This window comes from Macrobrachium nipponense, chromosome 8 (genome assembly GCF_015104395.2).
Source record: "Macrobrachium nipponense isolate FS-2020 chromosome 8, ASM1510439v2, whole genome shotgun sequence".
NCBI lineage: Eukaryota > Metazoa > Arthropoda > Malacostraca > Decapoda > Palaemonidae > Macrobrachium > Macrobrachium nipponense.
In genome coordinates this window covers 33,989,363-34,043,809 of record NC_087203.1, presented here as the reverse complement: position 1 = coordinate 34,043,809, position 54,447 = coordinate 33,989,363, and the positions used below count along the sequence as shown (strand labels likewise).

At 39.2% G+C, this 54,447-nt stretch overlaps 1 protein-coding gene across 4 annotated transcripts; it reads left to right on the top strand.

Moving 5' to 3' along the window:
- Nucleotides 1-5,366: 5,366 nt before the first annotated feature.
- On the top strand, nt 5,367-48,512 carry LOC135222667 (transmembrane protein 129-like). 4 transcript variants are annotated; one of them, XR_010316305.1, is made up of 8 exons: nt 5,367-5,497; nt 13,590-13,797; nt 14,130-14,391; nt 28,268-28,498; nt 31,564-31,717; nt 36,958-37,103; nt 46,134-46,375; nt 47,154-48,512. XR_010316305.1 is itself a non-coding variant. In XM_064260811.1 (7 exons), the coding sequence occupies exons 2-7, from the start codon at nt 13,593-13,595 to the stop codon at nt 46,243-46,245; spliced, it is 1,110 nt and encodes a 369-aa protein (XP_064116881.1). In that variant the 5' UTR covers nt 5,367-5,497; nt 13,590-13,592; the 3' UTR covers nt 46,246-48,512. The 4 variants fall into 4 exon arrangements, 3 of the variants coding, with proteins under 3 accessions (XP_064116881.1, XP_064116882.1, XP_064116884.1); XM_064260811.1 differs by having other exon boundaries at nt 46,134-48,512; XM_064260812.1 differs by lacking the exon at nt 5,367-5,497 and adding an exon at nt 5,580-5,692 and having other exon boundaries at nt 46,134-48,512.
- The last annotated feature ends 5,935 nt before the right edge of the window (nt 48,513-54,447 follow it).

The following is a 54,447-nucleotide window of genomic DNA, read 5'->3' as shown; positions in this document are numbered from 1 at the left end:
CTGTAATTTGAATCTCCTCATCCTTTCTCATCTTGCCCAAACCATCTCTGTCTATTGCCCAGAAACTGGTTACCATATCACTGCAACTTACTCATTTTTATTATATTTTTCTTACTGCACTATGGCCAAGAATCATAGCATTCTGTAAGTTATATTTTCTCAGCCTTCTCGATTTTCTTTATAACTGCTCAGCCCTGGGTTGCAGGGATCACAGATTTTCCTCTCTTAACTAGTGAGATATCTTTCTAAATTAAAATTCTACCTCTTTCTTTCCACATTTTTTTTCTTTGTCCTCTTGGTGTCTGTGAATGTAATGGATTTTTTTTTTTTTTTTTTAAGGCCTACCCTTCCACTACAACAGAGTGCTTCACCTCTTCCCCGTTTCATCTTTGGACATTGAAAATCTCATATTCTACATATATTTTGCAGTATTAAGCATATCTTTCTGATGCAGTTACATTCAGTGCACATCTATGAATTCTTCCCCTAACTTTTCATACAGTCCTCAAAGCCCTTTCTTCCTACATAGTTGTTGAACTCCCTTAGCTTTACTTCTCTCAGATATTCACCTCTTATTTGGGAACAATTCCTTCATGTGAACCATATAAGTCCACAAGTGTTACACAATAACAATGCAACTTTTCAGTTTCCTTTCTCATCACCGTAAGCATTGTTTTGTTTAGTGATTTTCACTTGTCTCCATTTCGCTTTTCCATCTTTTTTAAAAGGATAAATTTTTAATCAATTTGTATTTTTCATAGCTAACAAACTTGGTCTTAACAATAGGATAATCTAGTGCCAGCTAGAAACCTGTTAAAAAACAATCAAATATTGTAAAGCAAGGAATCTGATATCTGACATCTGGCAACATATACATATATGAGGTGGAAGCTGGTCACCAACCAGATTTGGAACCTCGTGATGCGTCAGTCTTTCTTCCAACCCAGGATATGAGAGGGGCAGCTAGAGGTGGGCATTTAACATTAAGACCTCAGGTTTGTTAGCTATGAAAAATACAAATTGATTAAAAATTTGTCATTTATTCATATGTGGAACAAACTTCGGTCTTAACAATATGATAGACTTAACTTGGAGGGAGGTACAAGTACCCTGAACTGGCTGGGGGTTCAGCCCACCTGATCACCCTTCCTAGATCAAGTTCTAAAGAAAAGGGTCTGAGCCCGTGAGAAAATAGATAAGCGAGTATCTAAAAGCTCGGACTGCTGGGATTAAACACAATGAGACGTCCAGATTCATCGCATTTGGGGAAGGTAAATAGAACTGTCTGTTCAAGCAACAAACCAATGTAGGCCACAGGGGTTTGTTACCACTCCCCCCTCCCCTTGCCAGAAAGAGGAGTAAGTGCTACTGATAGGCAGATTTTCCCATTGCATAGAAACAAACCAAATAGCTGCAACCAGTATGGCTGCCACATTCACCTGTATCGGACCAGTTCCAGCGTATGATGAGCCTATTCTTCAACCCACCCATAGAAAGAAGGAGACCAGCTAACTCACTCATTCTCTCTTCCACGTAATCATCTTGGGAAAGATACAAACTGTCCCACAGGGGCAGTGGATGAGCTACACAACTTGGGCAAGTACCACCGGACCCAAGGAAAATAGTGTCCAAGGACCTGTGGGCAATGTCCTTCAGGTAAAAGGAAGTGAACGTGGTCTGCTGAAGCCAGGAACCAGGATTCAAAATCCTATGAACAGACAAGTTCTTCTTAAATGCCCAAGAGGAACTTATTCCTGTGATGTCATGTACTCTAGCCTGCACAGACTCTCTGACAGAACTATAAGGTGAGGAGTATGCCTGTTTAATCACCTCATGCCAGTGCTAACACAATGTCTATGGCACCTAGACCTTAGGTGACAACGTCTTTTTTTAGATAGCAGCTCAGAACTCTGACAGGACAAAGCAACAACTCCTGCAGATCGCTGTCCTCAAACTCATTCAGGGAGGAAATTGAAAACATGGCAAATCTGCCATCATGCTCAGAGGGATTTTGAGTCTTAGCTACGAATTCTGAAACAAATTTGAAGGCCACAGACCCCCAACCCCTGGAGTATTTACTGTCATAACTCAGACCATGAAGCTCTCCAATTCTCTTTGAGGAAGCTAAGGCAAACAGGAAAACTTTCTTTAGAGTCAGATTCCTGACAGACGATTGACTTAGTGGCTCGAATGGAACTCGAGTGAGACTACTCAGGACCAGAGTAAGATCCTACGTCAGAGATATGAGTTCTCTTGGTGAGCAGGATTGTTCAAAACTGAACAAAATCGAGATTTCCCAGAATGAAGAGATGTCCACACCCATCAGGCACAGGACCAACCCCAAGGCAGCCCTGTAGCCCCTGACAGCTGAGACGAGACGACCTTTCTCGTTAGATAATCCACTATCCGCTGAACAGAAGTTCTGAGTGACAAGAAACTCCGTCAATACCCTAATCACAGTAGACAGCCCACTTGCCCTGCTAAACCGCTGACGAAGACCTCCTGAGATAGCTAGACATCTGGCCTGCTGCTTTGCGAGAAAAGCCTCTCGCTCACAGGATATACTTGACAGTCTCCAGCTATGAAGCGACAGAGACCCTACTGACTGGTGGAACCTTTCCACATGAGGCTGGCAAAGGAGGTTGTGCCATGGGGTAATCTCTCGCGGAACCGCTGACAGAAGAGACAGAAGGTCTGTCTGCCTGTGGCCATAGAGGCCCCACCAAGGTCATCCTGAGATTCCTGGAACTCATTACTCTGTTCATGACCTGACGGATCAGGCAGAATGGAGGGAAGGCATACACCTCGAGATTGTCCCAAGGATGCTGTAGAGCTTCCTCCACCAGAGCAAGAGGATCTGGGACCACCGAGAAGTAGACCTGTGGAAGCAAGTGGTGAAGAGGTCTAACATGGGTCTTCCCCAAAGATGAAACGGCCTGTCCGCTACGTCCTGATGCAGAGACCACTCCGTACCTAGGACTTGACCCTGACAACTTAGCTTGTCAGCCACAACATTCCTCCTGCCTGGAATGTCCCTGGCCATGACCTCCACCAAGTTGTCAATCATACTCATGAGTTGCCAGATGCCACAGATTCCTTTCTTTACAATCTCTGATTGTTTTTTAACCGGTTTCCAGTTGGCACTAGAAGATTATCCAATTGTTAAGACTGAAGGTTTGTTCCACGTATGAACAACATTTCTGTAGTTTTCTTCCTGTCATGATGCTGTTAACACTAGGTTCTTTGGTTCAAGAGGCCTCTTGTTTTTGTACCTTTTTGTAGCTTTCTCCATTATGTACTAAACGGTATAGGGCTTAGGGCTGATCTGTGATGGCCATCACATTTACCTCTACTCTGTGGCCGCGAGTTCAATTCTCAGGCATTCCACTGAGCAGTGAGAGATGTGTATTGTATTTCTGGCGATAGAAGTTCACTCTTGACATGGTTCAGAAGTCACGTAAAGCTGTTGGTCCCGTTGCTGAATAACCACTGGTTCCATGCAACGTAAAAGCACCATACAAACAATAAAAAACAAACATTTACCATTAGTTCCTCTCATATGCTTGCCATGATCTCTCTATATATTATATATATATATATATATATATATATATATATATATATATATATATATATATATATATATATCATTATATATATATTACTATATATATATATAGATATATATATATATATATATATATATATATATATAATATATATATATACTATATATATATATATATAATATCAATTATGTTTGTATATCATAAATGATATTCTATATCATTTTTATATAGAAACATCACTAGCTCAATGTCTTCCTGGTATCTTCTGTTTTCAAAATATCCATGTAATTGCTTTTCTTGGTAATGACATCTCAAAATCCACATGTACGTTATGGTAAGTATAAATTGTACTATATATTGACTTTAAAATATTTATCTTTCAACATGTTAAATTTAAGTGAAATTACTGAATACTGATTTCTGCAAACTACGTCATTTAGTATAACCACCTTAGAATTAACTTTATTTTTTTTAATGATGTAAAGCAATAATTATGTCAACAGTTGTAGTAAAAATTGCAGTATCTGTAGTAAATGCAGACCTCTTCCTCACATCCTTTAACATAGTATATATTAACATCAATTAGCCTCATTTTCCATATTTTTGTCCTGTCATGTAAGGTTTATTTTGGGTACTGTATGAAGTAATATAGCAGGCTGAAAATGCTTTGGAGTTCTTACATTTCCAAACCTGAAATTAAAACCCAATATTTTTTTTTATCTTGACCTTAAAAAGAAACAAAAATGCAGATACTGGTAAATGCGGTTCTAGTAGTACCAGAGCAAAGTTAAGGAACTATTGAATATTATATTACTGTCACCATTCATCAGGATTTTCTTCAGATGTTTCGATACCTTTTTTCACCTCTTGCGTTTATTCATTCTTGTTTACTTGCTCCTTTCTGCTGGAATTTCCACCAGGTATAATTCATTAGTTCGTGGCTTTCGGCCTGCCTATTTTTTTTTTTTTTTCTTATGACAACTTGTGCCTGCCCACTGGTTATATCCATCTCAGTCTCAGAAAGTTCAATATTTTCCACTTTCTGATTAATACATTTGTCAAGCACTCACAGTGATGATACAGTCTCGCAGAACACTTAGGCCATTAATCGCAGTATTGCAGCTACGCATCATCACAGTTACCTCCAGTTATTTCTTTTTTAACACCCGTATCCACGTTTTTAATGTTGTCACAAATAACAATGAATCATATTAAAATAGCATATATAATTACAAGGAAGTTATAATTACAGTACACCGTACAGCCAAAATGTCTCAAAATCGTCATATTCATTTGGCATTCAGGTATGGGATGATGATACTTGTACTACCCAGTCTCTGAATACAGTAACAAGGAAAATATACCAACTGCCTCTTCTGGTATTTATAACTATACCGATTCGCAGTTATATTTCCTTCTGAAGCTTTAGTTTATGGGCCTTTCTCTTTTAAGTTACCTTTACCTTATTCTTAGCTATTCCTTATACCCATAATACGTTTTTTATTTTATTGGCGGTGTATATTTTAATAGGAAAAAAGAAACTTCTCAAAATACACATTTATTTTGTATATACCTCTATGAAAAACAAACGTCAAATGTTCGATGTAAATAAAATGCAGTATTACCAAATGTATGATGCAGAAGCTTGATATTCTTATATATGAAAAATAATAATAAATGTTCTTGTATTAGAAAAGATGATTTATGTGGGGTAGATATTAAAGTTTTGCAAATTTTTTCATGTCATGATAATTTTGATGTATAGTGGATGATGTTTGCAAAAAAAAAAAAATTATTTTTGGCAACGTTGTGCACCAACTCTTCTTTTGATTTTAAGATGATAGTGGTGGTCGTTTTTGTTAGTGTCGTGGGAAGGCTCTAGACATGCTAAGGATTTCTTAGTATTCCGAGTCTGATTCTAAGCTAAGGTAAATTTCCTTACAAATCGTGGTAATTTGATGTGACTCAAATTGTCTGGCAGAATTTAGTGTTCGACTAGACCAACGTGGTTAGCATAGCTAGATATTAGTATATTTAGCTACTACTACTAGGTAGCTACCTATAGCTAGTAGTAGTACCCTATCATGAACAGTGACGTGGCTGTGAGATAACTACTAGGCTAGGTACTAGGTTACGTAGTATGTCCCAATCCTCCTATGCAAAACTTTTTAAACGTTTAACCTAATCTACCTAGTAAATGTGACCTTGGCTTATGGTGGCAATAGGCATGATTTAGCCTAAGTGTTGACCTGGTTTAGCCAAACCGTAGCTACCTAGTAGTATAGGTACCTAGGTAGCCTATACTAGCCTAGCTATGTAAAGAAAGTTTGCAGTCGTGTTGGTTAGGTAGTACGTAGGTATTTGTGATTTTGGTAGATCTATAGTACTGTTCCGCGGCGGCCTAGACTATGGCAGTTGCGGTTTTCTAGTATGCAGTTTGACCTCCTGAACAAGAATTTAAAGTACTAATATTTATTCAGACGACTGTAATTAACCCCCGAGGGCCAGTACTAAACGAAGAATTACCGTGATTTTCAGTACCTAGGCTAGAGTAAAGCCACCGAAGTACTACCTAGGTATGTAATGATTTAGCCAGTTGTGGTATACTAACTAGCTAGGGAACAGCTCTGCATGGGGTATTAGGTATTTTGGTTGTATTTTAGTTGCTTATTAAGAATTTTGAAGTGGATATTTTGCCATGTCACAGAATTCTATATACATTTGACTATTTAGCGGGCATTTCTAGTCACCGTGTTAAGCGCCATGTAAAGCCAGCGACGTAGTCATTTTGACTCTTACTACTATTCAAGAAAGATGGTTGGTTCTCTCAATAGGCAATGAATTTTCATCCTTTTAGTTATGCGGCTGAGGAAGCAATGAAATTAGGTAGTTGAGAAGCAAGAAAAAACATATTGGTGAAGAGACAGAACATCTGTAGCTGCGAAGAAGAGGATGAAAGACCAGGTAGAAAATGATGACCTTCCATACTACTATGAAGTCAAGTATCTCTATCAAAGGTGGAAAAGCGTACATATCCCCGGAATTGACCGGAGACCAAATCAAAGGCATTTATTTTTTCAAAATTAGTACCTATTCAGGCTTATTAGATACAATAAGCCCGTGACTAATTCCTAGTTCATGATATGGGGTCTAGTGACTAGCGAGTATACTACAAGCAAAATGTGTCTGTCTACCTAATTCCAGTAAAATTGTGAATGATTTCTTGCTGGTTCACAGCTTTATAACAAAAGCCAGCAGAACAAAACAAGCTCCTTGTGCATCCCATTTACATCCAACTAAATACAAAAGTCCAAAAATGGTCAACTTCGCTTGTGCACCAGAAGTGCCAGCTAAATAGGGGAAACAACTGACTGGACTAGCTGATCCAGTTTTCACCGCGTGTGGATCCACCCTCCGAAAAAGTACTTTAACACGTCCTGACAATGGAGATGGGCATCAGTCACAAGTCATCGGTGGTGAGAGCAACAGCTTGAGACCTCTACTATCCTTTCGAAGTAAGTATTTTCTCCAAAATTAGAAATTAAGGTCATATTTTAAGATTAAACTGAGGTTAATGAAAGTCTAGCCATGCTCAGTGCAAACATACCTCCATGACGCTTTCGAAATTTTTACTTATAATACAAACAGTATAGAAGATTGACGCCATCTCGATGTTTGGGGAGTCACTTGTGTCAATGAACTTTCCATTCCATGTGCTAAATCTGCACACCACTTGTACCCATAGATGCTGGGGCACTTTCTTCACAACAATCGTCAACAATGACACCAACCATGGCTTATCCAAGGAAACTACGATGTTTTGGTAGAAGAAGAAGAAGAAGAAGCGTGCACTAGATAATTATTTAAATAAATAGTTAAAAGGCAGTATAAGGTTATGAATTGCATAATTTTTTCATATATTCATGATTATTAATTTGAAAATATTCATTGTTGAAAAAGTAACTAGATTCCTGACTCAAATATCAACAGTTTTGCTGTGAACAGTACCTACAGCGTTGTTCGTGCTCTTCTATTGTTTATCAGTATTGCCAATTGTTATGTGTTTACCCTCCAAAATGGGTATAAGAATTACACAAAACCGGGGAAATAAGTGAAATTAGCGTATCAATTTGTAGTATATAAACATATTAGAATAATTTTATCATTATTGCATTACTATGACAACTAGAATTCATGGAAACAGTTTGTAAATGCATCAGCGTATGTGTGAAGCTCCACTAAATTGGCAATGATGATTTTTTCATCATCTGCTCGTATCTACTTTAGAAATATCTGTAATTTTTCAGGGTTAATTTGGTTGCAAAAAAGGGATAATAGACATGAATTAAAATAAACATTTTGAAGTAACAAAGTAAAGTTAAACTAAACAATTAGTCGTGTGCTTCCCGCAACAGTGTTTGTGAAGTGAGCGCCTAGGAACCAGGAACAGCAACGTAGTTCAAGTGCAATTTGGAGTAAATTAAGACCAAAATGTGTATAATTACAATCAAATGAGCACTGTGAAATTTCATTTGTGATGGCAGTAAGGATAAAACCACCTATTACAAGGTAAAAATGAATTTCAGTTCAAACCATGACCCCAGGAATAAGAAGTTTCATACTTTCACTAATATAGACAACAAAATGTTGTTTTATTGTGCTGATTACAACTGCAATCTTGAGTAAGATCAATAAACGTTACATATATTTGCTAACATTGTTCAAATGAGTGCTGGGAAGGCTGGGAAAGATGTTGGATCCTTTGCGGTTACGAATGGCACCTCAGTCGGTGAACACCATATTGGATTTAAAAACTGCCTTGAAAACATATTTTACAAAGACCTCACATGCCTATTTTAGTTCGTATGGCATTTTCATATATCACATTATGTTGACGAAACTTCAATCTTTTGAGTGGTATGCTTAGAGTTGTAATTGTATTCTTGTTTCACCAATTAATATCGAGTGAATAAGGCTGATCAACCCAATGACGATGGATCCACTGCGATGTTTCCCCCTTGTCAAATATGTAGCCTGCACTGACGCAACAAAATATCCACTGCCTATGAATTTACCATTATTTTCTGTTGATCAACTGTAATGAACCTCAGAACTGATGTTATTGCATGCTGGCCATCTTGCAATGCTATCGTGCATGCAGTTTTATAGGGGGGCTTTTGGTAAAAAGGGGAGTTTCCTTCATCAAGGGGCAGAGCCACCCAGCTAAGTAACACAGCCTACTAGGTTAAGGTAGGTTGGGATAGGTTACTATGGTTTCTCTCATAATAGGTTTCCTTAGCTAATACCTCCCTGATCAAGGTAACTCCCCCCAACCCTAACCTGACCCTAAGGGCCATCAAGTATGAGTAAAATACAGGCATGCTTCCTAATCTAACGTAAACAAATTCACCAATCCTACTAATTGCTAACCTTAAAAAAGGCCATATGGTAAGTGAACGATAGAAATAAGATGAAATAGAAATAGCTAGGTATGGCATATGGTAATGTTAGTATGAGGTATTGCATATCATTCATTAGAGTTTTGTAATTACTAAGGTTTCTTACAGTAACACACAAACAGGATCACATGATTTGTATATGGAGAGTATGATATACAATAAATTTTGTGAAAAAGAGTTTATTATCATAATTGATCAATAAAAGATTAATCCAGTGGTACCAGCTCAAATCACAGTATAGGTAACTTCAGACTTATTTCTCCTATATTTTTAATCTTTCTCTTCATCTCCACACAATCCTTTGTTGGGGTTTCTATTTTTAAGAGTACTATACAGCTGTTTCTATCTTGAGTAACTCATTTCTTAATTGGTTTGGCAGAGGTTTAACAGATGGATGACCTTCCAGATTAACCCTCTGTAATTATCAGGGCTTGAGACCAGCTCTGACTTGGGCTGGATTGGCTTCTTAACCCCCCCCCCCCCCCCCCTCCCCCTTTTTGTGGCTAGGTTCTTAATTTCTATGTGATAGTACTTATCCTATCCAATTTTGACAGCTTTTTTTATATTGTAAAACTTAAAATAGACATTTCAATTTCGTCAAAAACTATAGTTAAATTTATTAACACTGCTGCATAGGTTTCAAGGTTATTACAAGGGCATTGCACATAGTAACTGTATTTGTGTAGAGTTATTAATATAAATGAGCACGAGTTGAATAAGAGAAGAAAGGGTCACAGAATGGATATTGTGACAAAAATTCATGTTTATGTTATCCTTTATTATTGTTGTATTATTACAGTTAAATGTCAGTAAATTAAAATTTTTATTCTTGTATAATTGGCCAACCCTCTTGAGTTATGAGGGGCCATTCAAAAATTACATAACGCTTTTTTTCTTCTTCTTCTTTTAACCCCCCTTGTCACACCTCATAACACATGTCCATACCCCCCCTAGAAAATAATGTTAACACATGTAACATCAGCTAGTGACCCCCTCCCCACCCAATTAGTATGTTTCATTTGTTTTAATGCAAGAGAGGGCTAATGTGTGCCATCAAGTACCTAGAAACAACAGAACTTGAATGGCACCACAAGGAGCGTAAAGATACAAATCAGCCTACAGGGACCCCAAGATCAACAGTTGAAGGGAAAACTTTGGTGTGGGATAGTTGATAGGCGACAAAGATGCCAGTTTTTAGTTTGTGATATGTATTATTCATTACGTAATTAGTATACTAATACGCAAAGTAGACTATGGCTAAGTTTAGAAGAGGATTAATGTAATTTGTGATATTTTTCAAAGTCGTATTTATGAATAAAGTAGGGAATGTCGGAGCTCGGAAAAGGGATTTTGGCGAAGGAAAAATCTATTTCTGGGCAAGGGTTCGTGTCGCCCAGTGAAATAATCCTTAAGTTCATTATTTGCATCATTTACCTTAGAAATAATGAACTTAAGGATTATTTCACGCAGCGACACGAACTGAGCCCAGAAAAGGGATGAGTTTGTGATATTATTCTATGTCATGTTACATATACGAATAGAAAATGTTGAAGTACAAACAAGGGTTGAGTTTGTGATATTTCTTTTAGCATATAATTATGCAAAAGAATAATTAAATACCACATTCTCAATATTACTAAAACATAATAGTGTATTGCAGAATCTTTAATATTGCTTTTGTCCTTTTACATTTACGTATAGTACATCTTTTCAAGAGAAACGGGAAAAAATCTGAAAATGTTAATGTAACTTATATATACCTACAACCTCCTCCCCCACTTTCATACTCCCTAACACTTCACCATACCCCCCTCCCCTCTTAGGTGTTTGTAATTTTTGAATGGCCCTTTACAGTTTGTTCCTTAATTTGTTGATACTAACCTTTTGCTTTCAGGTTTTTTTATATAGGTATTCCCTGGTTATCGGCAGGGGTTCCGTTTTTGGCAGGGTGCCGATAAACAAAAACTAAGTATGTTATGGTGCCATAGCTATTATCGGTACCTTATGGCACCGCTATTAACCGAAACTCGGCCTGTTATGGCTCCTTAAATCGCTGATTTTATGGCACTAGACAAGCCTCATAAAACTGGATCTCCATTAACCGAGATCGCTGATAACCAGGAACGGCCTTATAGTACTGGAATTGTATTAGTTGCACTATGGAAATACAAACCAATGTCTTTTATGGAGGAGCATTCCCCAGTGCAAGCTGGAATTGGTCTTTTAAACTTAGTAACAAGGCAGTTAACTGGTGGTAGGTAAGTGGTAGGTCTTGTTGTCATCAACCACTTTTTCTTCATATGTTGTCAACTTTCCTCTATTTACCTTCACGTGTGTGTGGTTTGCCACCTCTTACCGATTCTTTGTGGCCAGCTTTGCTAGAATACTAACAGATGTTTCTGTTTGCTATTCTGAGCAACCCATCTTTTGCTGCTATTTCTGGTAAGGAACATAATACTTTCTGTAGCAATACTCCTCCTATCCCCTTAAGTAAGACAATTGCTTATGGGGATACTACTGCAGTTTCAGGCATAAACCTTACTCCTATTATGCCACTTTTTTGTATCAACGTATGTTTTGTTGGAGCCAAGCCTTGAGCTCATCATCAGCTTCCCCCACATTGTCTTCTGCCTCTTCCTTATATGGTAAGAAGAGGTCCTGGAAGCCCTCTTATAAGATGTTCTGTTGGATTTCAAGTGGCTTGGTGTAGCATTCACTCACCTGCCAGTCTGAAGTTAACATTGATAGGGTTGACACTGATTTTATGAGCTTTCTCGTAAACCAGCGTCTTCCAATTTACTTAAAAAACATGAGGAACATCCCAGAATTTCCCTATTCATTCTTCTACTTAGGCACATAGAGAAGAGTCAGCACTACCTTTTCACTCAGTGTTAGATACCCCAGATCATGCACAGGCATCAGGTCACTGCTGTATGATACTGATAGTTAATGTGTCAGTCTGTGTGTTGGTGATTGTGCTACTCCTCGTTTCATAGTAGGAGGTTGATACCCCCCCTTACCCTTCTGTGCTTTAGCTGTGACCAACTGCACTTACCCAGCTACGAAGTACATAAATCATATATCAAAACAACAGACCTCAGTAGTTTCTCAGTCTTCTCGGGATCGATCTAGGGACTGACTTGTGTATTTGTGTGTATGTATTTAAAGACAGGGATTAATTAGTATATAAAGTATAAATAGTAAATTAAAATAATGTTACAAGTCAACCTTGAATCATTATTTAGAGATGGGTATTGCTAGGTCTGTTGGTTTATGTCTATGTGGGCTTGCTCCTCCTCACTATGCTACATTAGAGAGGGAAGAAAAAATGAGATTTTCACATGATTACTACACTGATTCTGGGGTGTCCTCAAACATATACTACAGTCTTGTTTCTTTGTTATTGTTACTTGAAGGATTTTGTTGAGTACTTCAAGGTGCATGTAAGTTTTGAGTTACCAGTGTACTGTAGTAGTGGTTCTCACTTCTGCTACCCATTACTATATGGCCAATCTTTCCAAGATGATCATTCCTTTAGCTTGATATTATGAAGTATAACAATGTTTTTCATTCTGATGAAATTTTGTGAGGAACCCAGTTTCTTATTTTAAATTGCCATCTTGTTAAGTATGGAAGGATGAAGATTCCAATATCTGGATCCCTCCACCTTTCATTTTCTTCTTTCAGTGTCCTCTTGTTATCTGACAAGGTTTAGCATCACTTAGCATATGGACAAATACTTGGATGTGCTTTAAAAATTTTAAAGAATCATATCTAAATGTAAATTGGTCATTTTGATTCTTGAAGTCCTAAATCTACAAATATCAGATTCCTGCACATATGCATTTCAGTAGAACAGTTGAAGTGAAGTGAATATGTCCTAAATAAATTGTTTGTCATACATATTAGGATAGCAGCCAAGTCAAATTTTTAATGTATAGTTTTGAAAAAGATTAATTTACAAGTTTTTCTATGAAAATTATAGCTGTGAGAAGTTGTATGTAGAGCCACAATCTTATATGTTCTGAGGACTATACCCTTCCCAGGATACCAGGGTCAGAATTTGTAATATCAGGGTGTTGTTTGTGTATTCAGTTTAATTTCTCTAATGCTCAGTCATGCTGAAGTTGGAAATAGACTCAAGGAGTTGGTGATTACCTAGCTTGTCAGCCCTCTTTCTTCCATACCTCATGAGAAGTAGCAAAATGAGAAACCTGGAATGATTGATTTGGATATTCCTTTACACTGATGACAAATAAGATGAAGGGCAACCACAAATTGTAGCAAGCATGTTGATATTATGCCTTAACCCCTGAGGTTATGATCTTTGGAAGATGAGAAGGATGCAGAGTTAGGTATCAAGATCTTAAATCAGTAAAGCTCACTAGGCACAAGAAACCCCCATGAGTACAAGTAAGAGGTTTAATTTATGTGACGTTAGAATTATGTACTGAATTCGTGTTTTTCTTTTGCTTAATTTGTGTTAATTAATTAATGATTAATTTTTCCCTTTTTGTGTTAATTAATTAATGGTTAATTTTTCCCTTAATTTCAATTTCAGATAATGTTAATGCAATTTTGGTGCTACTCACTGCTCTACTGGTTGCTCGCACTATTGGTAATTTTCCCCCCAGATGAAGTGGTTTCTGCTGGGCTGACAGTGGAGGCACTTACAGGGTCATGGCTTGGGAGCCAAACATTCAGTTTCATACATTATCACATACGAAGAACTGCTGCCACTCTCATCATTCACACCTTACTAATACCAGGTTTGTTACTGCTTTGTTATTATTTTTTTGTTGTTGCATTTTTTGTGTAGGTTTGCATTTATAATTTGTCACTGCATACTTCTAGGTGCTAGAAAATTATTCTATTGTTAAGACCGAAGGTTTGTAGCTATGAAAAATACAAATTGTCTTAAAAAATTTGTCATTTTTGTAATTATGTTTTTTCAGTAATGGATAGGTTGCATTAAAACTATGAATTTAAAGTCATTGTGCTAAATTTTACTAACCATCTAAAAGATTATGGCAGTACAGATATAAACCTCTTATTTTGATATTTTAAACCTGTTAATATATATTCTTTTATTTTCTCATAGGTTACTTTATAATGGTAATCAAAACACAGCCATGGCTCTTCATATATCTGGAAAACCAAATGCATCCATATGCAACCATTATTATTTTCCTGATGTCATTCCTGCCAGTCCTTGCAGCAGTGTTACTTGTGCTCTATTGGCGTCAACATGAGTGGCGTTACCATCCGCTGTCATGTTCCCTTAAACTCTACGCCCCCGATTTCTCCTCCTCTCCTAATGCTTGGGTTACTGTGGCTTCAAACATAAATATTGAATTTAGAAGGTTGGTATTGCTAATGACAGTTATTGTTATCCTTGTTATCCTGTGTTCTTGTGTATTTAGCCTGTATTCCAAATACTATTTGGTTTGGTTCTATTTTTCTCTTGCACTACTGAAGCCTTGTATTTTATCAAAACTTCCTTGTTTGTTCATGAAACTTACCTGTCAGATATATATATAGCTGTATTTTTCCGAATCCGACAGAAATTTAAACACTTACGACACACGCAGTGGGAGTCAGGTGGTTAGTACCCATTCCCGCCGCTGGGAGGCGGGTATCAGGAATCATTCCCATTTTCTATTCATAATTTTTCTGTCGCCGGTGCTGAAAACACCTGTTTGCAGCACCTCCGTCCAGATTTTGGAAACTTACTAGCTACTTGAGTATCCCTTTTGGTTTTTCTTTGGTATCTGAATTGGATCGGTGGCTTGGCACACGTTGATTTTGGTTTGATTTGAATTTGGTATTGATTTTTCTTTGACCAAGATGTCAGGGTCTAGTTCTGCTAGCGCTAGATTTTGTTCCATGTCTGAATGTAGAGGTAGGCTACTGAAAGCTTCAGTAGACCCACATTCTGTTTGTAAAGTTTGCAGGGGGAATGAATGTACGTTTGAAAGTCGTTGTAAGGAGTGTGAAAGATTAACAGAGTCGGAATGGAAGGCGTATGAAACCTATCTTAAGAAACTTGAGCGAGATAGGTTAAGGAGGTCTTCCTCCAGGAGTGTTTCAGGTAGGCAAGATTTAAATTATTCTCCTGCTAACCCTCCTTCTGTAGATTATGCTCCTACCCCTGTAGTGTTGCCTCCGGCCCCTGAGACAGTGTCGGTAGAAGGTAATACATTATCGCTAATTCTTGAATCGATTCGTAACTTAGAATCAAAAGTGTTAGCTCTGGAGAGCAAAAGTGAAGAGAAGTGCAGTGAAAGTGCCCCTTGTGTAGTGGAGGGTGCGTCAGATCGGCCTCATTCCGCCTCTAGACCTAGACCTCTGCTTGACTCCCAGATTACGGGGAGAGAGCATGTCGAAAGTCGAAGGAGGGTTACGAGGAACCCCCACCGATCTGGCGTGCCTTCGGCAGCTTCTGACGAACCTACCCAGACTGCCAAGGAGCATGTGCGCGTGCACGTCTTCTCAAGGAGTGCTTTTCTTCTTCTGAAGCTTCCTCCCCGCGCAAGGGGTGGAGCTCTCATACCGCATCACGTCCGCTGAAAAGGACGGCTCGCGTTCGGGGGGGACGCTTCACGTCCAAGTTGTTCTCCGGAACTTTGCTCGTCGCCTGATAGTGCGTTTGCTGCTTTTCCTCCGCAGAAGAAGCGTAAGGAGTATTCGGAGGCGGAGTCTTCCCTAGATGTTTCTTTCGAGCGCCGCAGTCGCTCTAAGGTGCGTGAAGTGGCGGTTCCTGGGAGTAGCAAGAAGGCGTCCCCTCGCCACTCGCCTGCTCACAGGATCAGCCCCTCCCCAGAAAAGGAGGCTTCACCTACAAGCAAGATTCTCCAGGCTCTTCAGCAGCAACTTCGAGATGTTTTTCCTTCGAGAGAGACTGTTCCACGTCGCCGTAAGAAGGATGACAATCTTCCTGTGAAGAGGTCGAGGCGTTCTCCCTCTCCCTCTCCTCGCTCGTCTCTCTCTCCTTGTTTGAGTCTCCCTCTAGAGTTCGTTCTGCTCCCCAGCAACTTTCTAGAGGAGGCGAGAAATTAGTTTCTCGCTCTCGTGAAGCGGTTGTTTCCGCTGCTACGAAACTTGTGGATAAGAAGCGCGTTTCTTTAGATGCCGAGCGCGCTTCTGTGAAAGTCAAACGCGCTTTAGTGGACGCCGAACGTGACTCGGTGCAAGTTTCGCGAGCGCCAGTGGACGCTCAGCGAGTTTTAGTGGACGCTCGGCGCGCACCAGTGGACGCTCGGCGCGCACCAGTGGACGCTCAGCGCGCACCAGTGGACGCTCAGCGCGCACCAGTGGACGCCAGGTGTACACCTGCGGCGTTTGAGCGCGCTTCAGTCGGCGCCAGTAGATTGGCTTCGGACGCCAAACGCGCGCCTACGGACGTCAGTTTTCCACTTTCGCAAGCACAAGCGGAGGCGGGAACTCTTCCTGTTCGCCGTTCTTTCTCTTTTGAGAAAGCTCGGGACTCTTCTTTACTTCCTCCGACTTCTCCAGTGTCTGAAGAGGAAATTAGTGACGCTTTCGTCGAAGTGGACGAAGAACAGCAGTTGGCTCCAGTTTCGACGGACTACAAGGTTTTGACTCGTTTGCTACAGTCAGTCTTTGCAGACACTTTCCAACCTGAAGCTCCACGTACTCCTCCCTCTCAGTTTTCGTCTTCCAAAGCTACTAAGATCTCGGGCTTTGTGAGAATGAAGAAGTCGCTTTCTACGAAGCAAGCTTTTAGAAAGGTCCATGATTGGATGGAAAAGAGGAAAGCTTCAGGCAAGACTTCTTTCGCTTTACCACCTTCAAGACTCGGTGGCAAAGCTGGTATGTGGTATGAGACGGGAGAAAACGTCGGAGTTAAGCTTCCAGCCTCAGCTCAAGGAGACTTTGGTAGTATTGTAGACGCCACCAGAAGATCTTTTTTGTCTTCCTCGAAGGTCTCTTGGACACATAGTGAGTTAGACTTTCACCTTAAAGGCCTCTTCAGGACACTAGAGGTCTTTAATTTTCTTGACTGGTGCCTGGGAGTATTGGATGCCAGGTCCAGGAGTTCTGATTCCATCAGTCTGGGGGAGCTGTCCAGTGTATTGTCTTGCATGGACAAGGCCGTCAGGGATGGTTCTGAGGAATTGGCTGCTCATTTCAGCACGGGACTGCTTAAGAAAAGAGCACTTTTTTGCAATTTTACTGCAAAGTCGGTCTCACCAGCGCAAAAAGCGGATCTTCTTTTCGCTCCTTTCTCAGAACATCTCTTCCCCCAGTCTATGGTAAAGGACATAGCTGCCAGTCTCCAGGAGAAAGCAACCCAAGACCTTCTGGCACAGTCTTCTAGGAAGCCTACTACTTCTTCGTCTTCTGGGTCCTCTGCTTTGAAGAAATCGAAGCCCTTTCAATCCGCTTCTTCCTCGAAGCCAGCCCCTCGAGGAAGAGGCTCTTTCAGAGGCAAGACTCCCGCTCCTTCCAAGAGCAAGAAGTGAGAGGGAAGTCCTTCAGACACCGGTAGGAGCCAGGCTTCTACATTTCGCGAAAGCTTGGGAAGAGAGAGGTGCCGACGCTTGGTCTCTGGACATCGTCAAGAAGGGGTACAGAATTCCTTTCCTGATGTTACCCCCGCTGTCTTCGACACCAAAGGATTTGTCTCCGTCGTATCAGGGAGAAAAGCTGAAAGTGCTTCACGATCTACTAGATCAAATGATCGAGAAGCAGGCAGTGGAACAGGTCTTCGACCGGAGTTCGCCGGGGTTTTACAACCGTCTGTTCCTAGTGCCGAAGCAGTCAGGGGGGTGGCGCCCCGTTCTGGATGTCAGCAGTCTAAATCGCTTCGTTACCAAGCAGAAGTTCAAGATGGAGACACCTCAATCCGTGCTTGCAGCTTTAAGGCCGGGGGATTGGATGGTCTCGTTAGACCTTCAGGACGCATACTTTCACGTCCCCATCCATCCCCGATCAAGGAAATACCTGCGGTTTGTCCTGAAAGGGAAGATTTTCCAATTCAGGGCACTCTGCTTCGGTCTCAGCACGGCGCCGATGGTGTTCACCGTTCTTATGAAGAACGTTGCGAGGTGGCTCCATCTTGCGGAAATAAGGATCTCTCTCTACCTAGACGACTGGCTTATTCGAGCCTCATCGCAAGACAGGTGTCGAAGGACCTTCACACGACTCTGTCGTTAGCGAGGTCCCTGGGACTTCTGGTGAATCTCGAGAAGTCGCATCTGACTCCTTCTCAATCCTTAGTCTATCTGGGGATTCAGATGGACTCAGTGGCTTTTCGGGCTTTTCCGTCCCAGGGGCGACAACTTCAATGCCTGGACAAAGTGTCGGCCTTTCTAGGGAAGGAAACATGCTCGGTGAGGGAATGGATGAGTCTGCTGGGGACCATTTCCTCACTGGAGAAGTTTGTTTCTCTGGGAAGGTTGCACTTCCGACCACTTCAGTTCTTCCTCTCAAGCAATTGGTCACGCAAACAGGATCTAGAAGAGGTCTTGTTTTTGACGGAAGAAGTGAAAAAGCACCTCAAATGGTGGTTGGATCCAAAGAAGCTGGCGGAAGGACTTTCGCTCAAGCTTCGGAACCCCGACCTAGTGTTGTTCTCCGACGCGTCCTCCACGGGTTGGGGAGCAACACTGGGAGGGAGAGAGTGTCAGGCACCTGGAGAGGGGAACAGGTGTCCTGGCACATCAATCTAAAAGAACTTTCAGCGGTTTACCTTGCTCTAAGGTTCTTCGAGGAGGAAGTCTCCAGCAAAGTGGTTCAGATAAACTCGGACAACACCACAGCCTTGGCATACCTCAGGAAACAGGGAGGAACTCACTCTCCTTCTCTGTTCGTCATCGCGAGGAATATCCTGATTTGGGCGAAGTCACAAAACGTCACGATTCTGACAAGATTTGTGTCAGGCGTGGAAAACGTGCGAGCGGACCTTCTCAGTCGGCAAGGACAGCTTCTGCCGACGGAATGGACCCTTCATCAGGAAGTATGCCAGGCGCTATGGAAGCTGTGGGACGTCCTCATGTGGACGTTTTCGCAACTTCCCGAACGAAGAGACTTCCGCTGTATTGCTCCCCAGTTCTGGACCCGGGAGCAGTGGCAGTAGACGCCCTACTGTGGAATTGGTCGGGACTAGACATTTACGCTTTTCCCCCATTCAAAATCCTCGGGGAAGTAATGAGGAAGTTCGCTGCATCAGAAGGAGCGAGAATGACCCTCATCGCCCCCTTCTGGCCAGCGGTCGACTGGTTCACGGAGGTGATGTCCTTCCTAGTAGACTTTCCAAGGACTCTGCCCCTAAGGAAAGATCTACTCAGACAGCCCCACTTCGAGAGGTACCACAAAAACCTCCCCGCTCTGAGTCTGACTGCGTTCAGACTATCAAGAAGTTGGCCAGAGCGAGGGGTTTTTCAAGACCTGTGGCAACGGCGATTGCCACCGCAAGGAGGCCCTCCTCAATCGCAGTTTACCAATCAAAGTGGGCTGTCTTTAGAAGTTGGTGCAGAAGGAAGGGCATTTCCTCCACCTCAACCTCTGTGAGCCAGATAGCAGATTTCCTTCTTCACCTTAGGAAAGAAGCGAAACTAGCCGTTCCCACGATTAAAGGCTACAGAAGCGTGCTTTCTGTGGTCTTCAGACATAGAGGACTCGACTTAGCGAATGATAGAGACATTCATGATCTCATTAGATCATTTGAGACTGTGAAAGTTCTCCAACCTAAAGTACCATCGTGGAACTTAGACGTGGTACTGAAGTTTCTCATGTCGAGTCAATTTGAACCGCTCCATTTAGCCTCGCTTAGGAATCTTACTAAGAAGACCATTTTCCTAACCGCTCTGGCGACGGCGAAGAGGGTTAGCGAAATTCAAGTCATAAGCAAGCATATTGGGTTCAAGGATCATAGTGCAGTTTGTTCCTTAAGTCCTACGTTCTTAGCAAAGAACGAGAACCCTTCCAACCCTTGGCCGAGGACGTTCGAGATCAAAGGGTTGTCGGAGCTAGTGGGACCTGAAGCTGAGAGAGTCCTGTGTCCTGTCAGGGCTCTCAAGTTTTATTTGCAGAGAACCAGAGCATGCAGAGGTTCTTCGGAGAACTTGTGGTGCTCTGTGAAAAAACCAGATCTTCCGATGTCGAAGAATGCACTGGCGTTCTTCTTAAGAAGTACGGTTAAGGAAGCCCATGAAAAGTGTAGTGAAAGTGACATGGAGCTTCTGAAAGTGAAAGCCCACGAGTTGAGGGCTATTGCTACTTCGGTGGCTTTTCACAAAAATATGGCAATCAAAGATATTTTGGGCGCCACTTATTGGCGAAGCAATTCGGTGTTCGCTTCACACTACCTGCGGGAGGTGAAAGCAACATACGAAAATTGTTACTCGCTCGGACCATACGTCGCTGCAGACACTGTTTTGGGGGCAGGAGGTAGCGCTCATCCTATCCTTTAATGGTTTAGGGGAGTTTTTAACTTGTGTTATGGTTGTGGGGTTGACCGCCTGCGGCGGATCTCCCTTCCATTAGCTTAGTCTATGTGGGATACTTTTGGTAGGCTACGCCAGGTGGTTTGGTTTTACTTCGTTGCCCTCATTTGTATGGTCAATGGTCTAGTCACGTCGTGGTCTCGCCCCTGTTGACAGATCATCTGGAGTGCACCAGCTATATAGGTCTCTACCTCGCTGGCAACTCTAGTAGCACAAGCAGACTTACGTGGCAGTAACCACGAAGTCAGCTATGCTAACAGGTAAGGAATCAAGATATCAATTATCTGCATACATATGTTTCCTAAAAATCTTCTATTCTGTCTACTCCCACCACCAAAGGTGGGATTCAGCTATATATATATCTGACAGGTAAGTTTCATGAACAAAATGATATTGTAATGATACAATTAAGTTTGTTCATACTTACCTGGCAGATATATATAATCAAGTACCCACCCACCTCCCCTCAGGAGACAGTGGAAATAAAAAATTATGAATAGAAAATGGGAATGATTCCTGATACCCGCCTCCCAGCGGCGGGAATGGGTACTAACCACCTGACTCCCACTGCGTGTGTCGTAAGTGTTTAAATTTCTGTCGGATTCGGAAAAATACAGCTATATATATATCTGCCAGGTAAGTATGAACAAACTTAATTGTATCATTACAATATCATATTTTGATTCATTCCATATGAATATATGTATAATGTAAATATTTGAAGTAATAAATCATAATTAGGAGTATCACTGTAAAATTTAAATAGCAATTAACTATGTATGCCAGTGTAGATGTCTTGATTGGACAATAGAGATCCTGTCAGGGTTTTAATGTGGAATCTTTTACATGTCATACTTCTATAAACTACATATATGAGGAAAAAATTGTACCTACAAGTTGTTTACAATGCAGACACATTCTCCCAAGCAGGCAGTCTCCCTTGTCTCAACTGTGGTCCCACTTGACTTTTTTTTTTTAAGTCAAATCTTTTTCAGAATTTTTATACCCATTTATATCTTTTACTTCTTTGTGCTAGGCAATTTCTGGTTTTTAAACCAACCAGTCATGTTCATACCTTATACTATATGTTGGTCAACATGGAGGCAATGTTTCATACAGTATAATGCATGTCCCTGTAAAAGCATTGGATCCTTGCTTGTGAGGTGAATTGGAAAAGAAAATTGACATTAGTAGTCACTAAGTATCTTCTATAACTGTAGATTACAATTATGGATAAAAGCTTGACATATATGTGGTTGGCTGAAGAAGCATGTTCTCAAGCTTATGATCAGTTTGGAGTTATGAATTTTGTCTGTCAAAACATTTTGGCCGTTAACACTGTGGAATTTCAATAATGCTTCACACATTTAGTGCAGGTGACTGGGCCCGCCCACTAATGGGGATACCAAGAGCTACTAGCAGACAACCCCATTCTATTTCTGCCGACATTTGGGTAACAGGAAATTTATGGCAGCTGTTCTTAAATTCGCCGGTCGGAGACTGGATTTTGGTGAAGGGTTATCACTGATTTTGGATAGCCTTCAAGCTTTAGTTATCAGGACAGTATGTATATGATTGTTTTGTTACTAATGGGCCTGGTTCAAGTTTTTCATATTTTGATGCAGAGGCAAATTTGCAATCAAATTGTGTAACTACCGGTAGCATAGTTTACCGCCCTACCACCCTTGAAGAATAATATTGTAATGATTGCATTCGTTACCAAACTAATAAACTTCCGTTCAAGGTATATTACAAGTAAGTAACGTAATTATGTAAATGTTGCATTCGTTGCTGAACTAATACTTACATTCAAGACATGTTACGAGTAAGTAATGCAGTAATGTAAACATTGCATTCGTTGCTGAAGTAAAACAATCGACCCCTGCTATTCGCAGACTCACGATTCGAGGGCTCGCCTATGTATTTGCAGATTTTTCCATGGGCTGTATAGTATACCCATTATTCACAGAAAATTCACCTATTCGCTGTATTTTTAACTGAGAAATATAGGCAGTCCCTGATTATTGGCAGGGTCTTGATAAGCAAAAACCGCCATTGACCGAAACTTGTGCATTTATGGTGATTATGGCGCCAAGTTTTGGTTAATGGCGCCGATAACCGGTTAATGGCACCTCTATCAGGTATATTATGGTGCCATAATCTCTTATTATCGGCATCTCATGGCGCCAAAAACCTAAACTTGGCCCTTTTATGGTGCCATAAATCACTGCTTTTATGGCACTAGACAAGCGTCATAAAACCGGATCGTTATTAACCGAGTCTGACGTATTAAACATAATATTGTACATTCACTAACAGACCAATTTTTTTTATAATGGAATGCATATCTGCAAATCTCAATATTGTGTGATATTAATTGAGAGGTGAATGTACAGTGGTACCTCGACATACAAAATTAATCCATTCTGAGGCGGCCTTCGTATCATGAACTTTTTGTATCTTGAACCACATTTTACATGTAAAATGCCTAATTCGTTCCAAGCCCTACAAAAACACCCAAGTAAATTATATTTCCAGGCTTACAACACATGTTCTAGGGTTACGACGCCGATCCGACGGAAGAAATATGACTCCAAAAAGGAAAATACTGTACATACTTGAGTAATATTCAACTGCATGTAATGTTCAACCCCATTTTTACTGCCTATATTAGGACTTTAGCATATGTCCCTTAGCAATAAGCCTAGCCTATGTTAGCATCTAAACCTAAGAAGCTAAAAGCTTAGAATATGCCAATAAAATGTATAAATAATCAGTATGTACTCATTTAAAATAATGATTAATTAATCATTAACTATAATACAAAAAAAAAAAAAAAAAAACCTTCCCACCTTTTGTTTACATTCAGCACTTACGAGTACCGAACGATCGCCAAGCAATCGCTTTTCCTAGCACACAGTAAGCCATAAATTTTCATTATCTCTCTTCAACTAATGAAACTACCAAACAGTATAATAACCATTCATTTCTATTCTTTATTCCATCTTTACCTAATGTTTTTTTTATTAAATGTATTGCATGAATAAGTTTTTCAATTTACAGCATCCTTTTACCAATAGAATACATAGAGCACTAGGGGTAGATGCTGACCAATAGGAGAGCAGAATCTTACGGGGTGACTAGCATCAGGAACCAATGGGAGAGCGGGAGGATGGTGGCAAGTTTACTCAGTTGGCGGCGCGCGAGTTTTAAAATTGTTCTTGGTGGTCCGGGCGAATCTCGGGACTTTACAGCAACAACCTTTCGTAACTTAAACTATTTTCGTAGTAGAACCAAAAAAATCTTCGTATTTGCTTTCGTATCCCGAGTTTTTCGTAAGTTGAGTCTTTCGAGGTACCACTGTTTGATGGTACTAGGTGTACTTCATTTAAGGTCAATAAAGGTTAATTGCCGTTTCCAAGTAGTGTTCGAAATGGTAATGTTATCTCAGCTACCGGACATATATTTTCAGTAGTAATATGCATGTCTGCAATTCTCAATAGAATTTGATACTATTTGAGGTATGCTTGTATAATGGTGCCTTGTGTACTTCTATGATTACGTAATTGAATATCCTCTTACACTTTCCCTTGCAGAGAACTGGAAGTGTAAGGGCAGTACATAGTGAGGAGGGAATTGTGCTTGTTTTGACTTGCCTTTTTGAGGAGAGTAGCTGTTCTCGGCATTCAGGAACCATGCTACGAGTTTTGTACTAGGTCAGGAAACAGGTTGTGATAAAAGCACACAAACAGCAGTCTTGTAATCTGTGTAGTATATGTCATCCTCCTCAAAAATATATTACACAAAAAAAATGTGCTTATTGCAGATTTCAGTCATTTATGCTCTTAGCTCTCCTGAGAACTAGGTAGCCTGGCATCAACTCACTCTTCACACCAATTTTCTCTTACTGGCCCTCGTTAATTTTCTCCACTTGCTCCCTCACCTGGCTCCCTTGCTTCCTTCCTGTGCCATTGCCAGTCTTGTGTCTGGGTTAAGAATATTAACCTTGTAATTAAGTGAAGTGTTGTGAAGTGGAGGAGGTGCCTACTCATCCCGCAATTCTCTTAAACAAAGGTCCCCTGGTCATACTCCCCCAAACCTGGGAGGGGACATAATGTAAGTCCAAGGTAGGTCAGGAAGTATACACACAGGTTGGTGCCCTCTCAGTTGTCTGTTGCTGGTCCCAGATATCAACAGATAGCGACTGGAAAAAAAGTCTACTGGATGTGTAGTGGAGGAGGTTTCTTTTCGGCCCGGTCAGTTCCTCTAAACCCAGTCCCTGTCAGACTCCCCAAGACCTGGGAGGAGACATACTATTAGTCCATGGGAGTCTGAAAGGGTTTTGCCCCTGGAGGGGCTTTTCAGAGTGGAATAAGCACCCAATAGGCGGCCAAGCATTCTATAGTGCCCAATCTTCTAAGCCACTGATAGTGCCCCTCCAAGATCCCAATGATGCTCAATAGCGCCTGATGGCACCCAAACGTTCTTTGATGTTTTATAGTGCCCGAGCGTTCTATGGCACTTAATAGCACCCGAGCGTTCTTATATCACTTAATAGCGCCCGAGCGTTCTGTGGCGTTTGATAGCAACTGTACAGTCCTGTCATCCATTCTCTGGGACACTTGAATGGAGTTCCTGGTTAGGTAGGATACTTTGTTTTTATGTCCTCATACAGACTGGAAGATATCTCAGACTCATCTCATGAGACAGAATCTGCCAGTTTGGGAGTTTAGGCTTCATTAACTATGGCACAACCCTTCTCTTGAGTCTACGCTTTGCCTCCTTTTGTTTTCTTTTCTGGCCATGAACTTAGCCTGTCCCATAAGATCAGCAGGGACAGGGTATCATAGCTAGGCTCCACTGTCTTCCCCAAGACCTGAATTTTCAGTCGGACCTATGGTGGTGGTTGTCCGAATTTTAGTAGTCCAGGAGAGACTCCTCATCACAAGACTAGTCTTAGACTACTACTCACACCTCATTCTAGTTGAGAAAGCCCACTCAGGGAACCGGGAGTGTTTTTTCGGGACATACCCTTGGGAGAGCTTTCTCACATATACCAGAAGAGCCTTCACTGAGGTATTCCTTTAGACCACCACAGTTCTTATGTTTTTACTCTTAACACTTTACCAACAAAGAGAGTTTTTTACTGTGAATGATTGATCAAGTTTTCTCTTGTTTAAAAGCAATTTCTGATGGAGAAACAGAACTATCAGAAACCCACTCTCACTCCCGAATGGACGTTGATTCCCTTGTTTGGTTATGTGCTGTCTACAGGGCAGGCTGACTTTGGCTGTCTGCCACCTTAAAGGAACCTTCTAACATGGTCAACAGACACCATTTTAGAAGATTGTTCCAACTTGGATTTCTATATTTGTCCACCGTTTAATATGGTCAAAGAAGGGCTAGATTTTTTCAGACTCATCAGAACGTTAATATGTCCATCATAGCCCCATTTTGAATTGCAATTACGGTTACTGATTTGCTGAGATGGACTGATGAAGTATCTCAGAATCCTTCCACCTTTTCTACCTTTTTGAATAATCTCACGTAAAGAGACACTATCAAGGGTGGTACGCTCTTATGTGGACAGGCTTTGGGCTGTCTGGGCATTTACCAGGAAGAAGGGGCTTTTTTCAGAAGTGCTAACAAAAGAAATTTGAGAGATGGGAAAGGGGATTGAGCTAAGTCTGATTTAGTACATAACGAGGTTTGCTCATTTACCCTGAATTTTTTACTGACAATGAGGACCCTTCTATGACCATGATATATATATCTCTCTCTCTCTCTCCCTGGGCACCAACTCTAACCAAGCTCCTAGGAACTCCCTGCTCCCAAATGTTTAGAAGGAAAATGGTGACCAGAAGTGCTCACTAGTTTTGAGGAAAAATAGAAAGCTTCTTGTACAGTTGGAGGGTTCTGGTATTGCCTGGAAGGAAACGGAAGTTTGAGGCTATTCTTTTCTATAATGTGATGGCAAGAACTCCTGTCATCCTCTGACTAAACTTCTGGCTTCAACCACAGCCTGGTACCAGCTTGTTCTCTGAGTACCCAACAGTGCTCACCAGATCTGAGGATAAATAGAGAGCTCTGTCCAGCTGAGATGTTCAGGTATTGCCTGAAAAGAATCCAGTTCAAAGGCCATCCATAACCTAAGGTGTTATGGGTTAATCTCTTCTCATCTTTCATTTAGAATGTGTGGTCCTTTAAACTATTGGACTTTTTCTGAGATATTCTCAGATTAAGGGAAGCATTTCCCTTTTTAACTGAAAGCTAAAGACATCAGAACAGTTTTATCCTCTTTAACTTTTAGGCTCTACTTATCCCATACGTCCTTTCTATAATCATCCTACAGGAAAGTGTTAATTTTTGGCAGTTCCTTTCGATTATCAGTAACTGGCATCCAACTGTGGAAAGAAGTGTAGGATATTCTCCCACTGTCTCTTCACCTTGTGATAAGGTGTCGAGTCTTGAAGAGTCAAGAGGGTACAATGTACTGAGAGCACCCACCGCTCTCAGTGGTTGGGTTGTGATTTTATTTCAGTGAAGGTGGTAATGTTATCTGGTTGTTTTCTTTGTAGTACTGTGCCCATGGCAAGGGCACCTTTCAAAGTTTTGTTAGCAATCGGAATACTTCTTTGCCACAAAGCTCCCACTTGAGTAGAGGCGCTCCTGGCTTTACCTCAATGATAGCGACTCATTCTATTTCAAATTCATTACATGACTTAATGTTTTGGAGTAGAAATAGTATGTGCATGTTTCCCACCTCCTGTATTGTGGATTCAGGTAATTAATTACTGGGTAAGTTCCTATTTAAAAATGACATTACGATAAATTAAGCTTTTATATGTAAGTACTACTTACCCGGTAATTACGGATGGAGCCCTCCCCCTCCCCGCTGATGGACATACGGCATAATCAGAATGAAGTTGTCTGCCAGTAGTTCTTGGTATTCCTGTTAGTGGTCGAGATGAGTCACCTGCACTAAATCTGTGAAGCATTACCTGCGAATTTATTCATTTTCAAGTTGTTGAGGCAAGAAATTATTAGCTATGTAATTACTGGGTAAGTATATATAATATTTTATTTTCTCACAAAAATGTCATGCATTTAATTTAAAAAATTGTCCAGTACCTGTATTTGGGATTCATTTCACACTTGAATTGGCTTTCCCTTGCAAGCTATGAAAGTCTGTTACATAAACATGAGTCAAGTTTTTTGGGATATACAGACTTATTTTTCATTTCTTTGATCACAGTTGTTTCTCTCTCTCTCTCTCTCTCTCTCTCTCTCTCTCTCTCTCTCTCGACTCTCTCTCTCTCTCTCTCTCTCTCTCTCTCTCTCTCTCGCTCTCTCTCTCTCTCTCTCTCTCTCTCTCTCTCTCTCTCTCTCTCTCTCTCTCTCTCCTCTCTCCACATAAAGTGGAAATGTAATAAGAAAAAGTATGAAATGTTTTAGAGAAATTATGAAATTTTTTAGAGTTCGTTACAAAAGTGTCACACAGAATATGGAAAGTTGTCAAAGAGATAGCAGATGCATGTAGACCAGGACATTGGGATTGGTAATGAGTAATGCTAATATCTCTTCATATTTTGGTCCACAGCAACCAAGACTTATTACGCACTATGAGTGAATAGTACTACGTAAAAGGTAAAATTAAAATTTTATCCCGGCTGAATAATGATCACAGATAATTATTCATTTTATATGTACAATGGCCTATGTGATTCCAATTATCTTCTCCAGCGTTCTTTATTTTTCTCTTTCACAGGATTGATAAATTCAGCACAAAAGCCAACAGTGTTTGTCGTGTAGTTGCTACAGATAGTTGGTTGGTGAAAATTACTGCATACAGAATACATATACTCCATCAGAGAGATGCAATTTTGTCACTAGAAAGCAGCATAGACAACACATTACCATACAATTCCTCTCTCGATATGCAACAATTATGCATAAAAGTGGTATCTATTAAAGATGGAATACCAACATTTCCTATTAAGTGAGTTTTTATGGTTTTTATACTTGTAGAGTCAAGTTTTAAGTGAAACTTTGTTGTTAGCATTGAAGTGTTGTAACATATCTTAGAGTAGAGTACTGCATGTTGTCCTATGGTTTTAAACATTATTTTAAAATTGGAGAGTGTTGTAGAATAATAATGATTATGTAGAACAAGAATTAGGTTATAGTAAATTTAAACCCTTCTTTTGTGAACAGAAATTTTCAAATTAGATTTAGTAGTTAAGGTGATTACAAAAGTAATTATTTTGTAAAAGTAATTATTTTACTACAGTGTAGAACAGTTGTAATTTTTCTAAAGTATGTCATCCAGGAAAAACAACCTGTCATCAGTTATTACCAGATTAGTTCAATGGAGATTGTTGGAGACATGATATATTCAAAAGATTTATGAAAGTTTGGTAGTATTGAGAGACCTATAATTACAATTGAGATCATTCATGATGCATATTTGAGTGTGTATCTCATTTGAAGGATTGCTCCTCATCTTGTTCAGCCTCTTTAGATGCTACTTGCCTGTCCAAACATTTTCACTTCACTATGTTGTACCTAGGTTATTGGCAGTGTATAAGCTATTTGTTTTCATCCTCTTGTTTTGTATGGCTTTTGCAGATGTTGGTGTATATAGTCTATTAGGTTAGCGTTGATCATATAGGTGAAGTCAAAACTGCCTTATGTGTTTCCTACTGTCATTTTTACCTTGCAAGATATGCTGTAGCACTAATGTGGGTTTTGGTGGTGGTTTTCTTTTCGCATATTTCATTTTTTCTTAATGCTACAAAGTTTTTAAATACTTCGTCTTGAATAAATACAGTTAGTATTCGACTTACGACTGCAATTTGTTACGACCCACCGGTCGTAAGATAATTTGAATAAAAGTTGGCCCATGTTAATTTACCATATGAATATTATACTAGCCTAGCCTACACTAGGGTAATCAGTACCATCTTTACTATAGAGTAGCCTAGTTTACACTACACAGTATACTTTTTACATATATGGCTTAGTAATTATTAATTTCAGCTAATTCTCTAGGTTCAATGCACATTGCCTTATGATAATTCAGTACAAAGAGAAATTGAATAACATTAAGTTAGCCTCGCATACACGATGATGGTGGCATCATGGTACATAGCATATTGTGTACATACAAGTACAGTAGCCTAGCCTACAGTATACTACATATACGATATAATTTAGTAATTTATTAATATAAGCCAGTTCTGTAGGTTCAGTGCATTCTGACTATGATATATCAGTAGAAAAAAAAAATTGGACATGAAACGGGAATCGGATTCGGACCGACATCAGCATAATTGAGCGATGTCATGCTGCTGATGGCTACATATATTTATGAAATAAAAACACAATGAATATGCATCTTTTCTGTAAATTTTTTAAAAAGTTATACATTACTGTATCCAATAATAATGTATGTATTCTCATATTATTGTATCATAAAATACTAACAAAGTGGTCAGTGTTTCGGTTTGGAAATCGGCTGATGGCAAATACGAGTTTATTCGGAGCAAATTGCCTTGCTTTTAGTTAGCATAAAAAATCTAGATACTTTACTTATATGAGACAAGGTAATTTGCCATTATACGACGTGTCTTTAAGTTGAAATATTAATTTAGTACGCCTCACCAACTAAATTATTTTTTTCATTAACAGATTGCTTTGTGGGCATGTTTATTGTGTGAAAATATACCACAATTCCGTTTGCTATTTTCACTTGATTTCATCATAGTACGAGCTTTACCATTACGTTACTTATCTTTTATCGGCGTGAAAACAACAGTAAAATGTGTTCTTTCAAGACCTTAAGTTTTGATTAAAATGATTCTCTCTCAATTTTATCTACGGTTGTGTTTGTTGGCATAAAGTTACTGGATTTATATCCTTGTTGCCGATGCATGATAATAGTCATTAGCAGCTCAGAAAGTGAGCTGCGTGTGTGGAGAGGCGGGAGCTTGGGAAAAACAGTCATACATTCAGCTGGACACCACTCTTTCTTGCTCACGTCGTTTCCCAGTCGTTTAGTTATGGGTGGTCTTAAAGTCGATCAGTCGTAACTTGCATAGGTCGTAAGTTGACAACTAACTGTATACAGTGGAACCCCCTGTATTCGCGTTCTCCCGATTCGCAGATTCACACATTTGCGGATTTCTCTTGGGACGCTTCCCCGCATTATTCGTGGAAAATTAGCATATTTGCAGTATTTTTCTATGAGAAATATCTACAAATTCCTGGTTTTTTTTATCAATTTCATCATAAAATGCACTTCTTGTGATAAAACTATTAAAAAAACCATGTATAAAATTTTTTAGTGGATTTTTCTTGAGTTTTAACTAACAAATTAGGCTGTTTTCAACATTTTTATAGAGGTTCCAACTATTCGCGGGTTCTAACTATTCATGGGGGGTCTGGTACGCATCCCCCACGAATACGGGGGGAACCACTGTATTAGGAGGTATGCATTAAGCTCAGTCTTAAAATGCATGTCTTTATGCAATAACTTGTATTGTAGACTGAATATACAGTCAGTAGGGTCCCTAACTAGGAACCAGATCCTTTAATAGGACCCTCCAACACAAGTGCTCATATCCCAAAACCTAATGTTACTTTAAGGTTCTAATAGTTCTTTTAATATAGTACATGAAGTTTGATTTTACTGCAAAGAGCTCTTCCTTTTCAAATCATTAAGTTTGCTTAATGCTTACCTTATCTTACTTTAGCTTTAGGAAGTGAAGAGCTGACACAAGGTGAGAAGTCATCCTCAGACAACCATAAGCACTGTACAGTATTTAAATTTTTATTTGCTTTGGCATACAGAAGGCAGTCATGACTAGTAAAACAGACGATTTTATCCTAGAAACATTAAGAACTTATTTTTAAAATTTCAGCTGTTAGTGAGCAGTTTTGTGTTTTCTTGAAAGCTTGTTCACCTTTAACACCCACTTTCAAGTATTCCTATTCATAGTTACAGTTGCGTACTCCCTACTCATGATTTGATCCCCAACTACAGTACTTTATGTATATTCTAAGGCTTACATCCCTGGAGTACAAAGAGTTGGAACGAAAAATTGTAAATCCTGTAGTTAATGCACGGCAGGTTGTAGTACAGCAAAGCCTGTCGGATCGTTTTCTCATAGCCTTTACCGAAACTGTTAATATGAACCCACCAGTATCTGCAGCTGGGGTAAGTTTTATACTTTCATTTTAAGTGGTTTTATGTACAGTAGTGTATTTTTAATGAAATAATGTATGAGTATGTGAAATATGTTTGTAATAGCTGTTGGAATCATAGGATGTTTTTGTTCCATTTATTAGATCTAGTGAATACAGATCAATATACTTTTATAGATTAAAAAAAACTTCATTTTTTATAGCATAGCAGCTGTTTGTCCTCAAAGAAATTATTGGAGTATTCTTTATGGTCCCCCAAGGGCTCCATAAGACAGACTATCCAGTATCAAAGAATTTTTTCATAGATGGTCTTGGCCAGAATAAGGGTATGTCATGTGTCCGCACTTGCTGTCAACTTTGGCATTTTTGAAATGTCATGAATTAAGAATGTTGTTACTGAAAAACATTAGTCAGTAGTTTTTTATTGTGCTGATAAATTTTGTTTAGAGAGCTAAAATAGCAATATGTATATGTTTTAAACTAACTCCTAGATTACAAAAATAATGATGACCATGACTTGCAGTCTCCTTTATATACTTGACTTACAGCTTAGTTATAAATTAAGTGCCATTTTTACTCTTATTAGTAATTTTGAATAATTTTATATTAATTATGTACTTTAAGAAAGTTTTGGTGTTGGGCATGAAAAATTGTTTTCGTTATATCGGCTTTAGTATGCATTATTCCTCCTGAAGGTGACAACTTTTTTTAATGAGGAATGAAATGTAGCTTCTTAGTTAGTTTATCAAAGACTTTCCAGTATTATTGGTTATTGATGTTAAGGTAATAATATATTAATTACCAGTGTAATAATAGGAGCCATATTCTCAAGTCTTTACACTATTTAATAAGTTGAAGTATAGTGGCATCCAATATAGCTTATATAAAGTGGAACTTTAATTTTGTTAGGCAAATTTCAATTGTTTAGAAACATCTTATTGAGTGGTCAGTAGATAGTAAGTATGTAATAACATAACATGCAGTACCAATCAATATACACATTGCTTAATTATAGGTATTTTAATTTAGTTTTGTTACGCTATCATTCATCTTAAAAATATGCTAGTCTACGATTGTCAGAAATACCCATGAAATTTAAATTGACCTTACAAGTGTGGGAAAAAAAAAGATGGCAGCTATTTTAAATGTAGTACCACCCATTATATAAAGGTGTTATTTAAAATCAGATTTACTAAGTTGGGAAAATTCCATCCAAAGCTTATTAGTTTCTGAACAAGGTAATGCACAGTATCAGGGAAGCCCTTAATGCTGAACATCTCTGTATTACAGAAGCTGTTGAAGAATCCTGATGGGAATTAAAACAGCTCTGAACACTGAGGTGGGGATTATCTCCAGGACTTCCTGAAGTCCTCCAAAGAGACTAGAAAGCCAAAAGCCACCTATGCAGGAGTTAATCCTTGCATGAAAATATTTAGGTCCTGGGAGCAAGCTAACTAAACACCCAAGGCTAAAGAGAAATCAAGTGTACTGCTTACATCCCTTTAGGGTCAATAAACTCACAGAGATACAACTCCTATTTTCATAGTTACGATTGGTTTTAATACCTTGACCATCTACAACCCCCCCCTGAAGCTAGGAGGATCATTCCTGCTGATACTGTTACTGATAACCCTTGGCATGATGCCTCAATGGATATCCTTTAGCAAGATGGCAAGTATCTCATAAGAAAAAGAAAAAAAGATTGGGGTGGTATTTTCAAGACAGCTGTTTCTTCCCAATACAGAATGACACATGATCTGTCCTGTAGGCATTTAGAATCTACCAAAGGAGACACTCATCCTCCCTGCTAGTATGGAAACAAAACCCCATTTAGGCAGCCATTGCTTCCATTCTAACAGAAAATTGTTATCTTCATAACCCCAGAGAACCAGTACCCTCTCTCTTCCCCTTCATTTCTATATTTAATCATGTAAAGGCAGAGTTTAAGAACTTTGCCATTATGTACTGGGAAGTGTGAGAAAATGGTAGAAATAAAGCTATTTATTGCCTGTATCCCATTAGCTGGCAACTTCATGAAAGAATGGGCAACACATGTCCTTCTTATTGAATGACAAAAGTTTCCACTTGATGGGACAGCCACTATTCTGTAAGTAATTATAAGGGAGTTCCAAGTCTTCTGGGATTTTCTCTGGGCTACAGTCTCAAAGACCTGTTCGCAGTCTTATGGGGACGCTATCTGATTTCACGGAGAAGCACCCACGGACTTACAAAGAATTGTGTGCTGCAGTTTGCAGTTTCCAGATGACTATTGCCCAAGTATATCGGGTCATTCAGCGTGGGATTTGGACTGCCTCTTTTGATCTGAAAGACATGTAGTGTCATAGCCATAGCAACATTCCCTTTCACCCTACCCTAGGATTTAGGATAGGGAAGGACAGGTAATTCAAGGTCATGCCCTTTGGGTTATACATCAAACAGAGAATCTTCATGAAACTAAAGGCAGTAGTTGTTCAGAAACTCAGAAATTGAACTGGTAACCTACCTGGAAGATTAGCTAACTACAGAACCACCCAGAGAGTGCCTATGAAACCTGAGAGTGGTAGTCAACAGACTCCAATTTAAAGGTCTCCTGATAAACTAGAATAAGTTCCATTTCACACCCATAAGTATTTTGTGTGGTTGGGACTTTATTGCAATACCCTTTGCAGTCAGTTGTCTTCTTAGCCAACTCAAAGGAGAATAAGCAAGGACTAGCTTAGGTTTTCCCCACAATATTTGCAACAAATCCTGAGCGTGTTAAAGTTCTGCTACTCAAGGACATGAACAGTCTGGCTCTTGCTTGCCCAGAAAAGACCTTTTAATTGTCCCCACCTATGAAGTTAGGTAGCTGGGTCATTGGGAAGATACACTATGTTTTGACCTAAAAGGGAACTTGGCAAAACAGGTCAAACTAACTCCACTGTCCATGTGGGTAGTAATGCACACGGATACATTTTGACAGGAGGCCATTAGGAAGATCATCACGTAGGGGATCAATTTCCTGGAGCTTGATGGCTGTGATCTTGTCTCTCTGGCAAAGCCTCCAAAGGGGGCCCACATGTTTCTGGTCATAGTTAATATGATAGCAATGACTATTATAAAGAGTTTGGGCTCCTACTCAGCCCCTCTCAATGTAGTCATGATGTTTACCTTATGTATGGCACAAACAAGGAAATGGTACTTGTCAACAATCCACCTCATGGGTCCTACCTGTGAAAGCAGATAGCAGCCTCAACCTAGTGGATGCTTGACAAAACCTCCTTTCAAGTAACTGCTAACGATAACTATCGACCTTTGGAATGTGGGTCTCCAACCCTGGACAGTTAGGCAATAGCAAGAGATAAATTCCTACAAGAATGGAACAAATGGGGACAATACTCTTATTTCCTCCATTTCCCCAGATTTGGAAGTTTTGAACAAATTTCCAACTTTCACAGGAACCTCCTACCTTGTGGCAAGAAAATCAATTCTAATACTGTGTGCTATTGTATCTATAGCAGGAGGAAAAGTCATTTATGCATCCTCCTTTCTGAGCCTTTCACATTTGGAATTTTAAAATTTAGTCTGACTTAACGATTATTCACCATCACTGCTAGATACTTAATGTTGTAACTAGACTTCATCTATCCATACTGGCTGCCAGTCAAGCCTTGGTTGGAAGAGCTCACTTTTCGTGGTCTACCTGTTTGAGGACAAGCGCACTACTGCTATTGCAATTAAGATATACAGAACTGTGTTATTGGAGCCTCTGCTTTTGGGTTTGGCATTGATTCAAGCATAGAAGTTTTTAATTCCCATCTCCAATCCTTTGTATTGCAAAGTCCAGCTCTTGCAAGGTTCCCCATTAACAGGCCTGTGAATAAGGTTTTTGACCCTTGTCATCTCAGCTCAGTAGTCGTAATGAAAATACAACTTGTATTCTCCAAATGGTGTATTTGGGACCACCTTGGCATTCCAGCTCTCTCTGATGGAAACTTTCATCACCCACACATTGTCATCTGGCTTGTCATTTCTGGCCAAGAATGAGCACCCTTTGAAGAAGAAATCTCTTAAAGCCAACAAGAACTCAGTTATAGATGCCACAGCACATGTCACTGATTTTTGTTTTATCCTCTCTCTTACACCCTGTCATAATCAAGCCTCTGTCACAGCATAGGCTGAGAATTATCTTAGTTTCCCTAATTAGAAAGATGGAATTGCCACGCCCTTCCTGGATCACAGATGTCCAGGTTTTGGTTGCATCGCTGGCTCTCCTTTGAAGGCATTTCCTTTGAAGAAGTCTCCTAGTTCACCAGGTGATCATCAGAGGCAGTATTCCTCTAACACAGCTCTTATAACATCAGGTTAATTCGACTGTATTGTGTTACTAGGTGATGTAGTGAGTCCCAGCCCCAGAAAGTTATGGGCCTTCTTGATGCTGTGGTAATTCTAAGGGAGCTTAATAATCCTGTGTCCACCCCCAGCATAATTAGGTAAGTCACTTTAAAATAACATAGATTAACGCATGTAGTACAGGTTCTTACTTTAACACTTGTAGTACAGGTTCTTGGTTTTCTGCTGTTCACTATTATAACTTAATGTTATAATGAATAAAAGAAGATTGGTAATAACTTATGTGACTCTACGATGGACTGTTTTTTTGTGTGTGGGTCATTGGGATTTTTTAATCAGGAGTTTGGCCTTTTTGTCACTTGCTCCTTTGAGAACAAACAACAGCATTGCTATTAAAAAATAGGTTTTGCAGGAGGAAAAAATTGTTTTTGGTTGCTGCTTTCCTTGACAAAAAAGGCATGGGAAATTGTGGTGAATGTTTCTCTTTCATCACAGACCTGTTGAGTATATAGTGGGAATCTTTGCCAACCTGTGCACTGTTGCCACATCTGTGAAAGAAGGGTGAATGGGGAACCATGTTAGATGCTGTAGGCAAAGGAAGGAGCCCTTTTCCCTTGAATTCTTGTATTCTCTATTTGTGTCAAATCAAAGGTACTATTCTGGCTGAGACAAACTATGAGAGAATTCTATGAAACTGGTTGGTGTGTCTCATGGCGCCCTTATTAACTTCAAAACATGTTTTTCCTTTCTCTAAATGGTTTTTTAAGACTATATTAAAAAAAAATATTATTTTTTTACTTAATATTCTGGTATTAAAAAAAACAGATAATTTTTTTACTTAATATTCTGTAATCTGAGTAATATAATTGAATTTTTATTTTTAAAAGATCTTATAATATACTCTTGGAACTTTTATTCTAGGATTTAGATATGTGTATTGGCTGTATGGAAGTTACAGCTAATGTAAAGCTTCAGCGTCGATGTAATACTGAATCAGTTGATGGAGGTGGAAATTGTGTTACTTGTTACTGCAGACCTATGTGGTGTCTCTCATGCCTTAGTAAATGGTAAGTACTTCTCCATCAGTAAGGTTCTTTTATAAATCTCTTGTAAATGTATTTTATCAATGCAAGTCTCTTCCAGCTCTATTGAACTTATGGTGAAGTGCTACTATGAAAAAACTGCTTTTTATTTAGGTTAACCCTTTAATGTCCAACTGACGTAATAGTACGTAAAAATACTCTATCCCCTATCTATCCAACTGACGTAGCGGTACGTAAAATTTACCGACATTTTTCATACGTGGTAGGGGCATTTTTTAAAATTTTCGGACAAGTAGTGATTTCCATAGGCTAGATCATACCTTGGACCGTGTATCTTGGGTATCAATAAGCCAGCAAAGTAGTTTCTGTACTGCGCATGCTCAAATCCCTGGCGTAGTAAAATTCTCACAATGAAATCAGCTGATCGCACCTACACTTCCCTCTCAGTGACCCACGTGCAAGCTGTTGTTGACACAAGTGTTTGTTTACATGGTTACGTCGCACAAGAACAATAGTTTTCCAACATGCATTCGCGTAGTTTTTATGGTAAAAGTAACGGAAAATGCGTTAGTGCATCCCATAAGAGACGATTAGAGTTTCGGCAGGGCTCTGAATCTCCAGAAGATGCCAAGATAAGGAGGATTCTAATGGACTATGACTTTTCTTGGAAGGCTCGTAGGATAAACCTAGCCATGGAACTACTTCGTCTGGAGTAGGAGGAAGAAATTCGCCTGTTATGTATAGCTTTTGAGCTACGAACGATAATGTTGACAACAGTAAAAAAAATTTTCGTTTCGATCAACTTATAATGTCAAAATGAAACTGTTGCTGTTACCAAAGCCATTTTTCTTAACTCTCCCTTTATTCTTCAACTTTTCCTTTACATTTTCTTATATTTACAAAGTAATTTTTATGAAAAATAACCGAGATAGGGCTTTTCAAAAAATTGTTATTCTAGCGATAAATGTTGACAACGGTAACATTTTTTTTCGTTTCGATCAACTTATAACGTCAAAATGAAACTGTTGCCGTATCCAAAGCCATTTTTCTTGACCTTCCCTTTATTCTTCAACGTTTCCTCTACATTTTTGTATATTTACAAAGGAATTTCTATAAAAAAAAAAAAAACGAGATATGGCTCTTCAAAAAAGTTTTTTTCTAGCGATAATTCTCACCATGCGCCGGGCAGAGCGCTCTGTTTCTTACCCTCTTTTCTATCAATTTTTTCACCAGCTGGACTTATTCGTTTTCCATTGTTTTATATATCGATATTTAGAGGATTTTGTTGGCTTTCTCATAAAAATAATTCATTCGCCTAACTGTTATAGCATTTGACTTACGAACGATAATGTTAACGGTAACATTTTTTTTCGTTTCGATCAACTTATACATCAAAATGAAACTGTTGCGGTTACCAAAGCCATTTTTCTTGACCTTCCCTTTATTCTTCAATGTTTCCTCTACATTTTCGTATATTTACAAAGGAATTTCAATGAAAAATAACCCGAGATAGGGCTCTTAAAAAAAAAATTTCTAGTGATAATTCTCACTATGCGCCGCGCAGAGCACTCTGTTTCTTACCCTCTTTTCTATCAATTTTTTCACCAGCTGGACTTATTTGTTTTCCATTGATTTATATGTCGATATTTAGGAAATTTTATTGGCTTTCTCATAAAAAATAATTAATTCGCCTGACTTTCATAGTTTTTGGGTTACAAACAAAAATATAAAAAAAGTAAAGATTTTTTTGTTTTTTCGTTAAATAACTCACATTTTTTTTGTATTTAGAGGGCTGGGACACTTATTCTGACTATTCCACCATAAAATTATAACATTTAGAAAAAAAGGACAGCAAAATGAATGTTGTTGGCATAAAATTATATTTCTGCTGAATTTTCTAAATAATTATTTTTTCACACTGTCGAGTGCTCCCAGACACCTCGGATATCTGGGGACACAGTGCTCAAAACTAAGCGGATATGAAAGAGTTAAGCAAATTTTCACAGTACAATACATGCCCATCTTTAGACTCGCCATTAATTTCAACTTTAGTTTACTGATTATAGCAGCTCTTTCGAAATTAGCCACTCACATAGGTTGTTTAAATGAAAAGCTATTGAATCACTGGTGGGTCAGGAAGTAGGGCAAAACTTGCTGGTATCTAAGGTGTACAGCCTTCCCAGTTAAAATATGAGGTACTGTACATGTATTTAGGTTCCAACTTGTTTTATGTTGTGTGGGTCATTTGATAGCACCCTTGACTTTAATTTTTTCATTTGAGAGTCTTGGGTTTGATTGTGTTGTGGGGTATAAATTTATTTTTATTACACACGTGAATGTTGTTGATCATTTCAATTGTTAGAAGTACCATTAGGGAAATTATGGAAGTCTTGTTGAAAAGGATTGCTGCATCAGCTCCATTAATTTTGTATAGAGTCTTCTCTATTTTCCATATTAAGGATTTCTCAATGTTGCTGAAACTGGCAAGCAACGTGCCAAAGGGGATCGTCAAATCCAGCGTAGTCATATTGAATTGTCTTTGTTACTGCTATTACTACTACAAGTTTCTCTCTTCTCTCTCTCTCTCTCTCTCTCTCTCTCTCTCTCTCTCTCTTCTCTCTCTCTCTCTCTCTCTCTCTCTCTGACGTTTCGCTGTGATCATGCCCTGGCAGATCTGGGCGAATCAGAGAGAGAGAGACTTGTAATAGCAGTAATAAAGATAATTCAATATGACTACACCAGATTTGATGATTCCACGTTGCTTGCCAGTTTCAGCAACATTGAGAAATCCTTAATAAGGAAAATAGAGAAGACTCCATACAAAATTAATGGAGCTGATGCAGCAATCCTTTTCAACAAGACTTGTTTAAAAGAGGGTCTACTCCCAGGAAATTATGGAAGTCACATTTGTGGCTTAGGTGATGATAAAAGAGATGGCTTAGACATAATCCTATGCACAGCCCCTAGGAGAATAGTACTTTGGCACCAGAAGAGTTGAAAGAGAGAACTATATGAAGGGAGGCTGGAAATTATTGGAGAAAAACCACTGCATAGACACGAGTGGTGGAATTTCACAGAGGCCCCTTGCATTGTGCAGCAGTGCAGTGGAGGCAATGGTGATGATGATAAATATGAGTAATGCCATAGTTGGCTATTTTTATATATGCAGTTTACCCAGTAATTTCTTAGCTAAGAGTTTCTACTCAATGGCAGTTTGAATTTTGAAATTAGTGGTAGCAAGTCTTGTTTTTAGGTAGGTGACAAGGCTCTGCCCACTTTGTGGGTAAGAGAGAGGAACAACTCGGCCAACAGCTCAATTTGTTTCTGCTGCTTCTTAGATCCAACGTGATGTTGACTAAGCTGAGGGTTTTTTGGATTTGGATTTTCTTCACCTTGGTGAAGTATTATTTGGTAGCCCTTTGGCTTTATTAGTTATTCATCTTTTTTTTTAAGTTATTATGGATTGTGACTGTTTGGCTAGCTCTTCTAGTTTCTGGTTATGTAGTAAAGGCTGCTGTACCCAGATGACTAAATTGACTTATAATTCCCACACCCTTTGCGCGAGTTTTAGTATTAATCTGACTTGTGACGAATGTAGAGATTAGACTGAGCAGAAGTGGAAGTCTTTAGCTTCTTATCTGGCAAAAATTAAGAGAGGGACTGGAAGAGGAAGGCAGCTGCTAAAGCTGGTATTAAGCTATCTTCTAGTCAGACCCTAACTTTTATTGCTAATAGTAAGAATATCACTGTCTCTTCCCCTTTACTTAATCCTGTCTTTGTGTTGGTTCATTCTCCGAGAACACATACTCCTTCTCCTAGCTCCCACACTTCCGAAACTGATCACTTCACCAACCTTGAAAGTAAGTTTTACCAGAACTTGAATGTTGTAGTTAGTACAGTGACCCAATTTAGGGGCATCCATGAGAGTGCTTATGGATAAATTTTCAGAAAAGTGAAAGAGTTAATGCAAATGTAGTGAGAATGGAGGAGATGACTGCTCACCCTCTGATTCTCCTAGGCAAAGGTCACTGCCATACAGTGAACCCCCCGTATTCGCGTTCTTGGCATTCGCGGACTCGCATATTCATGGATTTCTCTTTGGACCATATCTACCCATTACCATATGTTTCCATGTATAAGACAACCTTTAGATAAGACGAGGTAAAAAATCATGGCAAATTTTCATGAATTTATCTCATATCTGTAGGAAAAGACAACTAAATTACAAAACTGAAATGTTTTTTTAGAGAACAGTGATTATTTTGAAAAGTTAAACTGTACAACTATATTTACGTTTAATAATGATGACTTAAATAAAGGCTGTTTTGCTTGTTGTATCCAATTACAGTATTACTATTATCATATTGTTACTGTGTTACAGAATATAAACATCAGCATGTACACCATTTGCATTTGATATTGTTAGCAATCTCAAAATCTGGCTGATCGAGTATTATCGATATCTTTATTGCCATTAATTGTTAGAAGAGATATACGTAATTCAGATACCTTTCTCATAAATAAATGAAATTTGGTTTAAAACATGCACATATTACTTTATTGTAGTAATATAAGCTTCAGGTGTGATTTCTTCTGAAATCCCTAGGATGGTGGCATATGTGATGAATCTTGTGATATGTTTAAAATTAATATTATGTTACCCTAAACGATATTACTACCATAATTACACTACCACTGAAATTTCTGAAATGTAATCGAAAGATAAAGGTTGCTGTGAGCACAACCTCAACTCGATGTTTACATTTTCTTGGCTGGGGTCGCATAGATTAAAGTTGGCTTCATTGATATAGAATTATTCCTCACATTTGTTATGAAGGTATGCCAATAATAAAAAAGGTAAAAATGATTTATCATTATCATCAGTTTATTTAATAATGTGAATCTTCATGTATGTGGGTGGCTATCTTGCCAAGGCTAGCCTACCAAAAACACCCTAGAAAAACCAGGTCCAAACATTGTTGGGTAGATGATGGATCTACCACAGTTCCCACTATTTAGCTTCGGATTTAATTTCAATCCAAGTTATGATATGTTTTCTTATTTATTAGATATGGAAAATTTTGAGAAAAGTGGAAAAATCCACAGATATTAACCCAAAAATATATAATATATGGACTCTTGGTTCAAAACTAGTTGGGGCCAGGCATCATTCCTTCTAATTTAATCCCCTTCAAGAAGAAGGCTCCCCTTGTCCAGCACTCCTGTCATCTTGATGGCTTACTCAGTCAGCTCGGAAAGACATTCAGCCCTCGCAAAGGAAGTCTCCTCTCTCATCAGCAAGGGAGCCATAGAGGCAGTCAAGAACATCGGATCGAAGGGCTTCTACAACCATCTCTTTGTAGTGTCAAAGACATCAGGAGGGTGGAGACCCATATAAAATGTAAGTACTTTGAATGTCTTTGTAGAGAAAACAAAGTTCAGCATGGAGACACACAGTACATCATTGCGTCTTATCAGTCAAGGAGACTGGGTGGTCTCTTTGGACATGCAAGACGCAAATTGCACGTTGCCATCCATGCAGATTCAAGGAAGTATCTCAGATTTGAGCATCAAGATCAAGTGTTATTTCAGTTCAGAGTGCTCTGTTTCAGCCTCTCGACTGCCCCACAGATATTTACTTGGGTACTTGCTCCCCTTGCAAGTTGGTTACATCTGGCAGGAGTCAAGATCTCACTCTACATGGATGACTGGCTTCTTCACTCCCCTACGAAGGAGACATGCATGGAGGACGTGCAGAAAACTCTTAACAGTTAACACAGGAACTAGGTTTGTTACTGAACCTGCAAAAGTCTCAATTGAATCCCACTTGGAGTATTTTCTATTTGGGGATTCAGATCAACTGTCAGACTTTTTACCTAGAGGCTTCTCCATCCCCCAAAAGGGTGGAGAACTGGTTACAAAAAATTATTAAATTCCTCTTCCTTCGCTCTTGCTCCGCCACACTGTGCATGAGCCTCCTAGGCACTAGCCTCAATGGAGAAATTTTTGAGGCTCGGGAGACTCCATATGAAACTGCTACTGTTTCACCTGAGAGCCTGCTAGGATCGAAAGTACACCAAGATCTTAATTTCTTTTCAATCACTAGAAATAAAGGAAGACTTGCATTGCTGGAGATCAGAAGCAAGATTGACGGAAGGGAAGCCGCTGCTCCCACTGAGCCCCGACCTAGACCTCTTTTCCAATGCATCGGATCTAAGTTGAGGGAGCCCTTCTGGCAAATCAGGAAGTTTCCGGAAGGTGGTTACCGAAAGAAAAGCAGCTCCACATCAACCTGAAGGAGTAGAAAGCAGTATTCCTAGGACTTCAACACTTTGCAGCACAAGTCTGCAACCAAACAATAAGGGTCCATGCAGACAACATTGCATTGGCATACATAAAGATTCTTGTTTTCCCTCTGCGAGGTAGGGAGAGAACTGCTTTGTTGGGCTGACCGGATCCAGACGAAATTGATCACTGTCTTCATTAATGGCAAGAGCAATTTGTTAGCAGACAAGCCAAGTTGTCAAGAACAGATTCTCATGACTGAATGGACTCTGGACAGTCGAGTCTTCAACAAACTTTGGAACCTATGGGGAAGGCTGACCATAGACTTGTTTGCAACATCCAGGAATCATCAGTGCATCTGTATTTTTGTTCCCTCTTTCTGATCCATTGGCATGGGCGAAGGATGCGATGATCCAAAATTGGTCAAATCTAAATGATTACGTGTTTCCCTGATTCGTGATGATAAGAGAGGTCCTGACGAAATTTCATTCTCATCAGAACATTGGGATGACACCCAATGCTCCCTTCTGGCTTCAGAAGGAGTGGTTTCCCGACATTGTAGATCTCCTGACAGACTTCCCAAGACTCCTATCGTTCATTCCAAGTCTGTTCAGACAGCCCCAAATCTATCTACTCTGGGCCTGACAGGCTTTAGACTGTCAGTAAGCTCTTCCAAGCAAATGGTTTTTCAAGATTAGCAGTGGAGGCAATTGCCAAATGTAGAAGGGAATCTTCCAATAGGTTTTACCAAGCAAAGTGGAGAGTATATTTAGACTATGGTGTTCAACATCTCTTCTTCTTGAATCAACATTATTCCTCAAATAGCAGACTTCCTGTTGTCATCTCTACAGAGCAATGCTCAGGTCTGTATTTTGACATAGAGACCTGGATGTTTGTAATAACAGGACCTCTTGGATCTCGTGAAGTCCTTTAACATTTCCAAATCAAGGAAAGAAACCTCTTTTGCATGGAATCTCGGCGTGGTCCTGAATTTGTTGTGTGGCCCATGCTTTGAACTGCTTCATTCTACCTTGCTGAGGGATCTGACAAGGAAGACTATTTTCTTACTGGCTCTGATGACAGCAAAAAGTTAGGTGAGCTTCGCGCATTCAACAAGTCGGCTTTTTTGGAGGAGGTACAGTGTGTTCAATTTTGTTGGATATTTTAGCAAAAAATGAGAATCCTTCACAGCCTTGGCCTTGTTCTTTCGCTATTAAAAATTCAACGGATGTCGTTGGTCTGGAGGAGGAGAGGCCCTTGTTCCCAGTGAGAGCCCTTGGTTATTAATTACAAAGAACAAAACGATTAGGGGAGAATTTAACTTATGGTGTTCAATGAAAAATCCTATGTCTAAGAATGCAATATCCTTCTTTTTAAGGAACCTCAGTTAGAGGCTTACTCCCAGATAGTGGAGGAGGATTTGTCAGCCCTTATGGTTAGAGCGCTTGATGTTAGGGTGGTTGTGACCTCTAGCATTCAGATGTAACCTTTCCCTCCTCAATCCTTCAAACAACATACTGGAAGTTTGCCATGCATTATTTAAGAGATGTGGAGGCCATTTATGAAAATTGTAGTACCTTGGGACTTGTGTCCATAGCTAGTGAAGTGTTGGATGAGGAAGTGTGGGAAGTCTTCCCTTTGTCTCTCTTGCCTGGAAAAAGGGTATTGAGTCATAGGGAAGTTGGGGGCATTTAAGTGTACTTGGAGTGGCCATCAGTCTTTTAATGTTGGCTAGTGGTCATATGTTTTTAATATTTTGGTGTAAATGACTACATTGTTCTTGTTCTTTATTTTGTGGTACTAAGACCTGGGCAGGGGCAATCCTGTATGCTTTGTTGGCCTTCGGTATTGACCATAACAAAGCTGTTTTTTAATATATCGTCAGCCTTCAGAGCACTCCTTTGCTGCAGAGTCCCACTACAACAGAGGTGCCCCACGGCTTTACTGCTGCGCTGCTGTACATTGAGAGGGGAGTGCCGACCAGAGGCAGTATCTACCTGCAGCAGCTCCCTCAACAAGTGAGGCAATAACAAGCATTGTTTCGATGCTAGCCACGTTCTTTTTTGTTTAAAGCCATCATATTGTCCATGATTCCCCACCCCCTTCAATATGGAATCAGCAAAGTAGTTACTGGGTAAGTTACACATAAAAATTACATTTTTATGATAAAATCAAATTTTATGCATACTTACCCAGTAATTACAGATGGAGTCCACCCTCCTCCCCACATATGGACTTTTAGCCTAAACAAATTTAGCTGTTGGCCCCAAAAGTGGGTGGGGCCTTGTCACCTACCTAAGAACAAAAGAACTACTACTGCTAAATTTCAAAATTCAAATTACTGTCAAGTAGAAACTCTTGGCCAAGTAATTTCTGGGTAAGTATACGTATATAGTTTCATTTTATCATAATGTAATTTTTTTCCAAGTTGAGTGATACTCAATCAGTTGGTGAACTTACCACTTTTTCTGGTAATTGAGCTCTGCTTCATATCGTATTTTTATACCATTCTCTACTCATTGTTTTTATATTCATGTTTCAAGTTTACAATATTAAGTAAATTAATTTAACACATGGGTTAAAAATTAAGGTGAAAGCTGACTTAAGTTTAAAGAGGAAGTTTCACCAAAAATCTTTAATCATCGCACAAGACTAAGTAGGGAATCATTTGCAATTAACTGAAGATATCTGAGAGTATTTGTATCTACTTACTCTAGTATTGCTTGATTACTTCTGTAGATTAAGGGCTTTGCTCTTGTTTTCTTTCAGGTTTGCTGCCCGTCAAGATCAAGATCATCCAGAAACATGGCTGTCCTCCAAAGCGCCTTGTCCTACTTGTCGATCAACATTTTGTATGTTGGATGTATGTTTGATTGGATAATGTGTACATGTAGTGATGTGCCATTTCACATACTGCACTTGACTTCAGGTTGTTTTGAGATGATAGACTGAATCACACAACTCTGTCCATCAGTTTGGAATTTTACTTATCTTTACTACTCCATGTGAAGGTCAGTCCTGTACAGATTATTTTTTTTTACCATGTACTTCTTACTTTTAATGCTCCTTTATTGTAAGAGGTAAAAAAAATTCTGAGATTATGAGAACAATATTAATTTATTCTCTTTACTATGGATGTACTTACCGTAAGCTTGGAAAATTTTGATTTTCTTTTAAATTGCTTAGCTATTCAAAGTTAATAACTCATTTTATACCCAGATGATACAAGCATGACAATCAGATCATGTGTGAGCTGGTACCCATTTGATATATACTGCACTTGAGTACATTCTTTTGACTGCCAATGATTTCAGAAAATCAAGGTAATCTGGACTGGGATGGTAGTTATCCGCTGCCCCAAGTTTTTCTAACTGGATTTTGTCTTAGAGTTTACTGATGAAGCTGGTTGCAAACCAGATATGTCATATATTGAATTTTCAATTTTGTGAAGACTTGTGTACTTTTAAAGTGCATGGTTTTGAATTTGTATTTGTATTAGGGAATTTTTGTCATTTTATTGTTTACCTGTTTACTCATTACACTATATTTTCCATATTTCTGATACATTACATTGTACATGTCATATTGCTGACACATTAAAAAAATTATTTTAACCTGCAAAATGTTTTGACAAAGGAAAACTTTTTGAGAGAATTTTGTACTTACCATATTAGTCTTTAAATGTATATACAAATGTTTTCTAAATGAATTATATAAATTTATTTGCTACACTTTTTAACCCACTAGTTGACAAATATAAAAATACTAGCAGCTGTTCCCGTCCTTCAGACATGTTATTGAACGCACATTCACTTCTAAATGGCCTGGACGTACAACTTTCCCTTGCCCATGATTCTGCATCACTGACTGGCTCAGGCACCACCAGCCGATGGCAGGCGCATACATGTTACGACAAGTTGCTTGGTAAAGCTTTTCATCAGGAGTTCCCCCTTAAACGTCCTTTGATAAAACTGATATTGATGTTAAATGCATTCGTAGTCATTTATGTTAACTCATGGTACCAAATCTGAATGCAGTAGGCCCATCTTTGACCCTTTGAGCCCTAATTCCCAAATGGGGGTTGGCTGCACCACCTGCTGCTGTCAAGGTTGAGGTATGTAAGCTACGACCCTCTTTTTCCCTGGTCAGTAAGTCGAAAGAGTGTAGGCTTCCTACCCCCTAATATTGTGGGAAACCCTTGGGCCCCCATTCCCAGCGGGTGCTGCCCCCTTACTACTGAGGGTGCCTTATGGACCCCATATTGTGGGGAACCTGTTTGTATCTATAGAAACACTGCTACATGAATGTCAACTCCAAAAGTCGTAAAAAATGAGGGGTATGAAAAAGTGGGGTAATGGCCCCCTTAGAAATGGCTCTCTAATTTCAGATTTTGACTAAAACCTTCCTTGGGGGGAGGGGAGTCTTATGGTAAAAATTTGGTAGCCCTAGCTGTGCTGTCAACTCTGAAAGTTGTAAAAAATAAGGGGGTTTTGATCCCCTTAGAAATGGCTCTCAAATTACGAATTTTGGCTAAAACCTTCCTGGGGAGGAGATGGGAGTCTACTGTAAAAGTTTGGTGGCCCTAGCTTTCATAGTCTGAGCATGCATAGTGAACAGTCAATGACAAACAGAAATTGCCTTATATATATGTAAATGAAGGGATTGTAAATCTGATCTTGAAATATTCTACTGTAAAAGTTTGGTGGCCCTAGCTTTCGTAGTCTAAGCATGCATAGCAAGCAGACTAAGACAAACAGAAATTGCCTTTTATATATACAGATGAATGGATTGTAAACCTCATCTTGAGATATATCTCAAAATAAAGGCACAGTACGGCACATGGTGAATGGTTTGGCCCTCGTCAAATTCCATGTTACCTTCATTTAAATTTAGTCTTTAGCAATCTTTTGTTGCACTGAGCTGTAGTAAATTGAACTCTTTTCATTTTTAGGTTTGCTGTTTTTGTTAGTACTTATATATGTACATACTTATTATATTTTCAATTTTGTTCTGCCCCTCCCATGTACAGTGCTTCCTACTTTTGCCAACCAAGTATAAACTATTAGACATTTTGTAAAATGGTAAAACTGTAAAGTATTTAGTTATTTTGTATTTTAGGTGAAAAATTAATAAAAGCGATTTCATATTTATATGCTTTCTACTGTCCAAAATATGTCTCTGTATTTTGTTGCCTACACATACAAGATGTTGCGTTAGATGTAGAATGCTTGATTACCTTAGTACTCTTTCAGTTGCTCAATTAACACCAAAAGGATGATATGTTGGGTGCCCTTTTCCGCTAAAATTCTTGCGTAATAAGTTCAAAGCAGGAACAGGACTTGTTGCCAAGATACTTGTCCATGTCATAGTTCAGAATGCTGAACAATGAAGATAAATAAAATATGTCCTGCAAGAATAGGTGGCAGAATGCCAAGGAGCACATTTTTCCTCTGATGCTAGGAGTCTTGAGGTATGTGATCTGCTCCTATCCATGCTCAGTTAGGGTTGAATTCTTAAGACTTCAGTATATTACTGGCTGTTCTGCTAACTACATATGGGATAATGGTGTAGCTCAGCTCAGAGACAAAGAATAGAAGTACATGAGTAATCTTTGCATTCCCTGGCCTTTACATTTTTTTTTGTTTATATGACAAAATCATTCAATAAATATCCAATGCACCGTTTTCTTGAATATGTATTTGCTTTGACAATGTTTTTTTTTATTTCCGGATAGGTAATTTTGAATTTAAAACTAGGTAGTTTTCATGTATTTTTACATAATTTACTTAACCACTAAGCTGTTGTTGTAATAGTGTGTGTTGGCAGTTTTTAAAAATTGCATTAGAGTGAGTGTTTCCTGAAGAATTCATGTGAAACAAGCCTCTCAAGAGAGCTGGCTTATATAAACCTCGCTTTTAAATGAAAAATGAAAGATACCAATTTGTAATTTTTAGATCTTGTTCAAAGTACATTTGATTAACACTTCTTACCATCAAATTAGGAACATATTTTTATATTCCACAATGATTTGTATATGCCTTGATATTTGAGTAGCATGGAAAGAATATGTATAATTTTTAAGTTGTTTCACTTTTTCTGATATTTGTACTTGTACAGACTAGCATCTCTCGTACCATTAGTATTTTAATACTCTATTAAATTTCCTAACTTTGTAAATTAGCTCACTTAAAATAGTTATTTTTGTTATTGAAAAGTATATTGCTATAACTTTTTAAGTTGAAGTTTCACTTTTTCTTGATTTTGTACTTACAGAACTAGCATCTCTCGTACCATTAGTGTAGTGTTAAATACTCTAAAGAAAATTCCCTAAACTTGGAAAATTAGCTCACTTAAAATAGTTATTTTTGTTATTGAAAATTATATTCCATACAGTGTGTTTAATTGACCAGGGCTTGACAGATTTTGCTGTAAAATCTAAATATTTTGTGCGTACATGTACTGTAATCTGCAGGTAGCCATTTAATAAAAGCATATTGATGAGGAGGGCTGTATACAAAACCAAACAAAATGAAAGGTAATGGGGGCAGTTACCATTGCTATATATTTTGGGTCCCTGCTAGATAGCAGATCAGCAATTGCGACTTCAGTTAGTCTTGGGTGTTTCTGCGAAACATTTCTCCATTATATATATCGTGGAACATTCACCAATTCTCAATTTTTTTTCATAGAGCAATATTAACCAATTACTATTTCATTTTATTTTCATGACTAAATACATTTTTTATGATAAATATTTACTAATTTTCAAATATTAATATTAATGTAAACAGCAAGATATTAATAAAATGCTACATTAAGATCGTGCAAAATCACAAACACCTTATCAGTGTGTATAAAGACCTCCGTTTTCTCTCTCTCTCTCATCTACATATCCTTTAATGAAAAAAAAAGCTAAATATCAATAAAATGTTATTTCACTTACAGAATAAACAGTATTGTATTAATCTGTTATCATTGTAATGTGTATAAAAAAAATTGTCCCGACATTTGTAATTGTAAAAAAATTATTTTCCTAATTATTTCAGTAGTAGTGAGCCTCAATCAGTTGATTCTCAGATCATAAACATTACAAATACAAATGTGGGGACGATCTTTTTTTTTTTATACACGACGATAACAGATAAAAATAATAATACGTAGTACGGTATAAATGAAGTCAGTGCAATAACATTGTAGTATTGATATTTTGTTGTGTTTACATTAATATTAATATTTGAAAAATTATTAATTTTTTATTCATTTGTATTTTTCATAGCTAATAAATCTGAGGTCTTAACAACAGGATAAATCTGGCACCAGCTGAAACTGGTTGAAAACAATCAAAGATTTTAAATGCAAGGAATCTGTGGGATCTGGCATCTGATGCGTAGTTGAGGTGGAAGCAAGTCGAGAGAGTACACTTGAATCCAGTGACACATCAGTCTTTCTTCCAACCCAGGATGAAACGTACAATGGGCGGCTAGAGGTGGACAGTCAACGTTAAGACCTCAGGTTTGTTAGCTATGAAAAATACTAATTGATTAAAAATTTGTCATTTGTTCATATGCGGAAAACATTTGGCCTTAAAAATAGGATAGACTCATACGTACTTGATGGCGTATGAGAATCCTGAACCGACTGGAGGTTCGGCGCACCCGATCATTCTTCTTGGAAATGAGATGGCTAAAGACCTAGGCCTTTGAGATGTTAGATATTTGGATATCTAATGTTCAGTCCACTGGGTTCAAATACAATGAAACATGACCAGATTCATTGCATTCATGGAAGTCTAAAAGAACTATTATCTGTTCAGACAACAAACCGTGTCTGCCACAAGAAATAGGTTTGCCACCACTTCTCACTCCCCTTGCAGGAGAGAGGCGTTTAAGCTACTGAGAAGCAGATTTGCATGTTGCATGGAACATGAAAAGTGCTGTAATAGTATGACTGCAACACTCACCTACAAGAAGTCAGTTCCAGTGAATGATGCGTCTGTTCTTCCAACTGCCTGCAGGAATGAAGAAAGGAGAAAAGGGAAGAAAAAGAGGCCAGTCAACTTCCTTGTTCCCTATTTCACACAAACAATCTTAGGCAAGATACAAACTCTCCTGCCAGGGACACTGGGTGAATCACACTTGTTAAACAGCCACCAATTGACCCTAGGAAAACTATGTCCAAGGATCTCTAAACAACGCTCTTCATGCAGAAGAAAGTGTAAGCAGTTTGAGGCAGTCATGAACCAACATTCAAATCCTATGAACAGGTAAGTACTTTAAAATGCCAGGGAGGAATATATTCCTCTGGTGTCATTCGCTTCTGCATGCACCCAATCGGTGGGAGAACTTAGCAATGAGGAGTCAGCTTGTCTAAACATCTGCAGAAAACCAAAAGGGTGTTCTAGGACACATCTTTCTTAACCTGGACTGGGTTAACATGAAGTCTATGACACCTAAGCTCTAGGACGAGATGTTCAGATGACTATGCAGTGCTTGAGAGGACCCTGAAGCTTTCTAACACTACCAAGGAAGCCTAGGTCACAAGGAAACATGCTCATAAAGTCAGTTTCCTGGGAGATGACTGATGCATGTGCTCGGAGGAGATTGAGAGAGAATACTTAGTACCAGAGTGAGGCCCCAACCCAGGAAGGTCCCAAGTAGGAGGTCCGAGTTTCCTAGCTGAACAAGACTGCTCCAAGCTCTTGAACCACACTGAAGATTCTGAGGACGAAGAAGGTTGTGTTAGGGATGAATCTCTTGTCTACTTGGCTTGGGGTTAAGTAGCTACTAAGGGAGTTGCCCTTAAATCACCCCTCTGAATTGTTTCTGTACTCGTAAGCCTCCTCCGAAGGTTGGATTGCTCATCTCGAAAAGCTTCTGGCCTCGGGGGCATGGAGTGTACAGGACAACCAAGTCCACATCAGAGTTGGAGTAGAGTACAACTTCCTCAGACTTTAGAAAATTCGAGGAAGGTAGGTGTGGGCACTCCATCATTCAGCCTCTGAGAGAATCCCCAGAGGGCAGAAGTGAGTCCTATCTTCCAACAAACAATTCGGGGACCATAAATAGAAGATTACCAGCTTCCTGTCGAAGACATGAGGTCTAGTATAGGTCTTTTCCAAGTAGACAGAAGGGATAATAGGATAACCCGAGGGGATGTCCTATGACAAAATGCTTGGCACAGATAAGTTCTAAATATCCTAGGGCTGGGTCAAAGAACTAATTTTTTTTATGTAGCAAGGAACCAATTGGTTACTCAACGGGACCTACAACTTCTTGTGGGATTCGAACCACGTTATATTGAGAAATGAATTTCTAATCACCAGAAATAAATTCCTCTGGTTCCACATTGGCAGCAGCGGGGAGCAAACTGTAGTTGCAAGCCACATATTTTTTAGAGCAATGTTGTATGGCAACTTTGAAATTATATTAAACAGTTTTGGGATGATAGTTTAAGGTATGTGTATTTGGTGTTTTAACTATTAAAATAGCTGCTGCTATCACCGAGTTGTAGCTGCCACTGCTGCTACTTACGAGCAACTGGTGTTGTCACTAAGTTACTAGAGAAGAAATGAACCTGCTACCATGAAAGAGCTGCTGCTGCATGTAGCATCAAGGAGCTTGAACTGCTGCTGTGTCTGTCACTGAGAAGCTGTAGTTAGAGCAGCTTCCACTGAGGAGCTTAAATTTGGCCCATGACCGGGCTAAATTTAAGGATGGCCAATTTAAAAGAAAAACTTAAAAAAAAACACTCATCAATGGAAAGAGGAAGATATGTATATTCACATGGTATAAGAAAAAAAATTATAAAAAAATTTCTGTGCTGCCCACGGTTAGTTGTAAATGAATGTCCCACCCCTTGCTGACCTCTTTTCCCAATGACAGTCGTAAAAAATAAGCTAATTTTACAGTTTTAAGCATTCTTTCTACTATTTTTAAAAATTTAATTTTGTCAAAATGAAATTACAGCTTAAACAATATCATAAAAGATAAGAAATAAAGCCTGGACAAATTCATAGCATATTTATTGTAAAATATTACGACACATATTTGGATGGGAATTTAAGACCACCTTCCCTGTTACCACATAGAGCAAGACTGTGGACTTCTCAGCTCACTGTCACACTTATATGGTGATCTGAAGAGCTGCCAATAGTGATATATGGAACTAGGAACATTTTTCCCGCAAAATTTTTTCAAACTGTATGGCGCCAAATCTTGATCACATATCTACGAGACCCGTTCACTGCCCTGAAGCTATATGTATTTGTATATATATCATCCCTGGTCTGTGGGGGTTAATGATGCTGCATTTACCCTGTCAAGGAGCAGGATGCTGCTGCAACTACCTCACTAAGGAATTAAATGCTACTGCAGCTACCACATACAAGCTGCTGCCTCTGCAATTACAACCAAGAAGCAGCAACTAGATCTTGATCTGCTGCTGCAGCCTGTACCAGCAACCAGGAGCTGTAGCTACCCTGCCAAGGATCTGAATGCCACTTAACCTGCACCACTGAGGAGCCAATTGCCAGTGGCTAATTCATTGGAGAACTGAATCCTGTTGCAGCACTCCACAGAGTAGCTGAATGCCACTGTAGCATCTGCGCAAAGGAATTATAACACTGCAATTGGACCGCACTGGAAGCTAGATTGATCTGCTGTAGCAGCCTATGTGAGCAAGCAGGAGATACCACTGCAATCTCTCTCTCTCTCTCCCAGGTTAGCCAGGTCTTGCTGTAGCAATCACAGATGATCTGGAGCTTCCAGTGCAGCAAGAACCAACAAAGCAGTGCATTCCTATCCAGGGGCTGAATATTGCTGCAATACCCCACCCCACCAAGGAACTGATTGCCACTACATACTCCCCTCCGATGGCTTGATTGCAACTGCAGTAACCACAGATAGACGAGGAGTATAGCTGCAAATAAAACCAACAAGGATGAGCTAGGTCTTACCTACTGCTGCAGCCTACACCAATAGTTGAGAGTAGCTGCTGCAGCCACTCCACCCAGGAACTAAATGCTGTGGCAGCTATGCTGGCCATAAGTTAAGTTACATACTACCGTGGGTACTCCACCAAGGAG

Coding starts and splice junctions, on each gene's coding strand:
- LOC135222667 (XM_064260811.1), top strand. CDS start 13,593: ATGTTAATGCAATTTTGGTGCTACTCACTGCTCTACTGGTTGCTCGCA. Junction 13,798..14,129: donor TCACACCTTACTAATACCAG/GTTTGTTACTGC, acceptor ATTTTCTCATAG/GTTACTTTATAATGGTAATC. Junction 14,392..28,267: donor ATAAATATTGAATTTAGAAG/GTTGGTATTGCT, acceptor TCTCTTTCACAG/GATTGATAAATTCAGCACAA.